The 71,140-nt window shown below is 44.0% G+C and overlaps 7 protein-coding genes across 16 annotated transcripts in view; 6 read left to right on the forward strand and 1 right to left on the reverse strand.

Moving 5' to 3' along the window:
* The window catches only part of LOC117749610 (neutral cholesterol ester hydrolase 1-like), a 3,347-nt gene extending 2,355 nt beyond the window's left edge, over positions 1 to 992 (forward strand). The window contains exon 5 of the mRNA XM_034560254.1: positions 1 to 992. This exon is cut by the window's left edge and continues 24 nt beyond it. Coding sequence (XP_034416145.1) covers positions 1 to 597 — 597 coding nt within the window. The 3' untranslated portion in view covers positions 598 to 992.
* Positions 993 to 13,334: 12,342 nt separating this feature from the next.
* tnfsf10 (TNF superfamily member 10) lies at positions 13,335 to 21,758 on the forward strand. Its single transcript, XM_034560779.1, has 6 exons — positions 13,335 to 13,550; positions 14,490 to 14,615; positions 18,435 to 18,480; positions 18,581 to 18,700; positions 19,107 to 19,351; positions 19,920 to 21,758. Exons 1-6 carry the CDS (start codon positions 13,443 to 13,445, stop codon positions 20,127 to 20,129), a joined length of 855 nt encoding a protein of 284 aa, XP_034416670.1. The 5' UTR covers positions 13,335 to 13,442; the 3' UTR covers positions 20,130 to 21,758.
* Positions 21,759 to 22,278: 520 nt separating this feature from the next.
* Positions 22,279 to 27,995, reverse strand: msl2b (MSL complex subunit 2b). The gene is made up of 3 exons (XM_034560574.1): positions 27,031 to 27,995; positions 24,097 to 25,337; positions 22,279 to 23,628 (listed from the first exon to the last, which is right to left on the reverse strand). Exons 1-3 carry the CDS (start codon positions 27,170 to 27,172, stop codon positions 23,329 to 23,331), a joined length of 1,683 nt encoding a protein of 560 aa, XP_034416465.1. The 5' UTR covers positions 27,173 to 27,995; the 3' UTR covers positions 22,279 to 23,328.
* Positions 27,996 to 41,983: 13,988 nt separating this feature from the next.
* On the forward strand, positions 41,984 to 48,362 carry LOC117749879 (A-agglutinin anchorage subunit-like). Its single transcript, XM_034560697.1, has 5 exons — positions 41,984 to 42,178; positions 42,278 to 42,386; positions 42,777 to 42,851; positions 42,982 to 43,173; positions 48,284 to 48,362. Exons 1-5 carry the CDS (start codon positions 42,094 to 42,096, stop codon positions 48,360 to 48,362), a joined length of 540 nt encoding a protein of 179 aa, XP_034416588.1. The 5' UTR covers positions 41,984 to 42,093.
* A 14-nt stretch (positions 48,363 to 48,376) lies between these two features.
* ccl34b.4 (chemokine (C-C motif) ligand 34b, duplicate 4) lies at positions 48,377 to 51,765 on the forward strand. Its single transcript, XM_034560512.1, has 4 exons — positions 48,377 to 48,487; positions 50,906 to 51,029; positions 51,172 to 51,230; positions 51,612 to 51,765. The coding sequence occupies exons 1-4, from the start codon at positions 48,415 to 48,417 to the stop codon at positions 51,635 to 51,637; spliced, it is 282 nt and encodes a 93-aa protein (XP_034416403.1). The 5' UTR covers positions 48,377 to 48,414; the 3' UTR covers positions 51,638 to 51,765.
* Positions 51,766 to 53,428: 1,663 nt separating this feature from the next.
* On the forward strand, positions 53,429 to 66,259 carry LOC117749380 (NLR family CARD domain-containing protein 3-like). 10 transcript variants are annotated; one of them, XM_034559845.1, is made up of 11 exons: positions 53,429 to 53,679; positions 53,955 to 54,065; positions 54,610 to 54,720; positions 56,178 to 56,288; positions 57,154 to 57,264; positions 57,964 to 58,055; positions 58,659 to 60,438; positions 61,312 to 61,485; positions 61,835 to 62,008; positions 64,233 to 64,406; positions 64,992 to 66,259. In XM_034559845.1, exons 1-11 carry the CDS (start codon positions 53,549 to 53,551, stop codon positions 64,999 to 65,001), a joined length of 2,979 nt encoding a protein of 992 aa, XP_034415736.1. In that variant the 5' UTR covers positions 53,429 to 53,548; the 3' UTR covers positions 65,002 to 66,259. The 10 variants fall into 10 exon arrangements, with proteins under 10 accessions (XP_034415736.1, XP_034415732.1, XP_034415733.1 ...); XM_034559841.1 differs by having other exon boundaries at positions 57,955 to 58,055; positions 58,656 to 60,438; positions 64,992 to 66,207; XM_034559842.1 differs by having other exon boundaries at positions 57,955 to 58,055; positions 64,992 to 66,207.
* Positions 66,260 to 70,332: 4,073 nt separating this feature from the next.
* The window catches only part of cops9 (COP9 signalosome subunit 9), a 3,003-nt gene continuing 2,195 nt past the window's right edge, over positions 70,333 to 71,140 (forward strand). The window contains exons 1-2 of the mRNA XM_034560196.1: positions 70,333 to 70,504; positions 70,909 to 70,981. Of these exons, the coding sequence (XP_034416087.1) occupies positions 70,442 to 70,504; positions 70,909 to 70,981 (136 nt within the window). The 5' untranslated portion in view covers positions 70,333 to 70,441. The remainder of the gene's footprint in view (positions 70,505 to 70,908; positions 70,982 to 71,140) is intronic.

Raw genomic sequence — 71,140 nt, forward strand, 5'->3', positions numbered from 1 at the left:
GTGAAGTTCAAGGTCCAGGCGTTGATCTATCCGGTGCTGCAGGCGCTGGACTTCTACACCCCGTCCTACCAGCAGAACCGGGCGGTGCCCATCCTCTACAGGCCTGTCATGGCCCGCTTCTGGCTGCAGTACCTGGGCGCCGACGCCTCCCTGGAGCCCCTCCTGCTCGCTAACAACCACAGCTCCCTGGACCAGCCGGCCATCGGTGCCGACGCTCGCTCCAAGCTGGACTGGACCGCTCTGCTCCCGGCGGAGCGCAAGAAGCACTTCCGGCCCGTGGCGAGAGAAACGGGGTCGCCGCAGGTGATGGTCGCCGTGCCGGAGCTGATGGACGTCCGGGCGGCGCCGCTGCTGGCGGAGCTGGGCGCCCTGGGCGCGACGCCCAAAGCGTACGTGATGACGTGCGAGTTCGACGTGCTGAGGGACGACGGGTTGATGTACATCAGGCGGCTGCGGGACGCCGGCGTCGCGGTGACCAGCGACCACTACGAGGACGGGTTTCACGGCTGCATGGCGTTCGCCTTCGCGCCGGTTCTGTCCAGCGTCGGACGGAGGAGCGCCGACAACTACATCCGCTGGCTGGACCAGAATCTGTAGAAAAGACAAGAAGAAGAAGATCAAGAAGAAGAAGGGGGTCTGTGGCGCCAACTGGAGCAGAAGGACCGGTACCGGAGAACTCCTCGTTGGTTCTGCAGAGAGGTAACTTGTTTTTAGGGTCATGGTCACAGGCTTTAGAGCAGCTTGTGGTCTACTTCTGCCTCAATCTGCAGGACCGAGTCCTTAAAACCCAGAAAGGAGTCGCCGTGTTTGCACTTTCTGTTTTTCTCAGGCCGCGACTTCAAACACGTTTCTGGTTTCGACGTCAGCTCCATACTTTACACTTCAAGCTCCTCTATAGGCTAACGTTAGCTCCATACTTTACACTTCAAGCCCCTCTATAGGCTAACATTAGCTCCTTACTTTACACTTCAAGCTCCTCTATAGGCTAACGTTAGCTCCATACTTTACACTTCAAGCTCCTCTATAGGCTAACGTTAGCTCCATACTTTACACTTCAAGCCCCTCTATAGGCTAACATTAGCTCCTTACTTTACACTTCAAGCTCCTCTATAGGCTAACGTTAGCTCCATACTTTACACTTCAAGCCCCTCTATAGGCTAACGTTAGCTCCTTACTTTACACTTCAAGCTCCTCTATAGGCTAACGTTAGCTCCATACTTTACACTTCAAGCTCCTCTATAGGCTAACGTTAGCTCCATACTTTACACTTCAAGCTCCTCTATAGGCTAACGTTAGCTCCATACTTTACACTTCAAGCTCCTCTATGGGCTAACGTTAGCTCCTTACTTTACACTTCAAGCTCCTCTATAGGCTAACATTAGCTCCTTACTTTACACTTCAAGCTCCTCCTATAGGCTAACGTTAGCTCCATACTTTACACTTCAAGCTCCTCTATAGGCTAACGTTAGCTCCATACTTTACACTTCAAGCTCCTCTATAGGCTAACGTTAGCTCCTTACTTTACACTTCAAGCTCCTCTATAGGCTAACATTAGCTCCATACTTTACACTTCAAGCTCCTCTATAGGCTAACGTTAGCTCCATACTTTACACTTCAAGCTCCTCTATAGGCTAACGTTAGCTCCATACTTTACACTTCAAGCTCCTCTATAGGCTAACGTTAGCTCCTTACTTTACACTTCAAGCTCCTCTATAGGCTAACATTAGCTCCTTACTTTACACTTCAAGCTCCTCTATAGGCTAACGTTAGCTCCTTACTTTACACTTCAAGCTCCTCTATAGGCTAACATTAGCTCCTTACTTTACACTTCAAGCTCCTCTATAGGCTAACGTTAGCTCCATACTTTACACTTCAAGCTCCTCTATAGGCTAACGTTAGCTCCATACTTTACACTTCAAGCTCCTCTATAGGATAACGTTAGCTCCATACTTTACACTTCAAGCTCCTCTATAGGCTAATGTTAGCTCCATACTTTACACTTCAAGCTCCTCTATAGGCTAACGTTAGCTCCTTACTTTACACTTCAAGCTCCTCTATAGGCTAACATTAGCTCCATACTTTACACTTCAAGCTCCTCTATAGGCTAACGTTAGCTCCATACTTTACACTTCAAGCTCCTCTATAGGTTAACATTAGCTCCATACTTTACACTTCAAGCTCCTCTATAGGATAACGTTAGCTCCATACTTTACACTTCAAGCTCCTCTATAGGCTAACATTAGCTCCATACTTTACACTTGGACCACAAAGACACGCCCACCCCGCAGCTGTCTGTCAAACACGTCTCCTAAAAAAGGCCGAAACACCAAAACATTTTAAATCCAAAGCCACCAAAGAAAGAAAAAGCTTCTTTTATTTTAACGTCCCGACACATTTTGAAACAATGTTTCCTCGCGAGTACGGACGACATTAAAATGACACAACTAAATTAAATTAACAGATGCTAGCAAACTAATCTGAACTGAGATTACTCAGTGTCCAAAGTGTAATTTAAGGGTGTTTATTGGGTAATAAACATGTTCAAAAAGTAGTTAACATCAATCATAACAATAACAAAATAATCTGATTTAGGCAGCTTAACATTATCTTATTTATCTGTGTATTGTTTAAATAATCATCGTCATCGGAACCACTCAGGTTTAAAGTTTTCTTTCCGACTTCTGGGGAAATAAATTGGGATTTAAAAAAGTCAAATCTGCTCCTTTTTAAAAATAATAAAAAGACAGACTCCAGTATCTTTTTGTAAAAACTGGAAATGTTCTGCAGAACGAGCTCCGACTACTTTTAGAGGTCACACAGACACTTATCTTTGATTCCTTTAACACACACACTAACACACACACACACACACACACACACACACACACACACACACACACACACACACACTAAACTGTGTGTGTGTGTGTGTGTGTTAAAGTGGGCCAGAGTTCACAGCTGTGTATACTCACTGGATTGTGCAATATTGTATGTTTGAGTGTGTGTGCGTCTGTAACTTCCTCCTCCGATGACCATGGACTGCAGCGCCAATGCAACGATGATGATGATGATGATGATGATGAAGTGACATGTATGTAAGAATTACTGTATCGCCTTGAGAGGAGGGGGGTCCCGTCCCCCCCCTCCCCCCCCCCAGTCCGACATGACGACAGCGAGCGTCATGTCGGACTCCGTTTTGGCCCAAAAACGACACGGGAACCAGAGGAGACCGCGGTTCTCCGGTTCCCTTACACTGAGAAACAAGGAGGCCGACTAGAACCACATACGGTTCTGCAGAGTTGTTCTCAAAGAACAACCCTTTCAGAAGTTTTTTTTTTTTTTACCTAGAACCCAACACAAGGGTTATGCCTAGAACCATCTGTGAAAGGTTCTACCCAGAACCCCGTAGGAGATGGGTTTTTTACAGGGAACCGAGAACCCTTTCTGGGGGTTTTATCCAGAACCTTTCCACCTTCTGAGGTGTTAACAAGAACCTACCCAGAGGGTTCTACCGTGAACCCATATGTATTCCAAGGGTTTCATCTAGAACCCACCCAGAGGGTTCTACCGTGAAGCCATATGTATTCCAATGGTTTATATCTAGAACCCACCCAGGGGGTTCTACCGTGAACCCATATGTATTCCAAGGGTTTCATCTAGAACCCACCCAGAGGGTTCTACCGTGAACCCATATGTATTCCAAGGGTTTCATCTAGAACCCACCCAGAGGGTTCTACCGTGAACCCATATGTATTCCAAGGGTTTCATCTAGAACCCACCCAGAGGGTTCTACCGTGAACCCATATGTATTCCAATGGTTTATATCTAGAACCCACCCAGGGGGTTCAAACTAAAATACTCTTATATTCCAAGGGTTTCATCTAGAACCCACCCAGGGGGTTCTACAGAGAACCCTTTTTTATATATTTAAGCGGTTCTACCTACAACCCCCTTTTATTCCAGGGGTTTCATCAAGAAAAGACCTCTGAATGTTGCCGAGTGCTGTAATCTTTAACACTGTATGTGAAATTACACATTAAATAATTTGTATTCTATAAATAAGGTTTTAATATAAGTGAGAGTTGCGCAACACGTTGTTTCAGCCAAGCAGATACAACATGAACTATTACATCCCATAAAGAAGCTGTTTTATTGGTTCATCGGGGACAACGTTCGTGATTTTCTCTCTTTTTAGCGTTCGTTTAGTCACAATAAGCTAAATAAATGGTGCCATGTGTTTATAATATTATATTATCATGTATTATTATTGTAACTACGCATAGAGCCGATACGGGATGAATATTTGATATATATTGTGTTATTATTAGTTTTTCCTGCAAATGGAACAGGGTTTTTCTTTCTTTTTGGCCTTTTTTAAACGATTGCATGCCGAGCCGATTAGTTCAATTGATCGATTAGTTCAATTAATCGATTAGTTCAATTGATCGATTAGTTCAATTAATCGATTAGTTCAATTGATCGATTAGTTCAATTGATCGATTAGTTCAATTAATCGATTAGTTCACTTGATCGATTAGTTCACTTGATCGATTAGTTCACTGAGAGGAAATAAATCAGCCATGTTTGTCATTTTTATCTTCTTTTTTTTTTTAAATCATTGTAAATTTAATATTTTTGTCTTTTTTCTGACACTTCAGACTAAACGATGAATTGATTAATCTACAAAAAATCAGCAACTTTTTCAATAATATATATATATATATTTATATATTATTTATATATATTTATATATTTATATTTATTCTTGGACATAAAATATTCATCTGAAAATAACTTGTATAAAGTGTGTATATCTACAGAACGTGTATATATATATATATATATATATATATATGTATATGTATGTATATGTATATATAGACATCTTACATTTAAAACATACTTCTGTTTCAAAGTCAACAAAAGGTAAATTAAACTAAATGTTTATTATTATTTATACACACTGTTGGATGTATATCATGACACCAAATAATAGATCTACCTTGTTATCACTGTTTGTTTACTGCTGCTCGAGGAGCTCCATGACTTCCTGTTCATCATGTGACCTCCAGCCTGAGGTTGAAGGTCACCAGCTGACCTCCAAAAGGGGATCTAAAGCTACTGTATCTGTACACAATGTAAAATGTTCACAATTTACTATTTTTGGATCTATTTATGAAATTAAAGCTTATATGACACACATTGAGATGTTCTTTTTGTCTTGTAACTTTATTTTGAAGGACATTTACTGAAGTTAATATCCCTATTAGCATCAACTGTTTAGGGATTATTTAATTTAAAATATCTGTAATCTTTTCAAATATATAATATTGTGATTATCTTTTATGACAATATAACAAATATTAAAACATGAATATGTAATATATTAAAAGAATTATTACAATATTATTAAAAGTGGATTTTTTTTTACAGAGATTTTGTTCAATTGTTAAGTTATTTGTCATAATAAAATACATAACATCCTATTTGTTAATATATTATAGTCTATGATGTTACTATTTATATTATTATAATATCATAGGTATTCAACATACAGTACTGTTAGGAGTTATGATCAAATATATTTAGATTATTAAAAACACTTAAGTTATTTATATATAAGTTATTAGTTGTGGTTATCTTTATATATATATATATATATATATATATATATATATATATATACACACACACATATACACAATATAGTAAAATTAAATAGGATTTAGTTAAAAAGTTAAATATACCTCTTCATTATTATAAATATTACCAATAGAGAACATTTTCAAGTTTTTCCTTTGATATATTATAGTTTATTATGTTAATATTTATAGTAAATTATATATACTAAAAAGTATTGTTTATGTAATTAAGTATTATAGTTTACTAGGTTATTAAATCCCATAATAATGTAATTATTTAAATATACGTCAAACCCTCGTCGTGACCTTTTATTCCCTTTCTTCTCATTTTTAAGATTTATGAACGCCATAACGTTTTACGGGTTATTCTGGGATGGATTTATACTCCAATAGTTTATTTTAATCCCTGGACGACAGCCGCTGCTTTGATTTACATCTGAGATCATAAAAACATGCCAGACTTTCTCCTGCCTGCAAAGAAAAGGAGGTGCAGCTCGCCTCCTCGCCTCCTCACCTCCTTGGCTCCTCCACTCCTCCTCACCTATTCACCTATTCGCCTCCTCCCCTCCTCCCCTCCTCGCCTATTCCCCTCCTCGCTTCCTCTCCTCCTCCCCTCCTTGGCTCCTCCACTCCTCCTCACCTACTCGACTACTCCCCTCCTCCCCTCCTCCCCTCCTCCCCTACTCGCCTACTCGCCTCCTCCTCGCCTCCTCACCTCCTTGCCTCCGCTCCTCCTCCCCTCCTTGGCTCCTCCACTCCTCCTCACCTATTCACCTATTCGCCTCCTCCCCTCCTCCCCTCCTCGCCTATTCCCCTCCTCGCTTCCTCTCCTCCCCTCCTTGGCTCCTCCACTCCTCCTCACCTACTCGACTACTCCCCTCCTCCCCTACTCGCCTACTCGCCTCCTCCTCGCCTCCTCAACTCCTCCTCGCCTATTCGCCTCCTCCCCTCCTCCCCTCCTTGCGTACTCGCCTCCTCTCCTCCTTGCCTACTCCCCTACTCGCCTCCTCCCCTCCTTGCCTACTCGACTCCTCCTCTCCTTTTCGCCTCCTCCCCTACTCGCCTACTCGCCTCCTCCACTCCTTGCCTACTCGACTACTCGCCTCCTCCCCTACTCGCCTCCTCCACTCCTTGCCTACTCGCCTCCTCCCCTCCTTGCCTACTCCCCTACTCGCCTCCTCCCCTCCTCCTCACCTATTCCCCTACTCGCCTCCTCCACTCCTCCTCCCCTCCTCGCCTCCTCCCCTACTCGCCTCCTCCCCTCCTCGACTACTCGCCTCCTCGCCTACTTGCCTCCCCCCATCTCCCCTCCTCGCCTACTCCCCTCTTCCCCTCCTCCACTTCTCCCCTTCTCGCCTCCTCGCCTCCTCCCCTCTTCCCCTCTTCCCCTCCTCCACTCCTCCCCTTCTCGCCTACTCCCCTCTTCCCCTCCTCCACTCCTCCCCTTCTCGCCTCCTCCACTCCTCCCCTTCTCGCCTCCTCGCCTCCTTGCCTCCTCCCCTCTTTCCATCTCGCCTCCTCGCCTCCTCCCCTCTTCCCATCTCGCCACCTTGCCTCCTCCCCTCTTCTCCTCCTCCACTCCTCTCCTTCTCGCCTCTTCTCCTCCTCCACTCCTCCCCTTCTCGCCTCCTCGCCTCCTCCCCTCTTCCCCTCCTCCACTCCTCGCCTACTCCCCTCTTCCCCTCCTCCACTCCTCCCCTTCTCGCCTCCTCGCCTCCTTGCCTCCTCCCCTCTTTCCATCTCGCCTCCTCGCCTCCTCCCCTCTTCCCATCTCGCCTCCTTGCCTCCTCCCCTCTTCTCCTCCTCCACTCCTCTCCTTCTCGCCTCTTCTCCTCCTCCACTCCTCCCCTTCTCGCCTCCTCGCCTCCTCCCCTCTTCCCCTCCTCCACTCCTCCCCTTCTCGCCTCCTCCCCTCTTCCCCTCCTCCACTCCTCCCCTTCTCGCCTCCTCCCCTCTTCCCCTCCTCCCCTCCCCTTCTCGTCTTCTTCCGTTTAATTTCATTTAAATGATTATTTAATTATTTTCCCTTCAGAGAAACAGAAACAGAAATCCACTCAGACGGTCACGTGACCTGGCGTGCAGGTGTGTTTCGCCCGCGGGACGTGGATCAACCTGATGAGTGAGCGCGTGTAAAAGTGCTTCGTGTCAGTGAAGCAACGCTGCTGCTGAAACACACCCCACGGACTCCAACTCCCAGCGTCCCTCGCGTGCGCTCAGATCGAGTCATTTACAGGTCAACAAGTCAGGGGAAACACCTGGTTTCTCCTTTAAGTGGTGCGTTCAAGGACCTCCTCCTGTGTCCCGGATCTAAGCCTCTTTCTCTTGAAGTTTTGTCAGAGTTTCATGTTTTAAATGTGTTTTATATTCATGACGAGATCACAGGAGGTTTTACGGGGTGTCGTTGACGACATGATTAACCGAATCCAGACGTGACGTCATGCTTCTCCTCCTCAGAGTTATTTATTCATGCGTTTATTTATGCAAATGAGCTATTTAAAAGGACCAACGTCGTGTTTGGAGCTGTGTGTGTGAGTGTGTGTGTGTGTCTCTGTGTGTGTGTGTGTGTGTGAGTGTCTGTGTGTGTGTGTGCGTGAGTGTGTGAGTGTGTGTGTGTTTGTGTCTGTGTGAGTGTGTGTGTGCGTGTGCGCGTGTGTGAGTGTGTGTGTGAGTGTGTGTGTGTGTGTGCGTGAGTGTGTGTGTGTAAGTGTGTGTGTGTGTGTGTCTGTGTGTGAGTGTGTGAGTGTGTGTCTCTGTGTGTGTGTGAGAGTGTCTCATTTGCAGACTGACACATTTGAGGAGATTAGAAGCAGTGATGAGACTCTGAACGTTGTGTGTCTTTGTGTGTGTGACCCCGTGGAGGCCTCACCACCACACACACACACACACACACACAGGCACACGCACACACACACTGGCACACACACACACACAGAGACACACACACACACACACACACCTCATTAATCACAGGGTGATCATTTCTATGAAAAACAGAGACGCCGGGAGGAAAAACAAACCGGTGAGAATGTGAAAGGAAAGTCGGAGAATTCATGAGGGAGAATGTTATCGCAGCCACTAAAGGTCATATTGTTCACCTCTTCCTGAGAGAGAGAGAGAGAGAGAGAGAGAGAGAGAGAAGGGAGTGGAAGGCAATTACGAAAGAAAAGGAGGGAGGGTGAGACTGCAAGAAAGGGAATGAGAGAGAGAGGGAGGACAGAGAAGGATTGGTAGGGAGGAAGAGAGAACCACAATGTTGGGCTCAAACACACACACACACACACACACACACACACACACACACACACACACACACACACACACACACACACACACACACACACACACACACACACACACACACACACACACACACACACACACACACACACACACACACACACACACACACACACACACACACACTGTGACCGGCAGTCTTTCCTCCAGATGTTGAACCTGGGATCTGATCCGGAGCATCAGGTCCGGATCGCAGGTGGAGGTGAGAAACATTAAAGATTTTAAATCCTAAAAAGCAGCTCAGTGCTGACACATGTTTGTCTGTGTGAGGAGCAGCAGAGAGCGACAGGTAAACAGACAGGCAGGTAAACAGACAGACAGGTAAACAGACAGACAGGTAAACAGACAGACAGGTAAACAGACAGGCAGGTAAACAGACAGGCAGGTAAACAGACAGGCAGGTAAACAGACAGGCAGGTAAACAGACAGACAGGTAAACAGACAGGCAGGTAAACAGACAGGCAGGTAAACAGACAGACAGGTAAACAGACAGACAGGTAAACAGACAGGCAGGTAAACAGACAGGCAGGTAAACAGACAGGCAGGTAAACAGACAGGCAGGTAAACAGACAGACAGGTAAACAGACAGGCAGGTAAACAGACAGGCAGGTAAACAGACAGACAGGTAACAGACAGGCAGGTAAACAGACAGGCAGGTAAACAGACAGACAGGTAAACAGACAGGTAGGTAAACAGACAGACAGGTAAACAGACAGACAGGTAAACAGACAGGCAGGTAAACAGACAGACAGGTAAACAGACAGGTAGGTAAACAGACAGACAGGTAAACAGACAGACAGGTAAACAGACAGGCAGGTAAACAGACAGACAGGTAAACAGACAGGTAGGTAAACAGACAGGTAGGTAAACAGACAGGTAGGTAAACAGACAGGTAGGTAAACAGACAGACAGGTAAACAGACAGGCAGGTAAACAGACAGACAGGTAAACAGACAGGCAGGTAAACAGACAGACAGGTAAACAGACAGACAGGTAAACAGGTAGGTGAACAGATATGAAGACAGACAGGAAGACAGACAGGCAGGTAGATAGGTAAAAAAGTAGGTAAACCGGTAGTGACTTAGATGTCCACATACCATGTAGTAAAGTCACACACACACACACACACACGCACACACACACACACACACACGCACACACACACACACACACACACACACGTCAACCTAAAAAAAATCTGTGGAGCCAAAAATTAAAATAAGCTTGGAAACATTGGAAAGTCCCCAACATGTTCCGTCTGCTCATTGGTCAGCTCTGAGGTCTCGGTCGTGCCCATTGGCCGCCTCAGTCTTCCCGCCTCTCCCTCCCTGAAGAGTGTGCTTGTGTGTGTGTGTGTGTGTGTGCGTGTGTGTGTGTGCTTGTGTGTGTGTGTGTGTGTGTTTTCCTTGGTTAGCACTCAGAGAGGGAGAGATTTCTGCTGCCTGGGTCGACTCACGTACCTGTTGCCTCATTTATAAAGTCTACGAAATGACCTGCGCCAAAAAATGTAATCCGACCAGCAGCTTGTCAACGTCGACGGAAACCTCTGGTTCTGAGAAGTGTCTTAAAGCTGCATTCTCTCTCCTCGGGTTGTATAGAAGTCCATGCTTCATGTGTTAAAGCTGCATTCTCTCTCCTGACCACCAGAGGGAGACTCCTCTGGTTGTATAGAAGTCTGTACTTCATGTGTTAAAGCTGCATTCTCTCTCCTGACCACCAGGGGGCGACTCCTCTGGTTGTATAGAAGTCCATGCTTCATGTGTTAAAGCTGCATTCTCTCTCCTGACCACCAGGGGGCGACTCCTCTGGTTGTATAGAAGTCTATGCTTCATGTGTTAAAGCTGCATTCTCTCTCCTGACCACCAGGGGGCGACTTGTCTGGTTGTATAGAGGTCTATGCTTCATGTGTTAAAGCACCACATACTTTTACACAATTAAACAAGTTTTACAACCACAACAACAGCAGCAAAATCCCGAAAGCCTTGAACGCACCACCTGTCTCCGAAAGCATCCGAACTGCTCGCAAGAGCTGGTGTTTTTTTGGGGGTATTTAAATAAACAACTGCAGTGAAACGTCTAAGTCGGCCACAAGAGGAGCACCTTGGATCCAACTTGGCCAGAAACCCTATGAAAAATAATGATTCCTACACTCTTGATTATTATGTGTACATTGTAAACCTTTTACAACATGCTGTACCTACTTATCGCAATAGAAGGGAGGGGGGGGTGGGGGGGGGGGGCTCAGACAGACAAAGAGAGAGCGAGGCCATGAGGGGAGTGAGAGACAAAGTTTAGTGCAGGGAGGGAGTCGACTCTGCGGGGGAGTCGTCAGTTCTTGTCTTTGTATCAAAAACTTGGCCACCGTTCAGAAATACACTCAAGTGTGTGTGTGTGTGTGTGTGTTTGAGGCCCGCCTTGAGTACAACGTGGGGTCTATAGGACTCTGCTGACGTTGCGGGGACTTGAGCTTTGCATCCGACGGCAAAGATGCATTTTGGGGTTTAGTTTCGGCTTGTTTTGTTAATATTTATGTCTCTCTCCGGCTTTTACAGAGGATGCCCTCTCTGTGCTCTTCCTCACACACACGCACACGCACACACACACACACACACACACACACACACACACACACCTTCGTTACCCCCAGCAGGCCCTTGCAGGCGCTGCAGAGTGAAACCTAAGCGCCGAGCGTCTCCCTGGAGGGCGGCCGGGGCGTAGAGGAGCCAGATTGAGGCCAGATGTTGCCGATGCAGGAGCGAGCCAAACGGGATCAGGATCCATTTATAGGCTCAGCTCGCCTCGGCTGCTCAACGGACGCAACGCGACGGCTGCACTCACACGTCGTGGAAAACTTCTCATTTAAGGGTCTCTTCGTCGCTTGGATTGAGATTCACTTTGCAGAACTTTTATAGGACGTGGTTTTCAATGCTTGAGGGGTCACTAAAAATAAATAAAAGAGACTCAAAAACATTATATTGAAAATTCAAAAAAAATGTCTAAGTAAATACATACAGTATTTGAGGAGATATATGGACATGCAAGGTGTGAGTAACAACAGGAAAAATAAGCTTTGGGGACATTTAGTGTTAAAACTCAACATTGAAATGGTAATAATAATAGTTTGACTATTTTTCATGCTTTTATTGCATTATTTATTGGGATTTAAAGTGTTTGTCACTCACTGATACTAAACCAGTGTCAGATAAGTATTTTCCTCAGAAAAAAAGGTGAGTTTTATTAATGGAAGTTAAAAAAGGAAAACACACCTCACAGCTAAAGAAGAAACGGACACAGTTAAAGTCTCTTTGCTGTTAATTGTGTTGTTTGCTTCAGTTGATGAAATAAAAGACGTTATACAGTTGCACTGGTCATTTAACGGCAAAGATGTCGCCAAAAATATAACAACACATCATTGTTAATGCAATAACATGATTAACAATTATTTCATTTACAAGCCAGGACCACTTATTGTGTTCCACCACAGTATATATAATAATAATAATAATAATAATAATAATAATGCATTTAATTTATATAGCGCTTTTCATAATACTCAAAGACACTTCACATAATTAAAACATCCTAAAAGCTAAAAATAAATAAATAAGAATAGCTAAAATACAGGTAAAACAAATAAAACAAATAAATAGGAACATTGAGTCGCTCGGACCCTGATAAGAAAACAAAAACAAAAACAAACAATCACACATTAAAAGCAGTTCTGAACAGGTGGGTTTTGATTTGAGATTTGAATGAGGAAAGATCAGTGCAGTTTGGGGAGAGAGTTATATATATATATATATATATATATATATATATATATATATATATATTACATTATTTTACATGTAAATAAAAACATATTTGTGCCCTTAAAAACTTTTTTCCCGAGAGCCGAAAAGACAGACGATGGATATTAGACAAATGAGATAAATGTGCAGAGATCTGGAGGTGGAACAGGAATGTTGGACTCTTTTTTTTTATCTAAACAACTTGACAGCGTATACATGTGGTACATGTGGCGCTACTGTAGCAGATAAGACAAAAGCCCTCTGGAGAACAGCCTAATTCACGGGTTTCCCCCAGAAGAGAACACATGAATTCATTTTGGTTATGTGCCTTGTAGGTTTAAACTCTATAACGTCATAATAAAAGCAGCTGTGCACTCTTCATTGTTTCCTCCTGTAGAAATGTGTTGTTCTCACAGTTGAAGTTCAGAGATCTGCAGTGAAGATATGAAGCTCCACAATGAGCTGACGAGGCTATCACAAATAAAACAATAATCTCTCCAGGAGAAACTCAGAGAGGGAAATAGGCTCTTGTTGTCGGGCCCCGCCCCCCGCCCCCTCCTCCCCCTCCTCCTCCTCCTCCTCCTCCTCCTTGCAGGGGACGGGGAGGGTACAAGTGAAGGAGTCCGCTCTCTGCCATTGTTCTTCTCCTGGAAGTCTGGAGGACGGGACGCGGCGCTGGTCGGGTACCGGACACCGGACACCGGTCTGTCGGGATGACGGGCTCCGGTCCGAAGCTCGGGGTGCTGCTGCTGCTGGCGGTGCTGCTGCAGACGGTGGTGGTCACCATCACCGTGCTGCACTTCACCGCGGCTCTCAACTCGGTAAGGACGAACACGTCAACCGAGACGAACCGGAGAGGCGCGCGGCGGTTTTACGCGTGGAGCTCCGCTCGTGGAGTGTTTGGGGTTGATTGACCTTTAACCCCACTGGGTTGATTGACCTTTAACCCCAGTGTAAGCTCTCCTGTCCTGAGCGCGCTGTGTTCTGTGACGTGTTGCGGTTCACAGGGAGCTGGTTTCTTATGCGCGTTGGTTCTGTGCTGCGGGCCACAGGTCTCATTTAGTTGTTGTTGTTGTTGTTGTTGTTTTGCACAATGCCATGCATTAAGAACGTTTTGCTCAATGCAGCTTCCTTCACTGAGGAGGAAGCAAAGCAGCTTCTTTATGATGAGCAGTGATTATCAGGAAGTGTGTGTGTGTGTGTGTGTGTGTGTGTGTGTGTGTGTGTGTGTGTGTGTGTGTGTGTGTGTGTGTGTGTGTGTGTGTGTGTGTGTGTGTGTGTGTGTGTGTGTGTGTGTGTGTGTGTGTGTGTGTGTGTGTGTGTGTGTGTGTGTGTGTGTGTGTGTGTGTGTGTGTGTGTGTGTGTGTGTGTGTGTGTGTGTGTGTGTGTGTGTGTGTGTGTGTGTGTGTGTGTGTGTGTGTGTGTGTGTGTGTGTGTGTGTGTGTGCGTGCGTGTGTGTTGGACTCACTCTGCTTGTTTTGGTGAGTCCTCTGGATTCAGGCCAGCTGCAGTCTCGGTGTGTTTTACAGGAATCAATCATCACCCGGATGAGATGAAACATGAACATGACGAGCAAAGAAAATCTATCAATCAATATAAATAAAAGAGACACACACACACACACACACAGGTTACAAGCAAACTTGTGACACAGTGAAGGTTTAAATGCGTTATGCCCCATGAAGTGAATCAAAAGACACACCCTTACTGTTGATGCTCTTCTTGGCCCCCCCCCCCCCTCTGCCCCCCCATTGTGACAGATGAAGGAGACATTTGCCAGGAGCAGCGTTTCCTGCCTGACGGGCGGCGACCTGCAGAGCGTCACGGCGGTCCGCGGGGACCCGTGCTGGCAGGTGACCCAGCAGCTCCACCTGCTCATTGAGAAGGTAACTCCTCCCCCTCCACCCAGCAGCTCCACCTGCTCATTGAGAAGGTAACTCCTCCCCCCCACCCAGCAGCTCCACCTGCTCATTGAGAAGGTAACTCCTCCCCCTCCACCCAGCAGCTCCACCTGCTCATTGAGAAGGTAACTCCTCCCCCTCCACCCAGCAGCTCCACCTGCTCATTGAGAAGGTAACTCCTCCCCCCCACCCAGCAGCTCCACCTGCTCATTGAGAAGGTAACTCCTCCCCCTCCACCCAGCAGCTCCACCTGCTCATTGAGAAGGTAACTCCTCCCCCTCCACCCAGCAGCTCCACCTGCTCATTGAGAAGGTAACTCCTCCCCCCCACCCAGCAGCTCCACCTGCTCATTGAGAAGGTAACTCCTCCCCCTCCACCCAGCAGCTCCACCTGCTCATTGAGAAGGTAACTCCTCCCCCCCCACCCAGCAGCTCCACCTGCTCATTGAGAAGGTAACTCCTCCCCTCCACCCAGCAGCTCCACCTGCTCATTGAGAAGGTAACTCCTCCCCCTCCACCCAGCAGCTCCGCCTGCTCATTGAGAAGGTAACTCCTCCCCCCCCACCCAGCCGCTCCACCTGCTCATTGAGAAGGTAACTCCTCCCCCTCCACCCAGCAGCTCCACCTGCTCATTGAGAAGGTAACTCCTCCCCCTCCACCCAGCAGCTCCACCTGCTCATTATGAAGGTAACTCCTCCCCCTCCACCCAGCAGCTCCACCTGCTCATTGAGAAGGTAACTCCTCCCCCCATAATCCAGCAGCTCCACCTGCTCATTGAGAAGGTAACTCCTCCCCCTCCACCCAGCAGCTCCGCCTGCTCATTGAGAAGGTAACTCCTCCCCCCCCACCCAGCAGCTCCACCTGCTCATTGAGAAGGTAACTCCTCCCCTCCACCCAGCAGCTCCACCTGCTCATTGAGAAGGTAACTCCTCCCCCTCCACCCAGCAGCTCCGCCTGCTCATTGAGAAGGTAACTCCTCCCCCCCCACCCAGCAGCTCCACCTGCTCATTGAGAAGGTAACTCCTCCCCCTCCACCCAGCAGCTCCACCTGCTCATTATGAAGGTAACTCCTCCCCCTCCACCCAGCAGCTCCACCTGCTCATTGAGAAGGTAACTCCTCCCCCCCATAATCCAGCAGCTCCACCTGCTCATTGAGAAGGTAACTCCTCCCCCCCAACCAGCAGCTCCGCCTGCTCATTGAGAAGGTAACTCCTCCCCCCCACCCAGCAGCTCCACTTGCTCATTGAGAAGGTAACTCCTCCCCCTCCACCCAGCAGCTCCACCTGCTCATTGAGAAGGTAACTCCTCCCCCTCCACCCAGCAGCTCCGCCTGCTCATTGAGAAGGTAACTCCTCCCCCCCATAATCCAGTAGCTCCGCCTGCTCATTGAGAAGGTAACTCCTCCCCCTCCACCCAGCAGCTCCGCCTGCTCATTGAGAAGGTAACTCCTCCCCCCCACCCAGCAGCTCCGCCTGCTCATTGAGAAGGTAACTCCTCCCCCTCCACCCAGCAGCTCCACCTGCTCATTGAGAAGGTAACTCCTCCCCCTCCACCCAGCAGCTCCACCTGCTCATTGAGAAGGTAACTCCTCCCCCTCCACCCAGCAGCTCCACCTGCTCATTGAGAAGGTAACTCCTCCCCCTCCACCCAGCAGCTCCACCTGCTCATTGAGAAGGTAACTCCTCCCCCGCCACCCAGCAGCTCCACCTGCTCATTGAGAAGGTAACTCCTCCACCCCCACCCAATTGCTCCACCTGCTCATTGAGAAGGTAACTCCTCCCCCCCATAATCCAGTAGCTCCGCCTGCTCATTGAGAAGGTAACTCCTCCACCCCCACCCAATTGCTCCACCTGCTCATTGAGAAGGTAACTCCTCCCCCCCATAATCCAGTAGCTCCGCCTGCTCATTATGAAGGTAACTCCTCCCCCTCCACCCAGCAGCTCCACCTGCTCATTGAGAAGGTAACTCCTCCCCCTCCACCCAGTTGCTCCACCTGCTCATTGAGAAGGTAACTCCTCCCCCTCCACCCAGCAGCTCCACCTGCTCATTGAGAAGGTAACTCCTCCCCCCCACCCAGTTGCTCCACCTGCTCATTGAGAAGGTAACTCCTCCCCCCCATAATCCAGCAGCTCCACCTGCTCATTGAGAAGGTAACTCCTCCCCCCCATAATCCAGCAGCTCCACCTGCTCATTGAGAAGGTAACTCCTCCCCCCCACCCAGCAGCTCCACCTGCTCATTGAGAAGGTAACTCCTCCCCCTCCACCCAACAACCCACTGACCTCCTCCTCCTCCTCTCTTAGTATTTATTGATTAATCGGCCAGCTGCTGAGGTTTATTCCCTCCAGCTGTGGATCAAAAGCTCTCCGCCCACGAAGCAAATGAAAATCAGCCTTTATTAATATTATTATTACGCCATTATTATTAGGACAGATTTCTCTGGTTCCAGGTTCTTGAATGTGTTTAGAAAACCTGTGAAACGAGTTTCCCCTTTTTTAATCCTATTTTTCAACCATTTTAGATTCTTGTGCATAATCAATAACATATTTTCTCGCGTCACACGTTTACTGTTTATTTTGACCGTCGTCCTGATTGGGTGAAAAAAAAAGAGAATTTGTTGACGGAGCTTGTTTTGATTATTCTCAATAACTCCCATTTAAAAAAAAAAAAAAAAAAAAGACCCAAACCAGCAGCGAATGCATCCTGATGACTCATGGAGCTCTTTTTAAAAACACAATCAATGAGCCACATGTTGAAGTCACACATACAAATCACTACGTGTGGATTAATCCGCCGCTGAAAATAGTCCCCCGCTGTTGGTTTGAGAAAAAACAAAACAAATATATTTGTGTTTATTTAAAGGGACAGTGGGTATAATTCCAGATTTAAAAACTACAGAACATCCTTTCGCTCAGAGGTCATCCAGACCATAATAACACCACTTCAGTAGCAACGGAGGTTGTTACAGTTTCACAAGCGTGGAGGGAACTACGGTGGCCTCCGGGTAACGTTGGAGGAGGAGTTTGGTTTGACTCCGCCTCCTGTAGAAAGATGGCGGACTCCGCCTCCTGCTGCCTTTTTGTAGATATGAAGAGCTCGTTATGAGGTGACAGAAAAAAACATAACGAGTCTTAGTTTCAGGTGATTGTACACTAATGAAAACACAAGGATGCATATTATTTATGCTAATAGGGCCCATGAAAATTATTATTAATGGTATTATTCAAATTTTACCATCAAGTTATTATTATGACCTTATGTATATGTTTTTATTATTAAAATAATATTATTGTTATCAATATATTATACAGATATTATTTTCAAATTATTATCATATAATAATAATAATAATAATAATGGTTAATGTTATTAAAACCATCATCATCATCTTCCTCCTGAGCTTCCTGTGCTGCCAGAAGAAAAATGATCCAAAAATCACCGTCTGCAGACGCACAATGAAGCTCCTTCATGCTGGAGACGTGATCCTGAGTCTAATCAGGACAGGAATGTGTTCACACACACACACACACACACACGCGCATACACACACACACACGCATACACACATGCACACACACACACGCACACACACACACACACGCACACACACATGTCTCAGTGCGTCTTAAAGGAAAAGTTCCCGTGAAGCTGAAAAAGACTTTTGGTTATCTGGTGTTCTGCTTTTTTAATAAACTCCAAATATCTCTTCACGTTGAAGACCGTTATGTTTATTTCATTTCCAGAGGAGTTTGTTTGTTTGTTTGTTTGTTTGTTTGTTGGAAGGCTCTAACAAACCTCTCCCTGCAGTCTCTGTCTCAGCGCTACCAGAAGCAGATCTCATCGGCCGTCAGAGGTGAGGAAACCGAACCCAACACCTGTTTGTATCATTTGCTCGTGGGCACGTCGTCACTCCTCTCCCCCCCCCCCCCCCCCCCTCCCTCCCCCTCCCCCAGACGAGGTGTCCCGGGTGCTGCCCTCGCTCGTGGTGGTCGACCGGGCGACGCCTCCTCGGCCCAAAGTCGCCGCCCACGTCACCGGCAGCTTCGTGGCCCAGCCGGAGCGCAAGGCCGGAGGTGAGGGGCTCGGTCTTTAGACCACGCCCACTTCGTCACACTCGTTATCAACGTTGCATCAAGACGTCAAATAAATACGTCAAATCAAAAGAGATGCGTTTTTTCAAGGAAAAGCACCTTTTCTCTAATGAGTTAGGAACAATACAAGTAAGAATGCTGATGGTGCAGTAAGATATTAATACGGTAATAATGTAATTAAATAAATCTAAATGACAAATCTTATAAAGTCATAATTTAGACTCTAGTTTGACTAAGAATCTCATAATCTTGGTTTAAATTTGATTCAAACCAATCAATCTATTCGTATTAATTATATATATATATTTTTAAGTCCTCCATGAAGCTCCCTTGGGGGAAGTGGTCTTGACTGAATCCTCACCTCTTTGTGCTGGTCGGGGCTCCACAGCTCCGGCCCCCTCTGGGCGGCGGGTCCAGGGCCAGAAGATCTCCTGGTGGGAGGGCCAGAAGGGGCTGGCCTTCCTGCAGGACGTCCGGCTGGCGGACGGGGAGCTGGTGGTGCCGCAGCCCGGCCTCTACTACGTCTACGCCCAGACCTACTTCAGACACACCCACTCCCTGGAGGAGGAGGGGGAGGAGGCGGCGGCGGGGGTGGGCCGAGGGAGGCCTCTGCTGCAGTACGTCTATAAAAAGGTGAGGATATCGATAACATTATTAATCGCACCCCATGCTCTGAGGGACGAACTATTTAAGGAATGTCAGTTTGTGAACTGATACAAAATACCAATATATATATATATATATTCACCCCACACCTGAAAATGCAAAGAAACACACCGTATAAAACAAAATGATCATTTAATTAATTAATATAAAATATTTGTAAAAATATATATATTTTTAAATTATGGAAACAATATCATATATCAAGTATTTATAATATACAATAAAATTAAAAAATATTTATTAGCTTTAAAAGTCCGTCCTTGGTGCTATTACCTTCAAGTTAAGGTTAAGTAATGGACACCTGTCTTATTGTGACAGCTAACGGCTAACAGCTAACGGCTAACAGCTAACGTACGGCGGTTCCATTCATTACATGGCGGTGTGTTCAAGTGTACGTATTTATTTTGAAATGAGGCCCCATGGGAGAAACCGGAAAGGGGCGGGGCTTCTCTTCTTTAGGCTGATAGCCGACCTCAGTTACTTTAGTCTTTGAACGCCTCACTGACTGTCACTCACCTGTCCCCTTTGCCGCCAGGTGGGCTCCTACCCGGTTCCCATCCTGCTGATGAAGACCAGCCGGACCTCCTGCTGGTCCCGGGGCTCCGAGTTCTCTCTGTACTCCGCCCACCAGGGCGGTTTGTTCCCGCTGGGCGCCGGCGACCGGCTGTTCGTCACGGTGACCAACGCCTCCGCCGTGGACACGGACGAGAAGAGCAGCTTCTTCGGGGCGTTTCTCATCAGCTAGGCGGCCCGGAGGCGGGACTCAAACACCCGGTTTCAGCCTCCAGACTTGGATGAACCCACATGAAAGAAACAGGAAGTCACGAGAGGGAGTCCGACTCTTTTATTCGGGATCACAAACAGAACGAGATTCGACACTTTGTGAACGAGCGTTAACGTTAACGGAGCTCGGACTCCACACATCAGAGTTTCCGTTGTTCAAACGTTTCTTTAAGGCAGAACGTTTTCAAAAGGTAGCAGATTTTATTTTCTTGACCAACGAGGTTGGATTCAGATTTCATTTGCTGCAGATCTATCCGCCATTTTCCCACTGACGCCGGATTCATAAACAAAAGATGTAGCGCCAACTACAGGCGGCGAAAAGTGAAGCCGAAGCTGACCACCAGGGGGCGACTCCTCTGGTTGTATAGAGGTCTATGCTTCATGTGTTAAAGCTGCATTCTCTCTCCTGACCACCAGGGGGCGACTCCTCTGGTTGTATAGAGGTCTATGCTTAATGTGCTAAAGCTGCATTCTCTCTACTGACCACCAGGGGGCGACTCCTCTGGTTGTATAGAAGTCTACGCTTCATGTGTTAAAGCTGCATTCTCTCTCCTGACCACCAGGGGGCGACTCCTCTGGTTGTATAGAAGTCTACGCTTCATGTGTTAAAGCTGCATTCTCTCTCCTGACCACCAGGGGGCGACTCCTCTGGTTGTATAGAAGTCTACGCTTCATGTGTTAAAGCTGCATTCTCTCTCCTGACCACCAGGGGGCGACTCCTCTGGTTGTATAGAGGTCTATGCTTCATGTGTTAAAGCTGCATTCTCTCTACTGACCACCAGGGGGCGACTCCTCTGGTTGTATAGAAGTCTATGCTTCATGTGTTAAAGCTGCATTCTCTCTCCTGACCACCAGGGGGCGACTCCTCTGGTTGTATAGAAGTCTATGCTTCATGTGTTAAAGCTGCATTCTCTCTACTGACCACCAGGGGGCGACTCCTCTGGTTGTATAGAAGTCTACGCTTCATGTGTTAAAGCTGCATTCTCTCTCCTGACCACCAGGGGGCGACTCCTCTGGTTGTATAGAAGTCTACGCTTCATGTGTTAAAGCTGTATTCTCTCTCCTGGCCACCAGGGGGCGACTCCTGGTTGTATAGAAGTAAACATGAGTTTATGGTCAAAAACAGTCACTCGTGGCTTCATAATGTCCTCAAACCAACAGGTGACGTCACGTTGTCGTCATTATTATTTACAGTCTATCCATCTTACTGATTTCTTTTAGCAAACGGTCTGCCTCGAATAATTGTTTGTATCAACTGAACATTAGAGATGATCTCATTTGTGTAAAGATGTAAATATTGTGCTATATTTTGTATTTTTCTAACATAGCTTCGTGTTCGCGTCACGTTGGTTTTAGTGACCTTAAACATTCACGCACGTCGGACTAGAGGACAAACAGAAAGTATCCGTTTATTTATGAAGTGCTCCTTCAATAATACATCAATAAATAAATAAAGGACGTTCACATGTCCAAGTTTTAAGTTCTCTTTTTCCCAACGTGACGTGAATGCAGCATTTACTGCAGTGCGTATGTGAATAACAACTACTTTGTTTAAATGTTTTAAATGTATAAACATATTTCTTTGTGAAAATGATATCAGTCATTTTTCATGCACTTTTACCTGATTCATCACATTAAATTGAATTTCTTCGGGCGAAACGAGACATTTTAAAGATAATAAAAGTTATTATAAAAGGTGATCTGCAGATTTCTCCATAATTATAAAAATGACGGTCCGCTGATGGAAACATTCCAGGAAATAATTGATTTTTTTTCTCTAAATGTTTGACACGTGCACGTCGAGGCTCCACCTCCAACACCTGGAAGACATTTAATAAAACATCTGTACACAAATCACGTTTCAGTGCACGGAGCTCAATCTGTTATGAACTAAACGTGAATGTAAATAAGCAGCTGGTTTTGTCTAAATGTGTGAAATAAAAACTCTCCGGTGACCCCGAGGTGATGAAGTATTGATAAAAAGCAGGAATAATAAACGTTCACTAAACATGATAACAGCTTCGCTGCGTGTGGAGCACCGTCGCCCTCTAGTGTTCATCCGAAGCAAAGACATCCTGCTAAAAATAATCACACAAACACTTAAGTTTTTTTCATTTTCTTTCTTTTTTGTGGAAATATGTTACAGTTTATATTACAGGTATTTAAATGTTCTCCGAGGGAGAACGCGACAAATAAACATAAAACAAAACGTTTGGAGGAGACAAACTAAATAAATACTGAAGATGTTAACGCAACTTATTAAAAACAACAAAGAGATGAGTGTGTGTGTGTGGGGGGGGGCTTTAGCAGCATGTGTGTCGCTTCCAGAAACCAACCAACCACACACACACACACACACACACACACACACACACACACACACACACACACACACACACACACACACACACACACACACACACACACACACACACACACACACACACACACACACACACACACACACACACACAAAGTAAAGTAAAGAACAGAAACAATCCCTCCTGAACACACAGTAACGCTACATCTCCTCTCTCCTCGTCTCTTTGTCTCCTCTCTCCTTGTCTCCTTGTCTCCTTCCTCCCACACTGGGTCTGAATGCACAGTCACTGTAGCTGCCTTGTTCTGGCTCTGCACGCCCGGCTGGAGAACCAACGGCCACCCAACTGGAGAACCAACGGCCGGTTAGAGAACCAACGGCCACCCAACTGGAGAACCAACGCCCAGCTGGAGAACCAACGGCCAGGTGGAGAACCAACACCCACCCAACTGGAGAACCAACGGCCGGTTGGAGAACCAACGGCCACCCAACTGGAGAACCAACGCCCAGCTGGAGAACCAACGCCTAGCTGGAGAACCAACGCATGGCTGGAGAACCAACGGCCAGGTGGAGAACCAACGGCCAGGTGGAGAACCAACACCCACCCAACTGGAGAACCAGCGGCCAGCTGGAGAACCAATGCCCACACAACTGGAGAACCAGCGGCCAGTACCCAGCTGGAGAACCAGCACCCAGCTGCAGAACCAACGCCCAGCTGGAGAACCAGCACCCAGCTGGAGAACCAGCACCCAGCTGCAGAACCAACGCCCAGCTGGAGAACCAGCGCCCGGCTGGCGGGTCGGGGGGGTAATGTGCGTTAACAACCGAGGGGTCGAGACCCTCAGCAGTCGAACCGCATCTCCAGCGAATCGTCGAAGCCCCTGCTGTTGTGCCCCGCCCCCGACAGGAAGGCGGCCGTGGCGGGCGCCCCCGTTGCCGTGGTGACGTTGAGGAGGGTGCCGCCGGGGGAGCCGGTGGCCGGGCCGCGGAGGGCCGCCGCCGCGATGCTCGTGAGGTTGATGCCCAGCGTGAGGCGAGTCTGTTCCAGAGCTTTCTCCGGCACGGCGAACGCCTCCAGCTTCTTCTCGCCGTTGGCCATGTAGGAGTTCTGGCAGCCGCGGCAGATGCAGTCCAGACACGCCTGAAGAAACAACAACAACAACAACAACAACGACATCATTCATCAGATTATCATCTTTCCGACGGTCCCTTGAATGCATCACAAGCTGTGTCAAAACCAAGTGTAACGTTTTTATTTTCTGCGCCTCGTTTAAAATCTTAACCAAAATGAAACCGTTTTAATTAAGATTGTGTTAAAAACATTAAGTTCTGAGCTCCTCAGTGAAACTATGACATCATGACTGATTCACCTGAGGCCGACAGGTGACAGCAAATCAGTGAAATGGACGAAGTTTTAGCGTCACCATAAAATATTAAACGCTGCCGGTTTCCTTGAGGGCTTTGTTTTCATTAACGTAAAAAAAATTATATTTATGTTTACATGGAAACAATATATATTGAAGGATTTCCTGTATATATGCAAAACGGCGAAGTAGTCGAATATGTTGAACCGGTTGTGAGAATAAAGTAAACAAAACCAGACTCTCACCTTGCGGTTGGAGTAGCAGGGGCAGCGCTGCCCCCTGCAGGTCAACACCGAGGGGTTCTGCGTGGCTCGGCCGCACTTGCAGCCCTTCTTCTCCACAGGCTTTTTATACAGCGGCTTCGAGGGGCTGGGCGGGTGCGTCAGGGGGTGGGGGGGCAGTCTGTCGCGGGGTTGCGTGCGGGGCTTGGGGGTCCCTTGCCGGGCCTTAGCGTAGGCCTTCTTGGGGCCCCCTAGGTGCTCCACAGTCTTTTTCAGCGCCTTGTTGGAGACGAGCACAGTCTTGCCCACCTTGGGGGGGCCGCCGTTGGGCACCGGGGCCAGGTGGGGGTGGGGAGGGGCTGCGGGGCACTTAGGCTCCTGCTTGGTGGCGGCGCCGGGGTTCGGGTGGTGGGGGGAGCCGTTGGCACCAAGGGGGGCCCCTCGCAGGAGGGTGGAGATGGGGAGGGGCTGCAGCTTCTCGCTGTCGCTTTCTGAGCGGGAGCGCTTGCGGCAGTACCGAGGGGGGGCGTGGGGGACGACCACGGGGGGCTGCAGCGAGGGCTGGAGGGGGCGGGGGCTGTTCCCCCGGGGGAGGGAGGGGAAGAGGCGCGAGGAGTCGGGGAGACCGTGAGGTCCGTTGAGCTGGGGGTCGGGGTCCGTCTCCAGAGTCCTGAGCACCTCCTCCACGCTCAACAGCAACGGGCCCCCGCCGTGTTTCAAGTCATCCCCGAAAGAAGTGATGTCGCAGAGCCCCGCCCCCCCCGCGGCGCTCACCGGGACCTCCTCCTCCGAGAAGCTCTCGTGCTTGGCGACGCCTCCGCCCGCGTCGTCCAGGCCGTTGCAGTCGTGCAGCCCGTTCACGCCGACGCCGCTCGGCTCCGCCGCCTCGAGCTCCTTCAGGGGCGGAGCCGCGGCGTGGGAGGCGGAGTCCGGCTGCGAAGGGCCTCCCGAGTCCGGGCCGGCGTCCTCGGCCTCCGGCTCGCCCTCGGCCAGCGCGAGGCCCTCGTTGAGGATGGCGCGGAGCTCCGGCGAGTCGGCGGCGGCGCCGGCTATGTGCGCGGCCAGCGGCGACTGGGCGATGTACAGACACAGCTTCCTGTAACAGCGGACCAGCAAGGAGAGCTGCCGGCTCTCCTCGAAGCGCGAGTAGTCCTTACACCAACTGCAGGACGGCCTCCGCTGCATCCGCCGGCCTTTGCAGCCGCGGCAGACGAAGTGCTGGCATGGCGAGGCGGCGGGAGCGACGGGGTCCTGCAGCAGGTCACCTGGAGACGAAAGGAAACACACGGGAACAGGTGAGCGCTCACTGACGGCCAACTGACGGCCAACTGACATCTAGCTACTTGGTATCTCGTCATATGGCACATTAACCCCCCCGATAACGTTCAGGATTTACAAACTTCCTCCTTTGTGGTGTTTTTAACTTCCTAAAAGGGGAAACCTGCCAGACTGCATGACAACCGCTCTTTGAGAGGAGCTTCCTTAGCAACGCGGCTCACTAGGAGTGCAGCTGCAGAGAGGGGGGGGGGGGGCATGAAGGTCCATTCATGAGAAACAACCAACGTTACACAGCATGAAGAACTCCTGCACACCCGCAGAAAACCTACATTTACCACGATGTTAAAACTGTGCAATATAAATACACTTTGGATTCTTTACTGCTTATTTATATGATGTTGTTTCTTTATACTTTTGACTCTTGCACACACACACCTATAAATCCTGTAAATGTTCCCGCTGCAGGACAAAAAAAAAAGATATATTGGTTTATTATCTGCACTGTGGAGGTAATATAAATATCTCCCGTAGCTCTCTTCCTCCCTGTATACCCTGCTGCATTATGTATGAAGGGGGGGACAATGAATCAAACATGAGGTTTATTTACTAGCTGAAACGCTGCCTTGCACCTCCCACGTTGTGTTCACACACACTCTGTAAAGTGTGTGTGTGTGTGTTTTCATTTGTTTTGCATGTCGGGGTGAAGAGGAAGAGGAGGGTGAGGAAGAGAGATCAGGGTGCACAGACTGTTATTCACCACAAGAGAAACGCCCCGGTGCTGCCAAACGGAGGGGGGTGTGTCACGATGGGTGTTGCTGAGAGCCAAGATGCGTTCGCTGCGCCGCGGAAACGGCAACTTCCATACTTCGCAAACACAGTGGTGGAGGAAGCATACAGATATTTGTGTAAACATAGAGCATATATATTAGAGTGTCAATTTGTTTTAATGCATTTAAGCCAGGTTATTGTTAGAACTATATAAACAGTAATTACCATATTATTATATATTAGGTGAGCTGTAATAGTACAAGACTTATTTTGAGTAGTATATTGAAAATCTCTTCTTAAACCTTCTCTATGTCTTTATATCAATGTTTTTATGAATGAATAAATACAATTATTTTTATAAATAATAATTTCACTATGTTATTATATTGTTGTATTTTTCCTCTGTACGTGTTTGTCTATTTAATTGCGTTGAAATGTTTTTTTACATTTATTTACCCACAAGATTAACTTTTCTTTAGCTTTATTAACTCTTATATAAATATAATATGTAATATACATTATTTATTTATAACAAAAGATGTTGCACAATAGTATACAGTATATATTGATAACAATTCATTAATGACTACCACATAGCAATAAATGAAAGTATCTCAAATCTAACATTTCCTGCAGCACTACAGCAAAAAGTACACGTTCACGGTGTCGATTGAGATATTTCCGACTGCACGTAAACGCATCGTTATTTAAAGGCTCGCTCGCACAGCTGACAACAACGCGTGTCACCGAGCCCCTCAACAAAAACAGGCCCCTTTACGCACGTAAATACAAATAATAATAAAATACCCCTCCAACACGCGCGCGCGCGCACACACACACACACACACACACACACACACACACACACACACACACACACACACACACACACACACACACACACACACTCACCGCAGACCAAGCAGGACAGAGACTGGCGGAAAAACGGCAGCAGCTTGCAGAGCTCCGCGAGGGCCCGGGGGTCTCGGGGGTCGCACTGCAGCACCGAGCGGCTCGCGGACACGTAGAGAGAGGTCGCGTTCACCGGGTTCATCTCCACTGCTGCCTGTCGTTGTCGTCGTCGTCTCCCCCCCCCCCACAAAAAAAATGGGGGGTGGAGGCGTTAAGATGCACCGATTGCACGGAAACGTTAAAAGTCACACAACACCACAAAAGAGACCCACACGAACCGACATCCGGCTAAATGAAATCACCGGTTTTTATCAATGGAGTCTGGCGGCGGCGTCAGATCGGTAAATCCAACGCGTGCGGCGGCGGCGGCGGCGGCGGCAGCGGCAGCAGCGGCAGCCTGCGCGTGCAGCAATCGAGGCTACTCATCCGCCAAATCGCCTCGCATCCACTCGTGGGTTCGCCCGGCTCGGTTCGGCTCGGTTCCGCACGAGCTGTGCTCCCCGGCTGCAGAAACTCCTGCGTGCCTCCTGCAGCGACCGGGCGGCGCAGCCCCATCGGGCCCCGGTGTGGTGGTGGTGGTTGTTGTTGTTGTTGTTGTTGTTTCTTTAAAAAAAAGAGAGGCTGTGTGGGGGAGAAAAACAACACGAATAACAGGCCGGAGGCACCGGGCTCTGGTGACGGCGCGGGGCCGCCCGAGTTGCACCAGGAAACGGGCTCCAAAAGCAGGCCGCTCCCCCGCTCCACCCCCCCTCTTCTTCACGGGATTAGCGGAAGTCTCGCCTCGGTGGGAAACCGAGCGGGGGTCCGGCCGACAATGACGTCCTCCTGCGGCGTGTGGCAGCCCCTCCAGAGTGTCGCCCCCACCTCGCCCCCTCGAAAGGGAATTAAATCCGCATTTGTGTGCCGTGCTACCGTTAGCCGCGGAGGATTCCTCGGTGCGTTTCGTCGCTTTTCCGCACACGCGAACAAGGGGGCGCTGTTGCTCAGATCTCGCGAGAACACGCGGAACGCGGCTAATTTAAAAGAAACATATATATATATATATATGTGTGTGTGTAAATATATATTATACTTATATACATATTATATATTTAAATATAAATGTACACACATATATATATACATATCCACAGATATCTACATATTATATATTTAAATATAAACATACATGTACACACATATATATACATATCCACAGATATATACATATTATATATTTAAATATAAATGTACACACACATATATATACATATCCACAGATATCTACATATTATATATTTAAATATAAACATACATGTACACACATATATATACATATCCACAGATATATACATATTATATATTTAAATATAAATGTACACACACATATATATATACATATCCACAGATATCTACATATTATATATTTAAATATAAATGTACACACACATATATATACATATCCACAGATATCTACATATTATATATTTAAATATAAACATACATGTACACACATATATATACATATCCACAGATATCTACATATTATATATTTAAATATAAATGTACACACATATATATATATATACATATCCACAGATATCTACATATTATATATGTAAATATAAACATACATGTACACACATATATATACATATCCACAGATATATACATATCCACATGCATATACATTAATATTGAAATGGAATTTAATACATGCGCAATACACAAAGACGTCATGCAAAATTAACAAATGTTATGATCACAAAGAAATTCCAAACATTATTTATTCTAAGATTTTTTTTTTTATTGTTTGTAAAAAAAAAAAAAAAGTTATAAAAAAATTCACAGCCCTGGAAATTAACTTTATCTAATGCATGTTACACATTCATAAAGTTATTCAAAATTGTATTAAAAAAAATAAAATAATATTTTCTCAAGGAATTGATGAATTTGACTCATTTGGAGGTCGTGGTTCTTAATCAGTTCCTCCGATGCTTTCAAACGGTTTGGATCGTCACAGAAAAGCATGCAACTATAAATCCACCTCAACAGTCAACTCTATTTGCTGGTGAAGACCAGGAGAAGTGGTGGAAAGCTCTGGGGTGTGGACCCTTGAGTGGACGCCACTTGGTCAGAAATGTTCTTTAAATATCTCGGCTGCATTCCACGTTTGTGAGTAATTCCTCTTTTGGGTTCCTCAGCAGTGGTTGTGACACTGTTTCTGAGGATATTATGAGATCAGCAGATGTTTAAGAATAATTACTATGAGTCTGTGGGACTTATTAATAGTGTGGACTTATTATTAGTGCGTCTCTGAACAGGTCTGTGAATTTGGGTGATTCCCGTGTTCTTGCTCACATACAATACCAAGATGTCCTTCCTACTGAAATAGTCATAGACAATACGTATATATATATATATATATATATATATATATATATATATATATATATATATATATATAAATGCATGTATGTATATATTTGTATATATAATACCTGTATGGATGTATTGGAGGAACTTAACCTCCTCCTGCTTCTGGTCTCGGTGGCCAGCGACTGGTTGAACTGGGAGGAACCCACTGTGTAGTTTTTAAAAAGAAAGATCATGTTGATTAATGTGAATTGTCTTAAATAAAAGCAACATAAACACCCACTTCTTCATCTGTCAGAGAGCCAATGTCACTCAATAGATAGATCGATATATTTATAGATATATAGATAGATATATAGACATTTAGATATATAGCTAGATAGATAGATAGATAGATAGATAGATAGATAGATAGATAGATAGATAGATCGATATATTTATAGATATATAGACATTTAGATATATAGCTAGATAGATAGACAGATAGATAGACAGATAGATATATTTATAGATATATAGATAGATAGATATATAGATAGATAGATAGATAGATGGATATATGTATATATAGGTAGATAGATAGATATATAGACAGAAAGGTAGATAGATATATAGATAGATAGATAGATATATGTATATATAGGTAGATAGATAGATATATGTATATATAGGTAAATATATAGATAGATAGATAGATAGATAGATAGATAGATAGATAGATAGATAGATAGATAGATAGATAGATAGATAGATAGATAGATAGATAGATAGATAGATAGATAGATAGATAGATAGATAGATAGATAGATAGATAGTAAACCATGACGGACACACCATGACGGACACACCATGTATGGACACACCATGACGGACACACCATGTATGGACACACCTTGATGTGCGTCTTGTGTTTATTTCCTTGAAGTTGTGGTTCCTCTTTGTGAGGCGCTGCAGTATAAGAGCCCCACCGCTCCGGTTCCTCCTCCATCAGCTGAAGACATGAAGATGTGGACGACGGTGGTGGCCCTGGTGGCCCTGATGCTCCTCTCGGCCTCACAAGGTAACGCACCTTCGGTCACGGGGAACCGGCTTCTGTCTTCTGGAACTTGAATAGAACAAAAAGAAATAATTAATGATGGGAAACTATTAGTTTAGGAGATTTCTTAAGCGACAAATGATAATTATTTGCTGGTTTCAGGTTCCTAAATGTGATAATTTACTGCTTTTCTCCTTCGTGTATGATAATGAACTAAATATCTCTTAGAAGTAATTTACAAAATGTACCATTGGGCTCTGAGAAATGTATTTTCTGACATTATTGGCAAGCATTTAAGTATTAAGCATTAACGCCTACGTACAGAATGCAGAATACATTGAATAACTACTTATTGACTGACGGATTCCACTTTACTGCATTATGAGGCTCAATATCTCAAGAAAATGAGATGCATATGAATGTTTTCTTCCAAGTCAATTAACAACCTTTTGTTGAATATAATTTCACTCTAGTTTAGCTAGAAGTTGTACAATAAAAACTAATGGAGAGTCCTCATTTTGTGATCAATTTAAGGCACATTTCTTGATGTGTACATTTGGATTTTCTTCTCTTTTTCTCGTCTATTTCTTATGTTTTACTTATTTTGTGCGCATCTTATTGTCATTATCTAATGTTATATATTTTCTTTTCTTTTTTCTAAATGATCTCAGCTTACTTTAATTTTCCCCATTGTTGTTATTTCCAGTTTTTCCAGAAATGTTATGTTTAAATTAGCAAATGAGGCATTATCTGATGGTAACTGATCGCAAACAGACAAAGTAGTAAAATATACTTTCTTTTCTTTCTGTTTGTCCATTATCTGGATGTCATGCAGTGAGCTGATGTAATATCTAAGACTAGATGTACTACTAGCAGAAACTATGTGATGGGCACCTCCCAGTTAGCAACAGGTGTTTCCCACTGTATTGATGAGCAGAAGTAGTGACGTATGATCAATAAAGAGTGTTTCCTCTCTTGTGTGTGGTTCTGCAGCCAAATCCTCCAGTCGTAGTGTTCCTTGTTGCAGCAAATTCACCTCCAGGGTGATCCCTAACATCAAAAAGTGTTACGAGCAGAAACTCCGAAGGAACTGCGACCACGCCTTCATGTAAGCATGACATGTGACTATGACTCCTTCCTGTAAGCATGACATGTGACTATGACTCCTTCCTGTAAGCATGACATGTGACTATGACGCCTTCCTGTAAGCATGACATGTGACTATGACACCTTCCTGTAAGAATGACATGTGACTATGACACCTTCCTGTAAGCATGACATGTGACTATGACTCCTTCCTGTAAGCATCACATGTGACTATGACGCCTTCATGTAAGCATGACATGTGACTATGACACCTTCCTGTAAGCATGACATGTGACTATGACTCCTTCCTGTAAGCATGACATGTGACTATGACTCCTTCCTGTAAGCATGACATGTGACTATGACTCCTTCCTGTAAGCATGACATGTGACTATGACGCCTTCCTGTAAGCATGACATGTGACTATGACACCTTCCTGTAAGAATGACATGTGACTATGACACCTTCCTGTAAGCATGACATGTGACTATGACACCTTCATGTAAGCATCACATGTGACTATGACGCCTTCATGTAAGAATGACATGTGACTATGACGCCTTCATGTAAGCATCACATGTGACTATGACGCCTTCATGTAAGAATGACATGTGACTATGACGCCTTCATGTAAGCATCACATGTGACTATGACTCCTTCCTGTAAGCATGACATGTGACTATGACGCCTTCATGTAAGCATGACATGTGACTATGAGTCCTTCCTGTAAGCATGACATGTGACTATGACTCCTTCATGTAAGCATCACATGTGACTATGACTCCTTCCTGTAAGCATGACATGTGACTATGACACCTTCATGTAAGCATGACATGTGACTATGACTCCTTCCTGTAAGCATCACATGTGACTATGACTCCTTCCTGTAAGCATGACATGTGACTATGACTCCTTCCTGTAAGCATCACATGTGACTATGACTCCTTCCTGTAAGCATCACATGTGACTATGACTCCTTCCTGTAAGCATGACATGTGACTATGACACCTTCATGTAAGCATCACATGTGACTATGAGTCCTTCCTGTAAGCATGACATGTGACTATGACACCTTCCTGTAAGCATGACATGTGACTATGACTCCTTCCTGTAAGCATGACATGTGACTATGACTCCTTCCTGTAAGCATGACATGTGACTATGACTCCTTCCTGTAAGCATGACATGTGACTATGACTCCTTCCTGTAAGCATGACATGTGACTATGAGTCCTTCCTGTAAGCATGACATGTGACTATGACTCCTTCATGTAAGCATCACATGTGACTATGACTCCTTCCTGTAAGCATGACATGTGACTATGACGCCTTCATGTAAGCATGACATGTGACTATGACACCTTCATGTAAGCATGACATGTGACTATGACTCCTTCCTGTAAGCATCACATGTGACTATGACTCCTTCCTGTAAGCATGACATGTGACTATGACTCCTTCCTGTAAGCATCACATGTGACTATGACTCCTTCCTGTAAGCATCACATGTGACTATGACTCCTTCCTGTAAGCATGACATGTGACTATGACACCTTCATGTAAGCATCACATGTGACTATGAGTCCTTCCTGTAAGCATGACATGTGACTATGACTCCTTCCTGTAAGCATGACATGTGACTATGACTCCTTCCTGTAAGCATGACATGTGACTATGACTCCTTCCTGTAAGCATGACATGTGACTATGACGCCTTCCTGTAAGCATGACATGTGACTATGACTCCTTCCTGTAAGCATGACATGTGACTATGACTCCTTCCTGTAAGCATGACATGTGACTATGACTCCTTCCTGTAAGCATGACATGTGACTATGACTCCTTCATGTAAGCATGACATGTGACTATGACTCCTTCATGTAAGAATGACATGTGACTATGACACCTTCATGTAAGCATGACATGTGACTATGACACCTTCCTGTAAGCATGACATGTGACTATGACACCTTCCTGTAAGCATGACATGTGACTATGACTCCTTCCTGTAAGCATCACATGTGACTATGACTCCTTCCTGTAAGCATGACATGTGACTATGACACCTTCCTGTAAGCATGACATGTGACTATGACTCCTTCCTGTAAGCATGACATGTGACTATGACTCCTTCCTGTAAGCATGACATGTGACTATGACTCCTTCATGTAAGCATGACATGTGACTATGACTCCTTCCTGTAAGCATGACATGTGACTATGACTCCTTCATGTAAGAATGACATGTGACTATGACACCTTCATGTAAGCATGACATGTGACTATGACACCTTCCTGTAAGCATGACATGTGACTATGACTCCTTCATGTAAGCATGACATGTGACTATGACTCCTTCATGTAAGCATGACATGTGACTATGACTCCTTCCTGTAAGCATGACATGTGACTATGACTCCTTCCTGTAAGCATCACATGTGACTATGACTCCTTCCTGTAAGAATGACATGTGACTATGACTCCTTCCTGTAAGCATCACATGTGACTATGACTCCTTCCTGTAAGAATGACATGTGACTATGACTCCTTCCTGTAAGCATGACATGTGACTATGACTCCTTCCTGTAAGCATGACATGTGACTATGACTCCTTCCTGTTGCAGCATCGTGAACAATAAGGGCAGATGGTGCGTCAGACCGGATGCCGCGTGGCTCAAAGAGAAGATGGCGACGGTGAGAATCAGATAAAAGCATAAAGCATCACCACGAAAAAATTAATCTAACCCGTGTATGTGACGCCCTGGAATAATAATTTTAACTTTTCAGCAGCTTGTTTGACGAACATTCAAACATTTAATATTACATTTAAAGAACAACAAGTGTTTAAAATAATAAATAGATGATTACTCTCAGTGTAGTTTTCCTCATTGACTTTTTATTTTAAGGCCTTGTCTAATTGTGCATTTCCTTGTTTCCTCTCCTCGTTTCCTCTCCTTGTTTCCTCTCCTTCTCTGCAGGGAAATCTAAGCTGTTCTTCTGATCTGTCGTTCAATTGAAGTCATGAAGATAAACTATTTATTCCTTACTATTTATTTAAGTTATTTTTTGTATAACACGGCTATACAAACTGAATTGTGTGGCATTATTTAAGTTATTATTTATTTTTAAACCTGGAATCGTGTAAAATTGTTTTATTAAAATGAAGCATGAATGTTTTTTTTTTGTGCCGACTCGTCAATTTTCAAACCAGACTGTAAAGGATGCAATAAAGCAGGTAGAAATATAAAAGATATATATTCAGAGAGATATGGAACGGACATTACAACACAGACCAAGAACCAAAAATAAGGTGGCACTGATCGTATATATAAATATATACAGATATATATATATAAACATATATTTATATATATATATATGTATATATTTATATATATATTACATTACATTACATGTCATTTAGCTGACGCTTTTATCCAAAGCGACTTACAATAAGTGCATTAAACCGTGAGTCCAAACTCAGAACAACAAGAATCAAGCAAGTACAATTTCTTCAATAAAGTTAAACTACAAAGTGCTATCAGTAAGAGACATTTAAGTGCTACTAAAGTGCTATCGGTAAGGGACATTTAAGTGCTACTACGGCATTTAAGTGCTACCTATTCAAGGTATAGTCGAAAAAGATGTGTTTTTAGTTTGCGACGAAAGATGTAGAGACTTTCTGCTGTCCTGATGTCAATGGGGAGCTCGTTCCACCAATGAGGAGCCAGCACAGCAAACAGTCGTGACTTTGTTGAGTGTTTAGCTCGAAGTGAAGGAGCTACAAGCCGATTGGCAGAAGCCGAGCGAAGTGAACGGGCTGGGGTGTGAGGTTTGACCATGTCCTGGATGTAGACCGGACCCGATCTGTTCGCAGCACGGTACCCAAGTACCAATGTTTTGAAGCGGATGCGGGCGGCCACCGGTAACCAGTGAAGGTCGCGGAGGAGCGGAGGATTGTGGGTACATTTCGGGAGGTTGAAGACCAGTCGAGCAGCTGCATTCTGGATGAGCTGTAGAGGTCGAATGGCATTAGCAGGAAGACCTGCCAAGAGGGAGTTGCAATAGTCCAGCCGTGAGATGACCAGAGCCTGGACCAGAACCTGTGCCGCCTTCTGAGTGAGAAGGGGTCGTATTCTCCTGATGTTGTACAGCATGTACCTACAGGAGGGTGTTATTGCGGTAATGTTGGCAGTCAGGGAGAGTTGACTGTCGAGCGTCACTCCGAGGTTCCTGGCAGTCGGAGTCGGAACCAGCACTGAGTTGTTGAAGTTAATAGTCAGGTCGTGGGTGGGAGAGCCTTTTCCTGGAAGGAGGAGAAGTTCAGTCTTGTCCGGGTTAATTTTCAGGTGGTGTGCGGACATCCACTGAGAGATGTCAGTCAGACAGGCAGAGATTCGTGCTGCTACCCGTGCTTCAGATTGGGGAAACGAGAGGATCAGTGGGGTGTCGTCAGCATAGCTGTGGTAGGTGAAGCCATGCGAGCGAATGACAGAGCCAAGAGAGTTGGTGTACAGAGAGAAGAGAAGAGGACCAAGGACTGAACCCTGAGGGACCCCAGTAGTCAGAAGACAAGGCTCAGACACAGATCCTCTCCAGGTTACCCGGTAAGAGCGGTCGGTGAGGTAGGATGAGAAGAGTGAGAGCAGAGCCTGAGATACCAGGTCCTGGAGGGAGGACATGAGGATCTGGTGGTTCACTGTGTCAAAGGCAGCGGAAAGGTCTAGAAGGATGAGGACAGAGGAGAGAGAGGCTGCTCTAGCAGTGTGAAGCTGCTCAGAGACAGCGAGGAGGGCAGTCTCTGTTGAGTGGCCTGTCTTGAATCCAGACTGGTGGGGGTCTAGAAGGTTGTTACAGTAATGGCAGGTTTGGACCTGGAAACTAAATCATTTAAATGTGTCTGCATGCGTCAGGGTGAGCATGAATGTGCTGAGTGTGAGTGTGTGTGCGTATATAAGTATACTTATATACTCATACTTATATACTTATACTTATATACTCATACTTATATACTCATACTTATATACTCATACTTATATACTTATACACTCATACTTATATACTCATACTTATATACTCATACTTATATACTTATATACTCATACTTATATACTTATACTTATATACTCATACTTATATAAGTATACTTATATACTCATACTTATATACTTATACTTATATACTCATACTTATATACTCATACTTATATACTCATACTTATATACTCATACTTATATACTTATACACTCATACTTATATACTCATACTTATATACTTATATACTCATACTTATATAAGTATACTTATATACTCATACTTATATACTCATACTTATATACTCATACTTATACTTATACACTCATACTTATATACTCATACTTATATACTTATACTTATATACTCATACTTATACTCATACTTATATACTCATACTTATATACTCATATTTATATACTTATACTTATATACTCATACTTATATACTTATATACTCATACTTATATACTCATACTTATATACTTATACACTCATACTTATATACTCATACTTATATACTCATACTTATATACTTATACTTATATACTCATACTTATATAAGTATACTTATATACTCATACTTATATACTCATACTTATATACTCATACTTATACTTATACACTCATACTTATATACTCATACTTATATACTTATATACTCATACTTATACTCATACTTATATACTCATACTTATATACTCATACTTATATACTTATACTTATATACTCATACTTATATACTTATATACTCATACTTATATACTCATACTTATATACTTATACACTCATACTTATATACTCATACTTATATACTCATACTTATATACTTATACTTATATACTCATACTTATATACTTATACTTATATACTCATTCTTATATACTCATACTTATATACTCATACTTATATACTCATACTTATATACTTATACACTCATACTTATATACTCATACTTATATACTCATACTTATATACTTATACTTATATACTCATACTTATATACTTATACTTATATACTCATACTTATATACTCATACTTATATACTCATACTTATATACTCATACTTATAAAAGCTCATTTAGATATTAATAAGTTGTGGTCGTGTTTTGAAGGCTGCAGATGAAAGCAGCTGTGAGACGTCGTCGTCTAGAAGCAACAACAACGTACATCTCAGCTGACTGTGGCTCACGGCCCAGTGTGGCTGGATGTGGTATCCCAGCATGCATCATTCCCTCTAATTGTCTTTTATACATTTGGACCAGCTGGCTGCAGGTTTCCTGAGGTCAGCGTTAAGGGTTTCAGGAGAGTGAGGCCTCTCTCTGTGGTGGAAGTGGTTCTCATCACCCGTCACTTACTGGCACGTCCTCACAGAGGTGTGAACTTCACTTCAGCTCATTTATTTAAAGTGACACCTCGGAAAAGGATTTGTTTGATTTCCGAGAAAACGCGGAACGCACGAAGAATCCAGGTCCAAAATGAGACGAAGAAAACCATGAAATGTATACAATAAATATATGTAATATATATATAATATTTATATATATTATTTATATGTTATATATATATTATATATAATAGATAATATATATATATATAAAAATTTATATAAATATTAAAGAAATATTCAAACAAATAGAATATCTATATACAATATATATAACGATAACATATATATAATATACATAATATATAATGTATATAATATGTACATATATATTATATATAATGTATATAATATATATATATAATATATACATATATTATATATATACACAAAATGATGTTTAATATATATGTAATATATATTAAACATTGTAAAACCAGCACTAAGAACTGAAGAGAATTGTTAAAAGTATGATTTTTGAACAGTGTGAAATAAGACATGTGATCAATCAGCTGCACTGTAATTTAAAAAAAAGAAGAAGAAAAGTGAAACATGCTAATGAGGCGAGTTATCCGCTCTGACCACCTGACCACCTGACCACCTGACCACCTGACCACATCCAGGAGATGATGTCACCGCTTCAGGGATTCTAGCTGGTGAGAAACTGACCGTCGCTTCATCACGTCCTGTGAAACAGGCTCAATGAGCATGACGCGTGTCACATGACCAGTCACACCTCCCACTGGCCTGTGTGCATCAGCACTTCTTCTGCAGCTCGGGGCAGGAAGTGGACGGGAGGAGCAGGAAGTGGTCGAGGGGGGTTACCGTTGGTGGAAATATTCTCTTTCCGTTGCACGTGGAAACCACAAAGTCACACAATTTCTAAAGCATATGTTCCTTTAGATATTCATCTGTTTACCTTTCATTAAAAAGAGATGGCTCATTTTATATTAAATACCACCTGCTAATACACAAGGTGATCCGGGCTGGAGCTGCTGTAGTGGAGCAAACACACGTCACAAACAAACAGACAAACAAACAAACAAACAAACAATTTATTTCCAGATCTGGGCACAAACACATGTTTGTTTGTGTTGTTTGACTGGAGAAGTTAAAGCAGTAGTAGAAGTTACCACTCGGTACTCAGGGGTTCTCCAACAGAACCCGGTTCTAATTTCTGTCTCGTTGTCTCTTTGTCTCTGTGTCTTCTCTCTCTCTCTTTGTCTTTCTCTTTGTCTCTCTGCCTCTCTGTCTCTTTGTCTTTCTCTTTGTCTCTCTGTCTGTCTGTCTCTTTGTCTCTTTGTCTCTCTGTCTCTTTGTCTCTGTGTCTTCTCTCTCTTTGTCTTTCTCTTTGTCTCTTTGTCTCTGTGTCTTCTCTCTCTCTGCCTCTCTGTCTCTTTGTCTTTCTCTTTGTCTCTCTGTCTCTCTGTCTCTTTGTCTCTTTGTCTCTGTGTCTTCTCTCTTTCTCTTTGCCTCTCTGTCTCTGTCTTCTCTCTCTTTGTCTTTCTCTTTGTCTCTCTGCCTGAAACGTGTGAATATATAAAGGAAATAGCTTCAGTCTGTCGTGTAAACGCTACATGGTACAGCTACACGCTACAGCTACAGGCTACAGGCTACATGGTACAGCTACAGGCTACAGCTACAGGCTACAGCCTATACGCTACATGGTACAGCTAAAGGCTACAGGCTACATAGTACAGCTACAGCTACAGGCTACAGCCTACAGGCTACATGGTACAGCTACAGGCTACAGGTTACAGGCTACAGGCTACACGCTACATGGTACAGCTACAGGCTACAGGCTACAGGCTACACGCTACATGGTACAGTTACAGGCTACAGGCTACAGCTACACGCTACATGGTACAGCTACAGGCTACAGCTACACGCTACATGGTACAGCTACAGGCTACAGGCTACACGCTACATGGTACAGCTACAGGCTACAGGCTACAGGTTACAGGCTACAGACTACACGCTACATGGTACAGCTACAGGCTACAGGCTACAGCTACACGCTACATGGTACAGCTACAGGCTACAGGCTACAGCTACACGCTACATGGTACAGCTACAGGCTAGTGCTGAATAAGCCTGAAGCTACGACGCTTCACTCGGCTCATATTTCACTCTCGGATGTTCAAAAAGAGCAGAAGACAAGTCTGTGGTATAAAAACAGCAGAATAAACATCTTCATGAACTCAGACAGGTGAACAAGTCTTCTTAGTGGAAGCACTGCAGTGAAATATGGATTTTAAAGACAATAATTAATAATAATGACAGTAGCATTGTCTTCGTGTCCACATGAGTAACATTTTGAAACTCCTTCCATGCTGCTCGACATGGCGATGAAGTGAGCCTCAGTCTTCTTCTCTCTCGTCATGGCAACGCAGGAGAAGTAATGATGCACCTGTTGCATGTTTCAAGTGGGAAAGTCTCTGCAAGCCAGAAGTAATCCGCTGTGTTGCAACCGAGAGGAGAAGAAGGAGAAGAAGAGGAAGAAGAAGAAGAAGAGGAAGGAAAGCAGGAAGGAAGTCTCACTCTGCTGTTGAATGCCACACATTGTGCACAGCTGAGGCCTTTATTTATACATTATTCAGAGGCAACTCACATACAAATAAAATGTATATATAATATGTAAACAAGCCTATTAAATAATGACATCAATAATATTAATGGCAGCTAAAATATATATATATATATAATATCAAAATAACTTGTTTATACTATCACACTCAAGTTACCCATTTATTTTATATATATATATATATATATATATCAAAAATGTATATATACATATACATATAATTATATATATATAAAATTCTTTAACTAAATCAAAACCAGTTATTTTGAAATTAAATATATATATATTTTTTTACTCGAGATCTTCATGAGACGATTTAGCATTTTAAGTGGATCGTGGTAAATTATTCGTATAATCGAGTGTCCAATCTATTTATAATGTAGAAAAATGTGTCCTGATTTGAAACTGAGCTATTTATACTTAAATGTAAATATTTAAGTGTCTTTGAGATCTGTGAGGCAATACAAATATTAAAAGGTAAGTTTAAAGCACATTTTGACGATTATCGGGCAAAATGATACACGATGTCGCAATGATTGTGGCCAGTAACCTTTCGTTTATCTGGTCTGATGCATCGATCTCATTGGTTTAGCCTGAGTCATGTCATGCCCCCCCCCCCCCCCCCCCCCCCCCCTCAGTTTCTCAGAAAGAAGCTTATTTAAAAACACGTTAGAAATGAATCACCGACTGTGAAGACACCAAAACCCCAACGGCTGCACGGTCAGCTCCTCCACTGAAGCTGGAGGCTCGGAACCCACTCGGATCCACTTGGACCCACTTGGATCCAATTGGACCCACTTGGACCCACTTGGATCCAATTGGACCCACTTGGACCCACTTGGGCTAAAAGACTTTCAGCGATTTAGGTTTTGTTTTCATGTGAAACCAGTGGAGCACAACGATGCTTTCACTTCCACGTTCAGATCATATGACGAGAAGAAGAAGACTGAAAGTCTTCATTAACTACCTTTCCATTGTTTGCCAATATTTATAAAACAAATAACTCAAGAAATTAAACATGTGTTTTATCTTTATCATGATTTTTGACTGAGTGAATCTGAAGACGTGTTCTAGTGCTCGACTTCTAGTTTCCAAAGAGGAGCAGGACTTTTATTTTGAAAAACCAGACCACAGAGACACAAAAAGCCCTGAAAGTAGTTTTGGGGTTCAGACCTTCTGGCCTCAGTTTATCTGAGTCCCTTCAGGTCGACCTTTGACCCGAGGGGCTCCTCACGGCTCCACGCCGTCACGAAGAAAACGTGATGTAATGATCGTTTCCACTGAAACCTTATGATGAAAGTGCTTCCTGTGGGTCAGCTGTCACTTCGTGGAAACACCCCCCCCCCCCCCCCCCCCCCCGAACGCCAGCCGGTCATTCATTGAGACGGAGAGGAAAGGAGAAGGGGAGGAGGAAGATGAGCAACCGGAGAAGATCCCACTTCCTCTTCTTCAGGCCTTTAAGTATCCGCCGTCTCCAGACGTCCGTCACTTCACCACCGAGCAGAGGAAAAGATATATATTTATATATATAAATAATCACCGTCTCCTCGATATCTCACGTCTATCATCTGCTTCTGGAAGATGGAAAACCGTGGCAGCGCGACGAAGAGCGCGATGAAGAGCGTGCTGGTCGCCATCGTCCTGGTGGCTCGGTTCGGATCGGCAGGTGAGAATCGAGATTAAAGAGTTAAAAAGAAGACGGTCTTATTCCCTTTTATTTTATTGTGTATCGTTCCCGACGTTAATATTAATATTCTCCCCTCAGCGGAGAAGCTGGCGTCCTGCTGCACGAAGGTCACCAGGCAGGAGATCGCCGACCCCGTCATCGGGTACCTGGTGCAGCCGCCCAACCCGCCCTGCGTCAAGGCCGTCATGTGAGTGCAGAGTTCAACCCCCGCCCTAGTCGATGTGTCCTTGAGCAAGGCACTTAAGCCTGAATTGTTCCCTGTAGCTGTTCTAAATTAATTAATTAATTAATCCTGTAATTTCCCCACTGAGGGACTAATAAAGGATTATCTTATCTTATCTTATCTTCTACAGAGTGTTAATGTAACATGACTGTAAGTCAAATGACATGTAATGTAATGTAAAAGATCATTAATATCTCCGTTTAGTTCTTTTTTTTTAAAAACTGTATTTCTTTGCATTTCCTGTGAACTGACATTATTAAATCGTCACGACGACGACGACGACGTGCAGCGCGATACCTCCATGAATACTTTACATATTCATTTATTCACATTTATTTATTCTCACGTCTGCAGCTTTCAAACGAAGACGGGTCTTTACTGCAGTCAGCTGACGGCGCCCTGGGTCCACCGCAAGATCATCGCCTTCCGGTGAGTTCATCGTGACGCCTGTTCACCTCCTCCTCTCCTCCTCCTCTCCTCCTCCTCTCCTCCTCTCCTCCTCCTCCCTCCTTCATGAACCTGTGGACTCATATGTTTCTGTTTTTCTTTCCTCTCACAGGGCAGAAAAAGCTCGGGCCATCGTTTCATCTCTGGTCCGGTCGTCTCCAGTCTCCCTCCTCTCCCTCATCACATCCACAGCCTCCCCATCTTCATCCTACTCCTCCCCATCATCGTCCTCCTCCCCATCATCATCCTCCTCCACATCTTCATACTCCTCCTCCCCATCATCATCCTCCTCCCCATCATCATCCTCCTCCACATCTTCATACTCCTCCTCCCCATCATCATCCTCCTCCCCATCATCATCCTCCTCCACATCTTCATACTCCTCCTCCCCATCATCATCCTCCTCCTCATCATCATCCTCCTCCACATCTTCATACTCCTCCTCCCCATCATCATCCTCCTCCCCATCATCATCCTCCTCCACATCTTCATACTCCTCCTCCCCATCATCATCCTCCTCCTCCCCATCTTCATCCTCCCCATCTTCCTTCCCCTCCTCCCCATCTTCATCCTCCTCCTCATCTTCATCCTCCTCCCCATCTTCATCCTCCCCATCTTCCTCCTCCTCTCTTCCTCCCACCTAACAATCCTCCTCCTCCAACCCATCTTCCTTCCTCCCTCTTCCTCCTCCTCCTCTTCTCTTCTTCCTCCTCCTCTTCTCCTCTTTCTCCTCCTCCTCCTCTTCCTCCTCCTCCTCGTCCAGCCAATGAAAACAAAGACTGACTTCATGAAGAAGTTCTGACGTTTGAAAACAAGAAAGAAAAGCACTTGAAGAACAGAATAATGTTAAATTATTATTATTATTATGTTCAATATTTAGTTTCTTTCAACGCCTTGAAGAGTGAAGTTATTTATTAATTTAATTTAATTGACCTGTGCTGAAGCATTCTTGTATTTATTAATACCAGATGTATTTATTAATGTTTACAAGTAACAACTTAACGATTACGGTATTATATATTTATTTGAAAACTTGTGAAAACGTGAAATTGGTCATAAATAAAAGTTGCACATGTGATCCTGTGTGTTCATCTGTTCCTGCGTCTACAGCAGCTATGATGATTTTACCCATGATGCACCATGGCTTGTGGCAGCTGCATGTGGAACATTAACATTAGTGAACATGAGTACTGGCTGAAGGTAAATGATAACATTCTCATGATGCGTTCAGACTCTGCTCAGTGAACATGAGTACTGGCTGAAGGTAAATGATAACGTTCTCATGATGCGTTCAGACTCTGCTCAGTGAACATGAGTACTGGCTGAAGGTAAATGATAACGTTCTCATGATGCGTTCAGGCTCCGCTCAGTGAACATGAGTACTGGCTGAAGGTAAATGATAACGTTCTCATGATGCGTTCAGGCTCTGCTCAGTGAACACGAGTACTGGCTGAAGGTAAATGATAACGTTCTCATGATGCGTTCAGACTCTGCTCAGTGAACATGAGTACTGGCTGAAGGTAAATGATAACGTTCTCATGATGCGTTCAGGCTCTGCTCAGTGAACACGAGTACTGGCTGAAGGTACATGATAACGTTCTCATGATGCGTTCAGGCTCCGCTCAGTGAACATGAGTACTGGCTGAAGGTAAATGATAACGTTCTCATGATGCGTTCAGGCTCTGCTCAGTGAACACGAGTACTGGCTGAAGGTAAATGATAACGTTCTCATGATGCGTTCAGACTCTGCTCAGTGAACATGAGTACTGGCTGAAGGTAAATGATAACGTTCTCATGATGCGTTCAGGCTCTGCTCAGTGAACATGAGTACTGGCTGAAGGTAAATGATAACGTTCTCATGATGCGTTCAGACTCTGCTCAGTGAACACGAGTACTGGCTGAAGGTAAATGATAACGTTCTCATGATGCGTTCAGACTCTGCTCAGTGAACATGAGTACTGGCTGAAGGTAAATGATAACGTTCTCATGATGCGTTCAGGCTCCGCTCAGTGAACATGAGTACTGGCTGAAGGTAAATGATAACGTTCTCATGATGCGTTCAGGCTCCGCTCAGTGAACATGAGTACTGGCTGAAGGTAAATGATAACGTTCTCATGATGCGTTCAGGCTCCGCTCAGTGAACATGAGTACTTGCTGAAGGTAAATGATAACGTTCTCATGATGCGTTCAGGCTCTGCTCAGTGAACATGAGTACTGGCTGAAGGTAAATGATAACGTTCTCATGATGCGTTCAGGCTCCGCTCAGTGAACATGAGTACTGGCTGAAGGTAAATGATAACGTTCTCATGATGCGTTCAGGCTCTGCTCAGTGAACATGAGTACTGGCTGAAGGTAAATGATAACGTTCTCATGATGCGTTCAGGCTCCGCTCAGTGAACATGAGTACTGGCTGAAGGTAAATGATAACGTTCTCATGATGCGTTCAGGCTCTGCTCAGTGAACATGAGTACTGGCTGAAGGTAAATGATAACGTTCTCATGATGCGTTCAGGCTCCGCTCAGTGAACATGAGTACTGGCTGAAGGTAAATGATAACATTCTCATGATGCGTTCAGGCTCTGCTCAGTGAACATGAGTACTGGCTGAAGGTAAATGATAATGTTCTCATGATGCGTTCAGGCTCTGCTCAGTGAACATTTATACTGGCTGAAGGTAAATGATAACATTCTCATGATGCGTTCAGGCTCTGCTCAGTGAACATGAGTACTGGCTGAAGGTAAATGATAATGTTCTCATAATGCGTTCAGGCTCTGCTCAGTGAACATGAGTACTGGCTGAAGGTAAATGATAACATTCTCATGATGCGTTCAGGCTCCGCTCAGTGAACATGAGTACTGGCTGAAGGTAAATGATAACATTCTCATGATGCGTTCAGGCTCCGCTCAGTGAACATGAGTACTGGCTGAAGGTAAATGATAACGTTCTCATGATGCGTTCAGGCTCTGCTCAGTGAACATGAGTACTGGCTGAAGGTAAATGATAACGTTCTCATGATGCGTTCAGGCTCTGCTCAGTGAACATGAGTACTGGCTGAAGGTAAATGATAACGTTCTCATGATGCGTTCAGGCTCCGCTCAGTGAACATGAGTACTTGCTGAAGGTAAATGATAACGTTCTCATGATGCGTTCAGGCTCCGCTCAGTGAACATGAGTACTTGCTGAAGGTAAATGATAACGTTCTCATGATGCGTTCAGGCTCCGCTCAGTGAACATGAGTACTGGCTGAAGGTAAATGATAACGTTCTCATGATGCGTTCAGGCTCTGCTCAGTGAACATGAGTACTGGCTGAAGGTAAATGATAACATTCTCATGATGCGTTCAGGCTCTGCTCAGTGAACATGAGTACTGGCTAAAGGTAAATGATAATGTTCTCATGATGCGTTCAGGCTCTGCTCAGTGAACATGAGTACTGGCTGAAGGTAAATGATAACATTCTCATGATGCGTTCAGGCTCCGCTCAGTGAACATGAGTACTGGCTGAAGGTAAATGATAACATTCTCATGATGCGTTCAGGCTCCGCTCAGTGAACATGAGTACTGGCTGAAGGTAAATGATAACGTTCTCATGATGCGTTCAGGCTCCGCTCAGTGAACATGAGTACTGGCTGAAGGTAAATGATAACGTTCTCATGATGCGTTCAGGCTCCGCTCAGTGAACATGAGTACTGGCTGAAGGTAAATGATAACGTTCTCATGATGCGTTCAGGCTCTGCTCAGTGAACATGAGTACTGGCTGAAGGTAAATGATAACGTTCTCATGATGCGTTCAGGCTCCGCTCAGTGAACATGAGTACTGGCTGAAGGTAAATGATAACGTTCTCATGATGCGTTCAGGCTCTGCTCAGTGAACATGAGTACTGGCTGAAGGTAAATGATAATGTTCTCATGATGCGTTCAGGCTCTGCTCAGTGAACATGAGTACTGGCTGAAGGTAAATGATAACATTCTCATGATGCGTTCAGGCTCCGCTCAGTGAACATGAGTACTGGCTGAAGGTAAATGATAACGTTCTCATGATGCGTTCAGGCTCCGCTCAGTGAACATGAGTACTGGCTGAAGGTAAATGATAACGTTCTCATGATGCGTTCAGGCTCTGCTCAGTGAACATGAGTACTGGCTGAAGGTAAATGATAATGTTCTCATGATGCGTTCAGGCTCTGCTCAGTGAACATGAGTACTGGCTGAAGGTAAATGATAACGTTCTCATGATGCGTTCAGGCTCCGCTCAGTGAACATGAGTACTTGCTGAAGGTAAATGATAACGTTCTCATGATGCGTTCAGGCTCTGCTCAGTGAACATGAGTACTGGCTGAAGGTAAATGATAACGTTCTCATGATGCGTTCAGGCTCCGCTCAGTGAACATGAGTACTGGCTGAAGGTAAATGATAACGTTCTCATGATGCGTTCAGGCTCTGCTCAGTGAACATGAGTACCGGCTGAAGGTAAATGATAACATTCTCATGATGCGTTCAGGCTCTGCTCAGTGAACATGAGTACTGGCTGAAGGTAAATGATAACGTTCTCATGATGCGTTCAGGCTCTGCTCAGTGAACATGAGTACCGGCTGAAGGTAAATGATAACGTTCTCATGATGCGTTCAGGTGTAATCTAGTAAAATGTAGTATTGGTGCTAGATGTTTTCACATGAATATAAAATAGATATTAGATCATTAATTATGAGCTGTTTAACTTCCTAAAGCTCATTATTACACTTCATTAACGATGATGAATATAAATATATTTCATTTACTTTTTATTTGATTATTCACTAGTAATAAGGTGAAAAACAATATACATATACACACATATATATTTATATATATATATATACGTGTGTATATATATATATATTTATATATACACACATATATATATATATATATATATATATATTGTCATTGTCATCATTTCTGTTCGTGATACTTCAAGAGAAGTTATGAATACTTTTGAACTTTGTGACTTTAATTTTTTATATTTATGTGTAAACTAAATAATCATATTCTGTGTAAATATATCACTGATATGAGGAAACACGTCAACAACAACAAGCTGAGCTTCTGTTTCACACTTTACAAGTGTGAGTGTGAGTGTGTAAGTGTGAGTGTGTGAGTGTGTGTGTGTGTGAGTGTGTGTGAGTGTGAGTGTGTGAGTGTGAGTGTGTGAGTGTGTGTGTGTGTGAGTGTGTGTGTGAGTGTGTGTGTGTGTGTGTGAGTGTGATTGTGTTGTGTGTGAGTGTGAGTGTGTGTGTAAGTGTGAGTGTGTGAGTGTGTGTGTGTGTGAGTGTGTGTGTGAGTGTGTGTGTGTGTGTGTGAGTGTGATTGTGTTGTGTGTGAGTGTGTGTGAGTGTGTGAGTGTGAGTGTCTGTGTGTGTGGGTGTCCGGTTGTTTCCCAGAAAGCGATGCTTGAAGGCCGGAGGTGTGAACCCCTTGAACGCGTCGTCAGCGGTTGCCTTGACAACGACTCCCCGATAAAAGGAGAGTCGGTCGGTCGTCTCGAGGAGTCGTAGCCGCCGCGCCGTAGAAGATGTCCAGAGGGGTCGTGACCTTCGCTCTGCTGCTCTCACTGGCTCTGTGCTTCAGGCCCTCTGCAGCAAACAGTAAGGACCAAACCCTCAATAATACATTGTTGTTGTTGTTGTTGTTGTTCTTCCAGACGCACAGTCACAGTTTGGATTTTTGGCTATCAGAATTAATTTAATTTAATTGATATATTTAGCTTGTTTATATTATCATTTTTGTTATAATTCTTTTATTAGATTATATTTATATGTATATATATATATACATTTATTTATTAACATTTGTATTTATACATTTTAATTAGTTCGTGCAGCAACAAGTAAACAACATATTTGATATTTATATTCATTCTGTGTTAAAGTTAAACAGCTCATAATTAAAAATCTAATATCTATAAATATATATATATATAATATTTATATATTCATATTTATGTGAAAACATCTTGATTTATTCTAGTTCATCACCAACACTACATTTTACTAGATTACATGAACGCACCATGAGAACCTATCATTTACCTTCAGCCAGTACTCATGTTCACTGAGCAGAGCCTGAACGCATCATGAGAACGTTATCATTTACCTTCAGCCAGCACTCATTTTCACTGAGCAGAGCCTGAACGCATCATGAGAATGTTATCATTTACCTTTTAGCCAGTACTCATGTTCACTGAGCAGAGCCTGAACGCATCATGAGAACGTTATCATTTACCTTCAGCTAGTACTCATGTTCACTGAGCAGAGTCTGAACGCATCATGAGAACGTTATCATTTACCTTCAGCTAGTACTCATGTTCACTGAGCAGAGCCTGAACGCATCATGATGTAAGTGAAGTGAACCTCCTGGTTCTCCAGCTGGATAAGAAAACTTTGATGAACACATGAACTCGTGAACTCGTGAACTCATGAACTCATGAACTCGTGAACTCATGAACACATGAACTCATGAACTCATGAACACATGAACTCTTGAACACATGAACTCATGAACACATGAACTCTTGAACACATGAACTCTTGAACTCATGAACACATGAACCTATGAACTCGTGAACTCGTGAACTCATGAACACATGAACTCATGAACTCATGAACACATGAACCTATGAACTCATGAACACATGAACTCATGAACACATGAACCTATGAACTCATGAACTCATGAACACATGAACTCTTGAACACATGAACTCATGAACACATGAACTCTTGAACACATGAACTCATGAACACATGAACTCATGAACACATGAACTCATGAACACATGAACTCTTGAACACATGAACTCTTGAACTCATGAACACATGAACCTATGAACTCGTGAACTCATGAACACATGAACTCATGAACTCATGAACACATGAACTCATGAACACATGAACCTATGAACTCATGAACACATGAACTCATGAACACATGAACCTATGAACTCATGAACTCATGAACACATGAACTCTTGAACACATGAACTCATGAACACATGAACTCTTGAACACATGAACTCATGAACACATGAACCTATGAACTCGTGAACTTGTGAACTCATGAACACATGAACTCATGAACTCATGAACACATGAACTCTTGAACACATGAACTCATGAACACATGAACTCTTGAACACATGAACTCGTGAACTCATGAACACATGAACTCATGAACACATGAACACATGAACACATGAACTCTTGAACACATGAACTCGTGAACTCGTGAACTCGTGAACTCGTAAACTCGTGAACTCATGAACACATGAACTCTTGAACTCTTGAACTCTTGAACTCATGAACACATGAACTCATGAACACATGAACACATGAACTCTTGAACACATGAACTCTTGAACTCTTGAACTCATGAACACATGAACACATGAACTCTTGAACACATGAACTCATGAACTCGTGAACTCGTGAACTCATGAACTCATGAACTCATGAACACATGAACTCTTGAACACATGAACTCATGAACTCTTGAACTCATGAACACATGAACTCATGAACACATGAACACATGAACTCATGAACACATGAACACATGAACTCTTGAACACATGAACTCATGAACTCGTGAACTCGTGAACTCATGAACTCATGAACTCATGAACACGTGAACTCTTGAACACATGAACTCATGAACTCATGAACTCTTGAACACATGAACTCATGAACTCTTGAACTCTTGAACACATGAACCTATGAACACATGAACTCTTGAACACATGAACTCATGAACTCATGAACTCATGAACACGTGAACTCTTGAACACATGAACTCATGAACTCATGAACTCGTGAACTCATGAACTCATGAACTCATGAACACATGAACTCATGAACTCATGAACACATGAACTCTTGAACACATGAACTCTTGAACACATGAACTCTTGAACACATGAACCTATGAACACATGAACTCTTGAACACATGAACTCATGAACACATGAACCTATGAACACATGAACTCCGTGCTCCTCTTGCCCTCAGGGCGTTTCCCGTACAGGAAGCTGCTGTGCTGCACTAAAGTCTCCTCTTCCAACATGACCAGCAAAGTGATCGGCCACACGTATAGAAAACAACCTTTGACCTCTCGCTGCCCGGAGGCCTTAATGTGAGTTCACACACACACACACACACACACACACACACACACACACACACACACACACACACACACACACACACACACACACACACACACACACACACTGAAGACTCTCCCTCGTTCACTCGTTTCCTTTCCTTCGTCACAGCTTCGCCACACAAGCAGGAACGGTGTGCGTGGATCCGGCGGCCGAGTGGGCCCAGAGGCGTGAGTACCCTCACAAGAATTCTGGTTCCACAGAGAACCTTTCAGAGCGAGGTTCTTTAAAGAACCATGTCCTTAAACTGTTCTTTAATAAAGAACCCACGAAAGCGCCTAAAAGAACCTTTATGTTTACGTTATTTACGGGCCCAAAATGTTGCATAAATTCAGCTACAAACGGTTCTCTGAGTCTATGACTACCATCAGCCCCAGACCTTGGCAAGGTTGGTCTTCTCCAACAAGGTGGAACCTTTTAATGTCCCAACAGAACCATATCCCAAACACAGAACCACCCAAGGGATTAAAGGGTTCTTCTGGGAACCACGCAGCCTTCTAAAGAACAATTTAGGAACCGTAGTGACGCGCCGACGCTCTCTTCTCTTGCAGTCGCTGCCAGGATGACGAGGCTGTGAGGGACGACGCGCCTTTGAAGCCAGACGCATTTTGCATCCCCAAACTGAATTTTTTAACGAGACAATTAGCCGGGTGTGATTTAAATTCTGTTTCAAGGGTATTGTTGACGATGTTTTCTGCCCTCCAAGGTCGTGACACGGTCTTTCCTTGGAAAAATGTAATAAAAATATAATAAACAAACCGCTTTGGACTCTTGTGTGTTGGTAAACTCTCCACTGGACTGTGGTGCCCCCTAGTGGCAACTCGGTAGAACAACACCGGTTAAACAGCCAGTGTGTGACCTTTGACACGACGAGTCTAGCGTAACCTTTGACACTTCTTGTATAGTATATATTTATTTTAGCTCTCAGATAGCTAAGTTCAGTTAGCTTTAAGCTAAAGACACTAAGATAGCTTCCTGGTCGGGTCCCGGTGGCAGCAGGCTGACCCAGACTTCCATCTCCCTCCAACAGTTGAAAATACGTCTCTGGCCATAGTTTAAATTAGATTCTAAGAAAATATTCACCATAAACAAACATTTGGAAAACGCTGGTCACCAGTAGAAGCACAATCACATAGAAACTGTTGAGCGTCTATAGGTTCTTTAGGTAAAAAACAGGGCTGCAGGCGACTCTTAGTCGATAGAAATCCAGGTTGAAATGGGTAACCTCTGGTAACTGGCAACAGGGGTTCAAAACCGCTGTTTAGTGCCGCTCAGAGAAGTCGTCACGAGAGGCGAGGAATGAGTTTGTTATTTTACACATTTAATGGGGTGGTTCTATGATTTAGGTGTTTAAACAGGCTGAGTGAAGGTTGGGTGTATCGACTTATGAAAGTAAGAAGAGAATTCATATTCTGTGGGGAAATCAAGTGGATAAAATGGTAAAATCGTCGTCAAGGGTGTGCATAAAAGTGGATAAATAAAACAATACATCGTTGAACTGGCGTAAAGTCCCAGCGATCAGGCCCTGTGTTCGTAAAACACAGTAGAAGTTTCCTGGTTGAGCTCGATAAGTATTGGATTTTGCATCCTTTTCTCCATCTTTGTGTAACCCGTGTGAAACATATAAAATAAACTGATTGAGGGAATGGGAGGAGAGTCCTCCAGGGACTACAGGGAATGTCTTGAGGTCATCCGCTCGAATAACGAGCCGTATGCAAGAGGAAGGGAGAGAAAAGATGTGTTACATGGTCTGAAAGGATGCAGGAACATTTTGTAGAAAAGAGAAGAAGAAGACATTTGATGGGGCTGGTGTTGGCCGAGTAGAGGGGCTTCAAAAGAAATCAGTAGCGAGTGTGAAAGACAAGAAGGAAGCGAGTGTGTTGAGATGAAAGCCCCCCCCCCTCTCTTTACAGGCAGGACCCTATTCTGAAGTTGTTCAAAACACCAGAACAAACAGGAAGTGAGTTGGCGTCAAATGCCACTACGAGCAGGCAGAAAAGCACGTAGCGATGTTTACTGGTTCTACGGAGGAAGACGACCGTTGAATATCTGACCACAGAATCGGAAAAGGCACATGTACTTCAGTGTTATTGTTCCAGTACGAGCGACAGCCCCCCACCCCATAGATGACTTCCTCCAAAGGGGGAGACGGAGTTTTGACTTGCAGTCTGGATCCCCCATTTACATTTAAATAGAAAGACAAAGAGCAAATGAACAAAAAAATAAAACATTTCAGGTAAAAAAAAAGAAAACACATCATATTAATAATGTGAGCTCACACACACACACACACACTGCTACATGAACTCAGCTGAATTCCTGTGAATGGAGAGGGGCGGAGCCACAGTGCCCATGTGATCCAGTAACATGAGAACAGGAAAAGAAGTGTTGCGTCATAGAGCTCAGACTTCATTTGGAGTCGGAGCAGGAGGAGAGAAGCTGAAGTCAGTGTTCCTGTTTATCTCTCAGACTGACTTCAGATCAGAAGATGAGTTGTTATGAGGAGGAAGAGGAGGACAGAGCAGAGTCTCTGGTCTCCGGCTGTCAGTCTATGAAGAGTGATGCATCCAAAGGAGATCCGCCATTTTTCAGTCCTGAACCTGGACCCTCAGACTCAAAGTAAGAGACCTTCTGATAACTAGTTCATAGGACTGATGTTCAGTTACTGACAGGGAGGGATCAATCCACCGGTTACCGGCAGCCAACGGTCCGACACATGGGTTGCCTTTATTATAACACCAACATTATTCAAATAGCCTTTGTGGTTGCAGAGATACACCCTTTTTAGTTTGGGTATGTTATTTCAAGCAGAAACCTAGAAAATAGGTTGGGGTTTAAAGGTCTTTGTTGTTATCAAAGATTTGTTCTGAATTAAACCCTCTTGATGTTTGCAGAGTTCTGTCCAGATCAGAGTCTCCAGGATCCATCTGTCAGTCTGTGAAGAGTGATTGGTCCAAAGATACACCTCCATTCTTCAGTCCTGAACCTGGACCCTCAGACTCAAAGTAAGAGAACCTCTGATAAGTAGTTCATAGGACTGATGTTCAGTTACTGACAGGGAGGGATCAATTCACCGGTTTCCGGCAGAGCACCGTGACCTCAGGTCTGGAGGTGCTGACTCTCATCCCGCCGCTTCACACCAGTGAATGCCGGAGGTCACGGTCCGAGGCCAACAGGACCACATCATCTGCAAACAGCAGAGAGGAGATCTCGAGACGCCCGAACCCGACGTTCTGCTCCTAGATATCCTGTTCTTGAAAACCACCAACAGGATCCTAATTCACCATGTTAGGGCTTTTAAATGCCTGCTGCTCTGACATGCTTTTGAAATCTGATGATTTTCAATTATCATATACAAGGATCTTCGTCTTCGTCTCAGTGACAGCTGTCAGTCACCTAGAAAGGCTGTGGTGTAATCCAAGAGGACTAATACACACTTTAAAGCCTTCTACATATCTGCAGTGCAGTAGTTTGTGTATTCAGATCTACTTTAAGGTCTTTGTTGTTATCAAAGATTTGTTCTGAATTAAACCCTCTTGATGTTTGCAGAGTTCAGACCAGATCAGAGTCTCCAGGATCCATCTGTCAGTCTATGAAGAGTGATCGGTCCAAAGATCCTCCTCCAGACCTCAGTCCTGAACCTGGACCCTCAGACTCAAAGTAAGAGACCTTCTGATAACTAGTTCATAGGACTGATGTTCAGTTACTGACAGGGAGGGATCAATTCACCGGTTTCCGGCAGAGCACCGTGACCTCAGGTCTGGAGGTGCTGACTCTCATCCCGCCGCTTCACACCAGTGAATGCCGGAGGTCACGGTCCGAGGCCAACAGGACCACATCATCTGCAAACAGCAGAGAGGAGATCTCGAGACGCCCGAACCCGACGTTCTGCTCCTAGATATCCTGTTCTTGAAAACCACGAACAGGATCCTAATTCACCATGTTAGGGCTTTTAAATGCCTGCTGCTCTGACATGCTTTTGAAATCTGATGATTTTCAATTATCATATACAAGGATCTTCGTCTTCGTCTCAGTGACAGCTGTCAGTCACCTAGAAAGGCTGTGGTGTAATCCAAGAGGACTAATACACACTTTAAAGCCTTCTACATATCTGCAGTGCAGTAGTTTGTGTATTCAGATCTACTTTAACCTTTTAAACCTTGGGGGCCGATTTAAACATTATAGTTAGACTGTAAAACATTACAATACAAATGAGCAAATATATTGATATTATACATCAAATTAAACAAGAGAACTTGGGCTACAAGAATCAGTAAACCATTTCCACACAACTTAAACACCAACTGAAAGAATTATTAAAATATCATAATCATCATGTCATTGCCATGAGTCAGCCCACTCAGCACGTTTTCGGAACTAGCAACCCGTAGCTCGGTGCTATCAGAATAAGTCAGATAGCAAAGAGCAAGAGAATTACACACAGATTCTAAATATATTTTCCAAATCCTTCTGCACTAAAGCATCACCGAGATATGAGCCAAAGAACACAGCAACATGAATTTTTGCTTACAGTCACAAATGTTGCTTATCTTTGGCTTTAAAAAAAAAAAAAAAGTTCTTCTAATCCACAAAGACTGCTGTATTTGGACGTATTGAACACCATAAGTAGTATACAAGTGAAATATATGGTTTGGTACATTTGCCCAAAATTTCGCCTAATTAATCTGTACTTAAACCTCTCTAACGTTGTTCTGCTTTACTTTTTCAAAGTCAAACTTTGCAGAGAGACTGTTCACGTATTGTGTTATGATCTCTGTGGTTTTTGACCTTTGCTCTGCATCCTTCCAAGAGATAATCATCCTGAAAGTGCTTTTTTTTCTAGGCGAACCTGGAAATTCAACTTTTGCTGTCTTTCATCTTTATTTACTCTTAACCAGTAACAAACATAATAATATTTCCACATCTGAATTAAGCACACATGGGTTGCCATTATTATAACACCAACATTATTCAAATAGCCTTTGTGGTTGCAGAGATACACCCTTTTTAGTTTGGGTATGTTATTTCAAGCAGAAACCTAGAAAATAGGTTGGGGTTTAAAGGTCTTTGTTGTGATCAAAGATTTATTGTGAATTAAACTCTCTTAATGTTTGCAGAGTTATGTCCAGATTAGAGTCTCCAGGATCCATCTGTCAGTCTGTGAAGAGTGATTGGTCCAAAGATACACCTCCATTCTTCAGTCCTGAACCTGGACCCTCAGACTCAAAGTAAGAGAACCTCTGATAAGTAGTTCATAGGACTGATGTTCAGTTACTGACGCAGTGATCAATTTATACTATATACTGTATTCTTTGAGGTAAATATGGAAAGGTTCATATTTATATACTTTAGGGCATTGGTTCTCAAATTTAAATCTATTTCAAATTAGCATCCATTCAAAAATCCTTTAAACATATTTGTCAAATAAATAATCAATAAAATATAAGTGTAAGTTAATACACTAAATTGAATATATTCTATTTTAAATCAGACACTGATGGCACAGCGCTGTGTGTTACATCTTTGGTTCCACCTAAAATGATGTGGTGCTGGTTAGGGGGTACTTGGCTGGAAGGTTTCTCAAGGGGTCCATCACTGAAACCAGGTTGAACAGCACTGGTCTAGGGGACTGCCTGGGGCCCCCAAACCATCCAATGTACACTGTTGTCATTATCAAGGGCAGCAATGACAAGTATGTTTGTGCCCGGATCCATTGAGCACCGCTTTGTCTGTTCTCCTTCTCACCTTTATGGATCTAGGAATTATATGTCTGAAGATATTAGACCTTAAATCTAGCTTCCGGCCTCAGAAGCTTTTTGGGGCTGAAAATATCTAAAAAAACTAACTATGCCGATCTTAAAATTAAGCAAAGATATTTATTATACTTTGTATTGTTGTCAAATAGATAACAATACATTTTGAACAAAAACCTTAATCTGATTTGATACAGAGCGACCGCTAAAAATAACGTATATAATCTAAGAGGTCTAACTTGTATCCCCTAATTATCTGCAGTAGCAGTAGTTTGATTATTTAGAGATACTTAAATAATAATAATAAGTGATATGAATTAAACGCTCTTGATGTTTGCAGAGTTCAGTCCAGATTAGAGTCTCCAGGATCCATCTGTCAGTCTATGAAGAGTGATCGGTCCAAAGATCCTCCTCCAGACCTCAGTCCTGAACCTGGACCCTCAGACTCAAAGTAAGAGACCTTCTGATAACTAGTTCATAGGACTGATGTTCAGTTACTGACAATGTTTTCTGATGATTTGTGTTCACTAAAGTTTATTTTCCAGCTAAAATGAGCCAATATTTGTGTGCCACATGTTGTCTCAGTGACAGCTGTCAGTCACATATAAAAGCTGTGATGTAATCCAAGAGGACTAATACACACTTGTAAACGTCCCAGTCCCTAGTGGCAGAAAAGGGAATGAGACGCTTGGACCTGAACCTGAGACCCCCCCTTTCCATGCTACATGCTGTATGCCATTTAAATGATTTCAAAAGCTGAAGGAATAAAAGAAACCAGCTGCTGGTGAAATCTGTTCAGGAACCGTCAAATGCTTGGTTCTGACTCCACCCCCACATTTCTGACCAATAGAAAGACTTCAGTACTTCTTACCGGCTCTGCTCCTTCGTGCACGCCCCTCAGCTGTCACTCAAGACAACGCGGCCTCAGGCTGCTGGTCTACCGCAGTATTTACACCACTTCTGACCTCAGTTCAAACCTGACCAACTCAAGCTCTCTGAAAGGCTTTTACTTTGAAGGAGCTGCAGGAAGTGATCACTACATGGTTCCTCAGGAGCAGCTCATTAGTGTTTATGAAATAAAATAACATGTTCATTCCAGACTGAACACAAACAGAATCAAACTTGAACTCATAAAGAAAAGTCTCCACAGAGAGAGGAAGAGGAGTCCTGTTCCTGGGGAGGAGCTGATGTCCAGAACCAGAACCAGACCGCAGACAGCCGGTGACAGCAGCACTGTACAAGGTAAGCTGTCCATGTCTCTGCTCATGTCTTCATGTCTGCAAACAGGAAGTGTGCTTCTCATACAGGAACTCTTGTTTAAGATCTGCTTCAGCTCTGCATCACTGTTCTTCTTTGAGAGACAATCTGAACCCAAAATACATCAATGTAGTTTATGTTTTGGTTTCATGACCACGCCCCGTCTTTGCATGAACCAATCAGAATGCTGTTAGTTCTTCACTTGGTCTTCTTCACTCGGTGTGCGTGGATCCAGTTCATGAATACATGCGTTTCCACTGCAGCCTCAGCAGGAACAACCCAGCTGAGCTGTGGTGGTTCTGTTTGGTAGCCCGGTCAACAGCACCATGACGGAGAAGGTCTCCTCCCTCAAACCAAAACCACGTCTGGAGCTTCAGTGACTGGATCAACAGGTGTCGGTGCTGGTGACCAGAGAGGAAGCTCTCTGTGTTCACATCTCACCACTGCTGTAGATTCTAACTGGACCAAACTGAAAGTTACCTCGTCTGTACCTTCAGATATCGCCTGATTTATTGTTTCCTGATTGTTTTAGTCAAATCAATATCATATCTTCTTCACATGTTCTCTCTTGTGTCTCTGGTTCAGCAGATCCTGGTCTACAGGAGGTTTTAAATGAACACAAGATCAGTCTGAAGAAGAGATGTGAACGTGTGACTGAAGGAATCGGTGAAACAGGAAGTGGAACCCTCCTCAACAGCATCTACACGGAGCTCTACATCACAGAGGGACAGAGTGAAGAGGTCAATACCCAACATGAGGTGAGGCAGCTCGAGTCGGCTTCCAAGAAGAACACCCTCCAGGACACTCCCATCAAGTGCCACGACATCTTCAAAGCCTCAGCTGACCAGCGGACCATCAGAGTGGTTCTGACCAACGGCGTCGCTGGCGTTGGAAAAACCTTCTCGGTGCAGAAGTTCACTCTGGACTGGGCCGAGGGTTTGGAGAACCAGGATGTGGGTCTGGTGGTTGTGCTTTCGTTCAGGGAGCTGAACCTGATCAAAGATGAGCAGTACAGTCTTCTCAAGATGCTCCATGTGTTCCATCCAACATTACAGAAGGTCCCAGCAGAAGAGCTCTCTGGCTGGAAGGTTCTGTTCATCTTTGATGGTCTGGATGAAAGCAGACTGGCTTTGGATTTCATCAACAATGAGGTTGTGTGTGATGTCACCCAGGAGGCATCGGTCAACGTGCTGCTGACGAACCTCATCAAGGGGAACCTGCTTCCCTCGGCTCTTGTCTGGATAACTTCCAGACCTGCAGCAGCCAATCAGATCGCTCCTGTTGACAGGCTAACAGAAGTACGGGGCTTCACCGACCCCCAGAAGGACGAGTACTTCAGGGGGAGATTCAGTGATGCAGAGCTGTGCGGCACCATCATCTCACACATCAAGACATCCAGGAGCCTCCACATCATGTGTCAGATCCCAGTCTTCTGCTGGATCACTGCCACAGTGCTGGACCACATGTGGACTATAGGCCAGAGAGGAGAGCTGCCCAAGACCCTGACCGACATGTACTCACACTTCCTGCTGGTCCAGACAAAGAGGAAGAAGCAGAAGTACCATGAAGGACACGAGACAAGTCCTCGGGAGCTGATGGAGGCTGACGGGGAAGTTCTCCTGAAGCTGGGGAGGCTGGCGATTGAACATCTGGAGAAAGGAAACATCATGTTCTACCAAGAAGACCTGGAGCAGTGTGGTCTAGAAGTCACAGAGGCCTCAGTGTTCTCAGGAGTCTGTACAGAGATCTTCAGAAGAGAGAGTGTGATCTTCCAGAAAACTGTCTACTGCTTTGTTCACCTGAGTGTTCAAGAGTTCCTGGCTGCCGTCTACATGTTCCACTGTTTCACACACAAGAAGATGGAGGTACTGGAGGACTTCCTGGGAAAAGACTGGAATTATTCATCTCTGGAGAACTTCCTGGTTAGAGCCATGGAGATATCCCTCAAAAGTAAAAATGGCCACCTGGACCTGTTAGTCCGCTTCCTTCATGGCCTCTCTCTGGAGTCCAACCAGAGAGTCTTAGGAGGTCTGCTGGGTCAGACAGACCACAGTCCAGAAACCTTTCAGAAAGCCATCAACAACCTGAAGAAGATGAAAAGTAACAGAATCTCTCCTGACAGAAGCATCAACATCTTCCACTGTCTGGTGGAGATGAAGGACCTCTCAGTTCATCAGGAGATCCAGAAGTTCCTGAAGTCAGAGAACCGATCAGAGGAGAGACTTTCAGAGATCCACTGCTCAGCTCTGGCCCACATGCTGCAGATGTCAGAGGAGGTTCTGGATAAGTTGGACCTGGACAAGTACAAAACATCAAAAGAGGGACGACAGAGACTCATTCCAGCTGTGAGGAACTGCAGAAAGGCTGAGTGAGTCCAGATGTGATGAACTTTATGAATCAGTGTAGATCAGTAGTTTAGTTCTTCTAATATAGAAACTATCAAAAATTAATAATATTCATAAAATAGTGTTCCAGTTGTTTTGTACAAAGTTATAAGTCAGTTGGGTTTTGACTCAGATGTTCTTCTAGTTTCAAAAGAGTGACAACATGTAGGAGGCCACACCCCCTCAGGAGGACCAATAGTCACACTACTTCATAACCAATGGGCTGTCATGATGTTAATAGAGTTAATAAGACATGTAGGAGGCCACACCCCCTCAGGAGGACCAATAGTCACACTACTACCCCTCTAGCGAGGTGACGACCCTAGAGCTAGTCCACGCTGCCGGCTCCAGGCCCCCTGCCCGGTCCGCCGCTCAGTCTCCATAGCAACCGACCCTGATGCTTGTCCCTGCAGGTGCTGAGTCCACAGGGTGAATATTTATTCATGTACAGGTGAAATATTATCCAGCAGTTTGTTTCACTGAACTTTCCCCGTAGATGGAGGTGAACCTGACAGCAGCAGGTAGCTGTAGTTGACACGTGTTTTAGTCATGAAGAAGGCCTCATGCTCACTTAGTGGAGACAGACCTTGGATCAGATCACACTGACAGACTGGACATGATGGAAGCCTCAATTGTACGACCCTTTGTCTTCCTTCATCTGCACCATTCAAGTCAAACTAAGGTTAAAAGTCTGCAGACGAGAGAGAGATGAGTTCTTGTATCATGTGAAACACAGAGAGATGAGATCAGCTGAGCCACTGATGTGAAGAGCTCATGTTCATCAGCACAGGAAGCAGGAAGTCAATATTAAATGTCCTCTTTCATCACAACATTTTGTAATATTTGTGTCATTACAGCCTTTCTTTCTGTCGACTCTCAGAGACTCACTATGAAGTTGTGGTCTCAGCTCTGAAGTCCAACCCCTCCAGTCTGAGAGAACTGTTTCTGAGAAACAACAAGCTGCAGGATTCAGATGTGAAGCTGCTGTCTGCTGGACTGGAGAGTCCACATTGTAGACTGGAGACTCTGAGGTCAGACACCATTCTTTTCTTCAGTGCTGAGATTAATAATGTGAAAGTTATGTTGACACTAAACTGCAGACATCAGGCTGATATCATTCTGATCCACTCTGAGGTGGAATAGTCCTCAAGGTGACGTCCTATGTCCTTTCCTAACCACTTCTCCTTGACCTCAATGGCAAAGCTCAGGAGGTCAAGGAAAGGTGCGAAGGAGAGTTTATAAGGATTTAGGAAAAGTGGACGTGGTGCTCAGAGAATCTAGAAACTTCTGCATTCTGAACCTTCAGCTCTGAACAGATTATTGACCACTGAAGGACTTCAAGAAGGAATGTTTAACGTTTCATCTTTATTCTTTATTCAGGATTTGGAGTTGCGGCTTGTCACCGATCAGCTGTTCTTCTCTGGCCTCAGCTCTGAAGTCCAACCCCTCCAGTCTGAGAGAACTGGATCTGAGTCACAACGACCTGCTGGATTCAGGAGTGAAGCTGCTGTCTGCTGGACTGGAGAGTCCACATTGTAGACTGGAGACTCTGAGGTCAGTTCACTGACTCTCTGTTACTATTATAGATCTAATATGTTTATTTAATAATTCAACCTAATTTATGTACAAACAAAAGTTAAATTCCTAAAGTTGTAAATGAGTTTTTGTTCATATTTCATGGTTGTTGAATTACATTTAGTCTGCAGTCACAACAGAATTGTTTCTTAAACAAACTAGAAAACCTCCTCAGTTGTTCAAGTAAATTAATGTGAATGATTTTTGGTAAACGGTCAAATCTGTAAACAGAAAATCCTCTGAACTAGTATTTGTTTTGTATTTATAACATTTACTTGAAGTAGAACTATTTTTTGGTTTGATATTAATCTTTAAGAACACATCTAGAGATTACATTACTGTTATGTGCAGCTGCAGGACACAAACGCCGTCAACATGAGAGAAGGCAACTTTATTGCTCACTGAAAAGGATTCAAAACAAACAAAACAGGCTCACACACATGATCTTCAATGATCTAGACAAGACGAACCGACCAAGGGGAAAGACACCAACAGGACTTAAATAAGAGGGCTGGTGCAGGTGATTGGACCCAGGAGGAAACAATCAGGGACAGGGCAGACAATCACAGGGACAGGAAGTGGAGAAACAGAGGACACAAGAGACAAGGACTTCAAAATAAAACAGGAAACACAACACAACAGAAATAATTACATTGAAAGAAAGTACAGTTGTGTTTCTTGGGACACAATAAAAGAGTGTGTGTGTGTGTGTGTGTGTGTGTGTGTTGGTCACTCACTGTCCCTCAGGCTGTGGCCTGACAGGACATAAGGTGCAACAAGGTGGGCTGTGTTTCCTTCTCCGAGGATTCTTAGTTGAGAAGATTCTCCCAGTTCCCTGAACCCAGAGACCTGAACCACTTCTCTGAAACCAGAGACCTGAACCCAGAGATCTGAACCACTTCTCTGAAACCAGAGACCTGAACCCAGAGACCTGAACCACTTCTCTGAAACCAGAGACCTGAACCCAGAGATCTGGAGCTGAGCCGGTCAAATAAAGTCTGTCTTATTTCTGTATATTTATCCCATTTTAGGAGGAAGTGCATCTCTGTCTCAACCTTACCTGTCGAACAGTGACCACACATTCTTTTTTCACTGAGCCTGTACCTGTCTGTCTGTCTGTCTGTGGTGGTCCCTCATCCTGTACCTGTCTGTCTGTCTGTCTGTCTGTGGTGGTCCCTCATCCTGTACCTGTCTGTCTGTCTGTCTGTCTGTGGTGGTCCCTCATCCTGTACCTGTCTGTCTGTCTGTCTGTCTGTGGTGGTCCCTCATCCTGTACCTGTCTGTATGTCTGTCTGTCTGTCTGTGGTGGTCCCTCATCCTGTACCTGTCTGTCTGTCTGTCTGTGGTGGTCCCTCATCCTGTACCTGTCTGTATGTCTGTCTGTCTGTCTGTGGTGGTCCCTCATCCTGTACCTGTCTGTCTGTCTGTCTGTCTGTGGTGGTCCCTCATCCTGTACCTATCTGTCTGTCTGTCTGTCTGTCTGTGGTGGTCCCTCATCCTGTACCTGTCTGTCTGTCTGTCTGTCTGTCTGTGGTGGTCCCTCATCCTGTACCTGTCTCTCTGTCTGTCTGTCTGTGGTGGTCCCTCATCCTGTACCTGTCTGTCTGTCTCTGCTTCTTACCTCTGACAGTAAAAAGATATTCTCCCAGTTCATAATCTCTTTTTAGGTCCAGATAACATTCTGATCTACTTTGACTTTCAGTTTCTTTTTTCCAATGTTCCAAATATGTTTCTTTGCTTCTCTTTATAATGGTGTTTACTGGTATTTGTAAAGCAGTGTTGGTGGGAGACTGGTCCTGGTCCTGGTCCTGGTCCTGGTTCTGTTAGTCTCAGCACCAACTGACTCAGGAGACTCTTTTCTGGGTTCAGCTCTTGGCTCTGGAGGGCTTTAAAATGGAGGGTGTCTTGTGAACTTGTTTGAAGGGGATTCCAACAATGTAGTGCTCGTTTGTTAATGTTTATTATAATGTTTATTATAATGTTTATTATAAGGGGATATCTGCCTAATTCTGCCCTACATGCATTTGTTGGTGTTTTTCTTTGAACGTTGAGGATCGTTCTGCAGAATTCTGCCTGTAGGGCTTCTGTGGGGTGTTTGTCCATCTAGTGTTGCTATGGTGACGGAGTGGACCCCAAACTTCACTACCATACAGCGCAATGGGCTTGATCACATTATAATCTTCATTTTTTATTCTTTATTCAGGTTGCAGAGCTGCATTTTTTCGGAGATCAGCTGTTCTTATCTGGCCTCAGCTCTGAAGTCCAACCCCTCCAGTCTGAGAGAACTGGATCTGAGTAACAACAAGCTGCAGGATTCAGATGTGAAGCTGCTGTCTGCTGGACTGGAGAGTCCAGACTGGAGACTGGAGACTCTGAGGTCAGTAGAGGGTCTGAGTCGTTCCATGCTGGTTCCAGCAGCATTGAACTAAACACAGATCCAGTATTTCCTGTAGACTTCCAACCTTCTCAGTGAAGCTGAGAGGAGAACGCTGACAGGCTTCAGGATTGGACAGAAGGTCAGCCAATCAGTTGAGTCAGAAGCTTGTTGCGATCATGTGTTTGAGTTGGTGTGAAGATGACTGTTGTGTTCAGGTGTGCAGGAAATGAGGCTGTTTACCAGTTGACAGCAGGTCCTCACTCATCCATCTGATCTCTCTCATTGAATGTTTCTAAGGAGATGAGACATTCACATGTCACTGAGACTGTGGTTTTTATCAGCTCTGAATCCATCACTACAGTGAGCAGTGAACGCCTCTGTTTCTGCAGTCATGATGCGTTCAGGGCCCTCATCTCTTCATGTCCACTGTGTACTGAGTGAACAGACCTGATGTCCAGAGTGTCTGCAGGAGTGAGAGCTCAGAGTGTTCACTCCAAGACGTTCAGATGAGAGCTGAAGGACTGAAGGCCTGAGGCTCTTTCTGCTGATGTGCTGATGATCCATCTCTTCTTCTTCTCTCCTCAGATGGGAGTGAGTCCACCATCATCTCTGTGTGGCTCTGGACCTGATCAGAGGACCATCGGTGGATCTGGACTCTACGTGGATTTAGTTTAGTCCTTTGGTTCCTTCATGTGTTCTGACTCTAAAGTGTCAGATGAGTTGTGTTCATGACATCATCACAGGAGATGAACACATGTAAATGTTCCTGCTTTGCTTCCTGTTGCAGCGCCTCTCTGTGGATTGATGTAGTTCTGCACGTCATTGACTCATATTTATCATTAACACTGGGAGTTGATGTAAAGTGACCTTAGTACCAACACTACCAGCCTTTTATCATGGTACAGATGCATAGCAGCTTGCAACAAACCGAGAGAAGATAAAACCTGAATTCAATCAAAGCTTCACTTTAGTGCTAACCACTGACCCAGTTTGACATCTAACTCCACACAGAACATGGCCACGGTCCTCTCCACTGTCAGAGACAACACCACTCAACTCTATGGCAAATGATGCTCATGTGGTGTTCGACCAAACACTATATTTGTTTGTCCATATTTGATTATTGTTGTTTTTACTGTTGCTTGTTATTTGTTTGGACGTGTTATGTCAAATTGAAAATGCGTGTGTCATCGCAACAATAAGCAGTACATATTTTCTTTTTTCTTACACTTAAAGTTGACTGATTTGATTCACCTTTCCCTCAATGAGTGATTCTTAATTAGCTATCTACATAACTGGTACACAAATTGCAACTAAAAAAAATGAAGTTTAAATAGACCTGCGTGTCATAATCTCCACTATAAGCAGCTAAAAATGTTTTACTTAATCTTAAAGTTGTTCTGATTGGATCCGCCTTTCACTCAATGAGTCAGCCGTTGCTGGGCAGAAATGGACAAGACAACGACTCCGATTAGACTCTTCCGATAGAAGATTGGCTCTTTGCTTAATGGTTTTCATTTAAGTAATGTGACGGTAAAAATATGTGTTGTTTTGTGAACTGGTTCAAGGGCAGAGCAATAGGGAGGATGGGGAGGAGGACAGATGGCCATATGCCTTATCGAAACCAATACACTCCTCTTTGTTCTTCTCAATTCTTATCCAAGACATTCACACGGTTTCTTCGTTTGTCATCATTAGTGGGGCCCTGGAGGGGGGTGCATGTGCTTGTATAAATCACGATGTAATACAATGTATGAATGAAGAGATTTCGGCAGCTCACTGAGACACGTGGCTGTTGAACCCTTTTCCCAGCTTGCAAGCTTGAATAAACGGAAAGACAACTTTGATTCCTTGGAGACTGTTCAAAGACTGATCAAACATAGAAATCTTCCACCACAATACTTTATATATTACATTTATTATGATAGATACGGGCCCTATCTCCCTAAATAAGAGATATATCAACAATAAATATAAAAAAACACGTAGGATAGCGCTTTTAAATACATGATGAACTGTTATTTATTAGATGATATATATGGAGGGTGCTTAACCAAAGAGCGAGAGGCTTCTCCCCGAGACAGGTGGTGCTGAGAAGACAAACAGTCGAGGATCGACTTGGCACTGGTTGATTAAACGGGTGCAAAACATCCAGTTCACAGTACGCATGAGTGATCATGCCCAAATGGACATTGAATATGGAGATAGGAGTGCAGTGTAACATTTCAGGAAGATTCAGAGGGAGAATCTGACATCGGATCAGCCCCAAAACCTTTTTTAAAAAAGCCCTGAATCAGGAGACCCTGTTTAAACTTGCGGATGACTTGTCATTATTTTAATTATTTTCCCCTGCTGGAAGGTATTCGTCAAAGCTTTTGGATGACGCCACAGAACGGTCGGTATTGTGCTGTTGATGGTACAATTGGAACTAAGGGGGAATCTATGTTGATAAGTGTGTGTCTCTTAACAGGTGAGGAAAGAATGGTACAGATTTGCACACCCTGCATACGCTGCAGGAAATTGCCTCGTTGAAGGGAGAGGACATGGCTACAGTCCTCGCCACTGTCAGAGACAACACCACTCAACTCTATGGCATATGATGCTCATAGCATATAGTTATGCTGACTTTCAGTCACCTGAGTGACATGGTGGACCACCTGCACAAGCACTTTAAAGAACGTGGTCCCTATGCCTGCTATGATCAAGTGATAGTCCTGGACAGTCTGCAGATGTGACTAACACACAGACAGCTACAGCCTTACACTACCTGAAAAAAGTGTCTTTGCACCAATCACAGACAGCATGGTGGAGGCTTCAAGCATCTCTTTGGTTGTGCCTCAAGCAGGAGCAACTGCTCACGCCCAGGCAACCAATTCACAAACTGGAAATGTTCAGGTGCTACGGATTTCCTTAGCTGTCCCACAAGAACAAGAAACCCCCAACCCAGAGAACAATGAAGGCAAAGGACGGCCAGAAAATCGGATGGATCAAACTGGAAAAGCAGAAAATAAAATCTTCAAACTAAATAAACAACGGCAAAAAAAAAAAACGCAGAACAAATACAAGCAACACACATGTGCCCCCGAGGACCAATCTGCGTCTAATAGATTAATAAGCAATGCAACAAGACGGTATGAAAAAAACAAATATGCCAGCTGTTCAGAATATCGGATGAAAAAAAATGCAGGCTATGAAAAGTAAGTGTGCTAAAGACTTTCACCACAAACAACGGCTGGAATCATTCAAACTTCATTGTGCTCATTCTAAAGAAAAAGGTACAGAAGGTTCAGAGGTTGCCCTCGATGGACTGGCGGCCTGTCCAGGGTGTCCCCTGCCTTCGCCCTATGTCAGCTGGGATAGGCTCCAGCGCCCCCGCGACCATAATGAGGATAAGCGGTATTGAAAATGGATGGATGGATGGAAGGTTCAGAGGTACCAAAGTTCAAAAATCACTGAGACCTGGCTCTGTGGATCGATACCGGACTACGCGTTCGGCCTGGAAGACATCTCAGAGCAAACCGTGACACGGAGCTCTCTGGCAAAACGAAGGGTGTCCGTTTTTACTCCAACAGTAGCTGGTGCAACGATGTGATCCTCCAGCACTGTTCTCCTGATCTGGAAACTTTAATCATAAACTGCAAACCCTTTTACTGCACAGACTGGGATGTCTTCCGGACCACTACCAACAGTCTGGATGAGTTCACAGAGGCTGTAACTTCCTTTATCAGCTTCATAGTCAGAAACGTGAAGATGGCGAAGCCAGGGATAGTCAATTGCATTCTGGGGGCCAGAGCGTTGAAGCCTATTTAAAACTACCGGGTAAGGATAAACGTAAATACAGTAAAATTGTAATCTACGCCGGCGGTAATGACTCCCGAATTCGCTGCTCGGAGGTCACTAAAATGAACGTGGAATCGGTGTGTACTTATGCCAAGACAATGTCGGAGTAGTTTTCTCTGGCCCTCTCCCCAATCTGATCAATGATGACATGTATAGCCGCATGTCGTCATTCAACCGCTGGTTGTCCAGGTGGTGCCCAGCAAACAATGTGGGCTACATAGATAACTGGCAGACTTTCTGGGGAAAGCCTGATCTGATGAGTCCAGACGGCATTCATCCCACTTGGGATTGAGCGCGCCTCATTTCTGCGAACATGGCCAAGTTGATTAACGGACTTAATCCATGACCCAGAGTTCAGATCAGGAAGCAGAAGCAGAGTTGTAGTCTTCCACCCTTCTCTGCACTTCCATTAGAGCAGTTACCCACCCTTAACCTTAACTCTATAGAGACTGTCTGTCCCACGGCCACTTAAATTAATTAAATCAAAAGTAACCAGAAGAGGAGTCATACAAAATAACCTCATACAGGTTAACATCACTAAATATTAGATCTCTGTCATCTAAAGCTGTATTAGTAAATGATTTAATATCAGACAATCACATTGATTTATTGTGTCTTACTGAAACCTGGCTGAGCCATGAAGAATATGTCAACCTAAATGAATCAACTCCTCCAAGTCATATTAATACTCACATTCCTCGAGGCACCGGCCGAGGAGGTGGAGTAGCAGCCATCTTTGACTCAAGCCTATTAATGAATCCTAAACCTAAACTAAACTACAACTCATTTGAAAGCACATAGAACATTTAATAGTTTATAGTTCTAACTGACAGTGCTGTAGCAAAATTTAAAGAAGTGATTCCTTCTGCCTTAATTTCAATACCACGTCTCAATATAACTGTGATAAAATAAAGTGAATTGGACTTCACAAAATGAGGTGTAATTTGTACATTGTTTATTTCGTTCGTTATTGTGCAAGTTAATATATAATAGCGTATGTCAGTATGGATGTAAGATGTTTCCTGAGAATGTTGTTTGTCTATTTTGGTTACTTTAGAGTTGAGTTTGACCCTGAATATTGAAGTGTGTGTAATGCAATGTACGTGAGTTTCCGTTTTGTGATTAACAAGAGATCAAGCTATTTTGTGTTTAGGAATATATGTATGTATATATGTTTTTGGAAAATTAGAAATATCTTAGGTGTTACTTTAGACACGGTAATGTTTGATTGGGTATGTACTATCTACTCTTCTGTGGATCTCCTCCAATGTAAATAATTGTTTTGTACAAATAAGATGACTACAGTAAAGCCCTTGGTGAGGAAAAGACCATATCAAACGTAATTATGTATTCCTCTTTTTCAGGGTGTAACACACATATGTGTATATATATATATATATATATATATATATATATATATATATATATATATATATATATATATATATATATGGCAACCAGCCGTTCATTCAGGCAGCTCCAGCAGATTCGTGACACGGGGATAGCTGTTAGCACACATTAGGTTAAGCTAGCACATTGTTACAGACCTTTTGGTAACCTTAACAAAGTATGACAACTTATCATTTTTAATGCATAACCTTAAATAATAATTTCTAAGAACAAAAACAGCTTTTACCTTGATATGCTCAAATTTTGGGAACATGCACTCTTCTTCGAGGATGGAGAAGATCCCCCCCCCCCCCCCTTAAATTTACTGTACTTGTGCAAAACCAAAGTACTTTACTTGAGTATTTCCATTTCATGCAACTTAAGGTAAATAATGTACTTTTTACTCTACATTTACAGCTTTAGTTACTTTTCAGACATGTTTTTCATCCCCTTCCTGTCAGTGAAAATGACTTTGCTTGTTTGTGATGCACTGAACGCGGATGCGTTTCCTTCATGTCTTGAGAAAATACTCCTACTTCTTACAAATAATCTAAATAAACTCTTTAGATATTTGATAACCGTGATGTGGACAAACTGCTCCCCTTCCCACGTCACGGTGTGCGTTTTGTAACCGAAAATAAATAGCGGAACCAATTAAAAAGGAAGAAAAAAAAAAGCCAGTAGACGTGGCCGGACACCATTTGGTGTGGCACGCGTTTGTTTTGTTTCCGGCGTGCCCAAACGGACGGCTCTTAGCTAGCGAAACACACACAAAAAGCCGCAGCACCCGCTCCGCTGCACCGACAATGAAGCCCGCGGTGGACGAGATGTTCCCCGAAGGAGCCGGACCCTACGTGGACCTGGACGAGGTGCGTGAACCGGACTACAGCGACGTGAACGCGCTGAAGCCGTCTAGCTGGAGGGACTAGCAGCTATATCGTAGCTACTTCAGAATAACAGAGACCTTTTTCAACAAAAAAAAAAGCCGGATACACATTCTATCATGTACAATATCGGCCTTATTATTATAAATATATAGTATTTTGTTTAGTTTAAACTTTTAAAATGACTTGAATGTGGGGGAAGTCGCAATGGGAGACACATCCGGTCAAACCCCACAACCAGATATTATTATGTTAAAGCATGTTCTATTTATTTTTTTAATCACACTGTTCCAGAGCAGCTTCTTCACCCCCCCCCCCCCCCATTGTTCTTCATGCCCATTGTCTAATTGTTTAATATAATGTGTGGCTGTAATGCTGCGTGTCTACAGGCAGGGGGCAGCAGCGGACTGCTGATGGACCTGGCAGCCAATGAGAAAGCAGTGCACTCGGATTTCTTTAACGGTCAGCCACAGTTAAATTATCACATTTGCACACAATGGAAAGAACACGTGTTCCTCTCGTTAAGTCGTCTGTTCTCCAGATGTAGAACATGTAGAACATGTCAGCAGGAATTAAACTAATTCTTCTTTTGCGCAGAACTTGTATCCAGTGTGAAGTAAA

Source organism: Cyclopterus lumpus, chromosome 20, assembly GCF_009769545.1.
Source record: "Cyclopterus lumpus isolate fCycLum1 chromosome 20, fCycLum1.pri, whole genome shotgun sequence".
Classification (NCBI taxonomy): domain Eukaryota; kingdom Metazoa; phylum Chordata; class Actinopteri; order Perciformes; family Cyclopteridae; genus Cyclopterus; species Cyclopterus lumpus.

Bases quoted from the DNA above. Each gene is read 5' to 3' on its own strand.
- tnfsf10 (XM_034560779.1), top strand. From the start codon at position 13,443: ATGACGGGCTCCGGTCCGAAGCTCGGGGTGCTGCTGCTGCTGGCGGTG. The intron at 14,616-18,434 runs GTAACTCCTCCC...CTCTCCCTGCAG, and splicing joins TCCACCTGCTCATTGAGAAG to TCTCTGTCTCAGCGCTACCA. The intron at 18,481-18,580 runs GTGAGGAAACCG...CCCCTCCCCCAG, and splicing joins GATCTCATCGGCCGTCAGAG to ACGAGGTGTCCCGGGTGCTG.
- msl2b (XM_034560574.1), bottom strand. From the start codon at position 27,172: ATGAACCCGGTGAACGCGACCTCTCTCTACGTGTCCGCGAGCCGCTCG. The intron at 25,338-27,030 runs GTGAGTGTGTGT...TTTCGTCTCCAG, and splicing joins TCTGTCCTGCTTGGTCTGCG to GTGACCTGCTGCAGGACCCC. The intron at 23,629-24,096 runs GTGAGAGTCTGG...TTGTTTCTTCAG, and splicing joins CCTGCTACTCCAACCGCAAG to GCGTGTCTGGACTGCATCTG.
- LOC117749879 (XM_034560697.1), top strand. From the start codon at position 42,094: ATGGAAAACCGTGGCAGCGCGACGAAGAGCGCGATGAAGAGCGTGCTG. The intron at 42,179-42,277 runs GTGAGAATCGAG...TTCTCCCCTCAG, and splicing joins GGCTCGGTTCGGATCGGCAG to CGGAGAAGCTGGCGTCCTGC. The intron at 42,387-42,776 runs GTGAGTGCAGAG...TCACGTCTGCAG, and splicing joins CCCTGCGTCAAGGCCGTCAT to CTTTCAAACGAAGACGGGTC.
- ccl34b.4 (XM_034560512.1), top strand. From the start codon at position 48,415: ATGTCCAGAGGGGTCGTGACCTTCGCTCTGCTGCTCTCACTGGCTCTG. The intron at 48,488-50,905 runs GTAAGGACCAAA...TCTTGCCCTCAG, and splicing joins CAGGCCCTCTGCAGCAAACA to GGCGTTTCCCGTACAGGAAG. The intron at 51,231-51,611 runs GTGAGTACCCTC...CTTCTCTTGCAG, and splicing joins GGCCGAGTGGGCCCAGAGGC to TCGCTGCCAGGATGACGAGG.
- LOC117749380 (XM_034559841.1), top strand. From the start codon at position 53,549: ATGAGTTGTTATGAGGAGGAAGAGGAGGACAGAGCAGAGTCTCTGGTC. The intron at 57,265-57,954 runs GTAAGAGACCTT...CATAAAGAAAAG, and splicing joins CCTGGACCCTCAGACTCAAA to TCTCCACAGAGAGAGGAAGA. The intron at 60,439-61,311 runs GTGAGTCCAGAT...GTGTCATTACAG, and splicing joins AGGAACTGCAGAAAGGCTGA to CCTTTCTTTCTGTCGACTCT.